Genomic DNA, 72,089 nt, shown 5'->3' on the forward strand with positions numbered 1-72,089 from the left:
TCCTACTTTCCCCTGTGGACCTCCAGCCACAGGGAGGAGGTGTGTGCGGGGGTGAATACCGGGGATGGTGCGGTGTGATGGGGGGATAGATAAGTTTGGGGGTGGGGGAGGGCGTACTTCAAGGGGGGGCACATGCTTTTTTGGCAGGGGGGAGCAAAATTTATAGTTACGCCACTGCCGTGCTGTAATATAAGTCTGCCATATAAGTGCAGTGGGGCTGCCCTGTGCTGCCGTATAAGTCTGCCGAATACTGTATGTCCAGTTGAGGTGTTCCTCTGCCCTATCAGTCCCAGGGTGCTTCTGCCTATCTGCTGTGCTGTGTAAAACAATAGCTGAATTGATGGGCATGTCCTGTTTAAAGAACATAAGGGTAGTTGGGAGGGTCCAATGACAACTCCATCTTGCACTTCTTTTCTTTGCATTATGTGCTCTTTGGAGCATTGCCAGTTTGTTTTGTGGGAGCCCAAACAAACCAAGGATCCTACAACACTGTGACTTAATCTCAATCCCACCCATATCATACTCCAGTATGTCTTCATCAGCTGAGCCTTCTATGAGCATCCATTTTTCTATTCCATTTTTTTTTACTAGCTCCTACTGCGATGCAGTGAAATGATCTCACACCTGCCCCGTCTTTGTCAGCTAGGCTATGAGCATCCATATTTCCTCCTCATTGCCTCCTCCTTGTCTTTGCCAGCTCCTACAAAAACACAGGGCGGGATGTACTAAAGGGAAAATGCGGTAAAACGGGGGTTTTACCGCATTTTCCTATTTACCATTAGCCGTCCGCCCCGTCTCCGCTGGGCAGGGTATCCCCTATAGAAGCCTATGGGCTTCTATCGCCGCCCGCCTTCAGCGCGCCCCCCCTCCCGTCCTCCATTGTCTCCTCCTCCCCTAGCAGGTTTCACAGCCGGGAGGACATCCGGCTGCAGGGGGGAGGAGGAGACGCAGGGGGACACTGACAGCCGCCGGGATGTGACGGAGACCCCCGCAAACCTCATTACAGGTATTGCGGGGGTCTCCGTCACTGCAACCCGTTGCTAGCCGCATATGTTAGTACATATGCGGCGGCTGTCAGACAAAGGCGGCGATGTATATTAATACATCCCGCTCACAGTGACATTATATTCTGCCTAGTGCAGTGGTTCCCAAACTGTGTGCTGTGGCACCCTGGAGTGCCTCATGACACTTGCAGGGGTGCCTCGGATTGGTGGTCCACTGGCGCAGCACCTCTGGAGCCAACACCCCGTCACAACCTTGCACAGTCCCCCCCATCACCTTTGCTCTGGCGATCGGTACGCTGGAGCTCCCCTGACCCGCCCGCCAGCAGTCACTCATTTTACAGTGATGTCGGCAGCAGGCTCGGGTGAGGTCAACGCGGCTCGGGGGGGGGGGGGGGGGGGGGGCGACGACTCGGGAGCGCTCAGGCACCTGAGTCCTCCCGAGCCACCACGAACATCCCCCACCCTGCCGCTGACGTCACTGCTGAATGTGACAGGCGGCCGGCTAAGGCACCGGGGACAGCAGTGGCAGGGAAGCTCCGGCGTACTAACACCAGAGCAGAGGTGAGGGAGGGGGGGCTTCCAACTTCCTGTGGTGGGTTTTGCTGGGGCAGGACAAACCTGCCCTGGTAGGTTTGTCCTGCCCCAGCAAAACCCACCACTCAAGGGGTTAAACCATATTAACACAATTTACTCAATGTAATGTTTTATTTTTTGTCCTAGTTTTTGTCCTAGGGGTGCCAAGAAAAAGTTCTGATACTCCGGGCTGCCGTGATTCCAAAAAGTTTGCAATCTCCACCACACATCTTTTCTTTCCAAAGGACAAATTTATCTTGTACCTCTTTTCTTTGCAATATGTGCTCTTTAGAGTATTGGCAGCTTGTTCTGTGGGGCACAAACAAACCAATAATTGTAGCCACAGTCATGTGGCAGAACCTGTCGCTGAAATGATTGGTTTGTTAAACTGTGCATGTCCTATTTTTTTTACAACATAAGGGTGGAAGGGAGGACAAGGCCCTAGGATAATTCCATGTTTTGCGTTTTTTATGATTTTTCCCCTCAAAAAAATACAGATCCAAAACCAAAACATGGAAGGGTGGCTTTGGAATAACCAATCCAGATCCAAAACAGGAATGGAGATCCAGATCCAAAACCTAAACACAAAACCCGAAAAGTGTCCGGTGCACAGCCCTAGGCAAAAGACGCTTTTTGAAAACGTAGCCACAGCAGTCCCACTACATTTTTACATTTTATACAAATTCTGTGTAAGTCATTTCTGATAAAACCACAAGAGGGCACTGACACCTGTTATATCTTCAACGCTGCAGAAAATAAGCTTCTATTTGCTTGGTGCTTTTTGATCTGTTATATGTTTTGAGTCTATAGTTATCAATTTTCAAAACCTAATGACATAAATATAACAAGAAATGACACAAATTCTTCCATTACATGCTTGGCTTTACTTCTGCTAAATTCTGCTGTACTGTACCTATAAAGCAGTAACAAATCAGCGATCTACATGGATGATAACTAGATGGCTCAGTCATTGTCACCTAGGGGGTTATTCAGACCTGATCGCAGCGGGGCGATGCAGCAGAGCCTTCACTCAGTTAGCCTCCACCCAAACGGAGTGAAAACCCACCACATACACGTCTGCCAATGCATTGCGAAAATCACGCTGATCGGCGCCTAGCTGCAAATCCATTTGCAACTCACTCACCACCATAATACAAACCTACTCTGCCTGTGCGACAGAAACAGGCTGATCGAGCTTGGAGCTGACGTCATAGACCCTCCCTGAAAGTGCCTGGACACGCCTGCACATTTGAGCTACAATAAATGATTTATTAGACAATCTGTATTGACCTATTAATTATGTGGGAAATGGTAATTCAATTATCAAGTAATATTAATGTGTTTTTTTCAGTAAGGAGTCAATGTAAATGTTTCCCAAGTGCATATGTGCATGGCATCTATCAGCAACGTGCAATAAGGTCAATGGCTGGGAAGGCACCGGCTAGTATCATATCCAGATTTACACACCCATATATCAAAAGTATCATTTTTAAATAAACCCAGCACCTTAAATAAGTGAAACACACTGTAGTGCCCCAGTTCAACTTCTTATTATGCGACATAGAAAACTAAGCAGAGCAGCGGCGGGCAGGGGGATGCCCAACTGTGCCCCTACCACGGTACACTGGCAGCCCTGGTGGGATTCGGGACAATCCCAAAAAAGGGACTGTCCCGCGAAAATCAGGACAGTTGGGAGGTATGTAACTGCTTAGCCAAGCTCAAGGAGTCATGCTCAAGGAGGAGACGCTGGGGACCGCCGCAGAGCGCAGGAAGTGATGGAGACTCCTCGCACACCACATCACAGGTATCGTGGGGGCCTCCGTCACCGCGATGCTAGCCGCATATGTTAGTACATATGCGCGAGCCCACACTATGGGCCTTATTCTGGTTGAGGCGGTCCGTTACGAATTCTTTTGGATGGCGATTTTTAGCTAACTGTGCATGCGTAAGCAACGCAATGCGCATGTGCAATGCTGTGTCTCCGCACTTGTTCTCTCGGGAAATATGGGCATAATATGGGCGTCATGTGGGCGTGTATAAGGGCGCGGTTTCAAAGTGGGCGAAACTGGGCGTTAATGTGGGCGTAGATGTGGGAGTGCACGGACAGTGGTAGGCGGGCATTCGGACCAGACACCGAGCGCAAGTGAACCAACACGGCAGAAATATTCGGTGAAAACAAGCAGCTTTCACTTCTCGGAAAGGCAATGGTTCATGCGCTAGGCATTCGGATCGCCTAATTAGTACGCCTGCACCTTAAATACTCACAGCTGAGCACAATACAATCCAGTCCTCTGGTCATTAGTGATTAATTAAACACTTTCCACAGGTTCAATTGGAACCACTAAGTCATTGCTGGCTAAATGGGGCAATAGTTGAATATATGGTGCAAACACATTTACACTGCACTCAATGGACATAACTGTGTTACCCAAATAGCACACACAGATTTGTGAGGTAGGCACAAAAACGCCAACTCGGTGCATATGTTCAGCTTCCCGTCCGTTCGGACGCAGTAGGACCGTGCAGAATCTTTGAGTTCTGACCGCACACGGATGTGTGGATGCAGTCCGAAGACATTCCCTTTTCTTTGAAAGTCCGTACAAACGGATGCAGACGACATGTAGGCGTGTGTTCTTTGAAGGTCCGACGTGCGTTGCGTACGGTCATTTCCGAATGAACGTGCATCCGACAGAGTAAACTAGAATAAGGGCCTATATACATTGAGCTGCAGAACTTTACCCAGATTAACCTTTTTTGAAAAAAATCTTTAGCCGCAATTTATGTTATTACAGAACCTAAATAGCAACAAATCTCCTGGCCCAGAAAAAATACACCCTAGGATACTAAAAGAATTGAGTTCTGTTATAGCACTACCATTATATCTGATATTCAAGGAATCAATAAACTCAGGGACGGTACAAGGGACTGGCGCATAGCTAACGTAGTACCAATAAGAAAGAAAGGTAGCAAAACTAACCCTGAAAATTATAGGCCTTACATTCAATGCGGGGAAAATATTAGAAGGAATAATAAGAGATAGTTTCCAAAATTTCTTAGAACAGGAGAAAATGATAAGTAAGGCTCAGCATGGGTTCGTCAAAAATAGATCATGTCAGACTAATTTAATTAGCTTCTATAAGGAAGTCAGTAGGGGGCTGGACTTAGGGAAATCTGTTGATGTAATACTGCTTGATTTCGCTAAAGCTTTTGACACAGTGCCTCATAAAAAGGTTATTAATGAAACTAGGTAATTTAAGGTTAGGAGATAAATTTGTAATTGGATTAAAATCTGGTTGCACATCGGGGACAGAGAGTGGTGGTAAATGGCATACATTCCAGTTGGGGTAAGGTCCAAAGTGGAGTCCCACAAGGTTCAATATTGGGACCCACCTTGTTTAATATATTCATTAAAGATATTGAAAGTGACATAGTGAGTAAAATTGCAATATTTGCGGACGACACAAATTTCAGTAAGGAAATTAACTCAGGAGAGGATGTGGAAACACTACAATGCGACTTAAATAAACTGGAAAGGTGGTAAGTAATTAATTATGGGAACAAAAATGAACAAGCTACTTATAGGCTAAATGGAGTGACTATAGGGAATTCTGCTGTAGGACTTGGGGGTCATCATAGATTGGGTAATAGTGCACACTGCTCAAGTGCAGCAGCAAAAGCAAACTGCAAACCGGACACTGGCATGCATTAAAAGTGGTAAGGATTCAAGGGATGCCAATGTGATAGTGCCTATTTACAAGGCATTGGTGAGACCACACTTGGAGTATTGTGTTCAGTTCTGGGCACCGCACCTTAAAGGGGACATATGTAAATTGGAACAGGTACAGAGAAGGGTGACTAAGCTAGTAAAAGGTCTTGAATCACTAGAATACAAAGATAGGTTAATCAGGCTAAATATGTTTTCACTGGAGCATGGAGGTTGAGAGGTGATATGATTAGAATGTTCAAATACAGGATTGGGAATCATATGGAACTGGGAGATGATTTGCTCACTAACAGGCCTAAACTTAGGACACGCGGGCATGTTCTGAGGAAAAATAAATTCCGTACTGAATTAAGAAGAGGATTCTTCACCAGTAGAGCAGTAATATTCTGGAACTCATTGCTGGTGGGGGTGATTACAGCAACTACTGTTAATGACTTTAAATCAAAACTGGATAAATTGTTGGCCACGAAGGGAATCCTATAGATATGACTTACTCAAGTTAGTAGTTACAAGTTAGATAGGTTGAACTCGATAGACTAACGTCTTTTTTCAGCCTTAATTACTATGTTACTATATATATATATATATATATATATATATATATATATATATATATATATATATATAATATTTAAGGCTGAGGCATAAATTACCATTTTATATATGAACAAATGTGTGGGCCTTATTCAGAATTATTGTTTTTGCTGCAAACTTATTTTGCATGCCTTTTTTTTGCAAAATATGTATTTTTTTCTATAATCTGATAATAAACCTAACATGATTCCAAGGCCAAGCCTAGGACTAGGATGGGTGTATAGAAGCGGGCAGTGGGCATGCAGCCAGGGGCACACAGGTGTGGTGTAGGTGTACAGCTGCAGAATGTGCTAAAATGCCCAGCAAAAAAGTGATAAATTCTCTAAAATTCCTTTGATTAAAGCACTGAAACCCAGCAATAGCCGGCTCTGCCAAGCTGAAAACACTGCAACACTTGGCAACTGTACGAGTGATTACACATCCTTTGACAGGTATTCCAAAACTCCACCATTACAGTCCAGCTTTTAAGACTATCCATACTTCTATTACCTCAGTCAATGTGATTTAACCATCTGGACAAAAGCATAATATCCTTAAAATTTGGTCTGTATTAGCGGAGTTTGGGAAACTCTGCTGTATACACCTAATACTTGGGGTAAACAGCCTGTTGATCTTCTCATTCTATTCCAGAATGACTAAAGACACTCTTCAGCCCCATACACATTAGAAGTTCCCCTACAATGCCCATATTGGCAGATGTGGGGACCTGGGAACGGAGAGTACATACACTTGCTAATGCTGGTGGGGAGTGGACCAACGGTGTGGGTGAGGGGGCAGCTGCAGCATGGCCCTCATTAACGAGGTCCCCCCTCGCCTGAACATACAGGGGTTAACAATATTGTGTGTAGACACTAGCAGGATACTGCTCAGAAAGGGCCCATCTGAGCGATATCTTTTACTATCTCGTCTAGTGTGTGTGGGGCCTTCTATTCCAGAGAGACTAAAGGGTCTAGCAGGATACTGCTCAGAAAGGGCCCATCTGAGCGATATCTTTTACTATCTCGTCTAGTGTGTGTGGGGCCTTCTATTCCAGAGATACTGGAAACACACTTCTATTCCAGAGAGACTGGAGGGACTCTTCTATTCCAGAGAGACTGAAGAGGCTCTTGTGTTCCAGAGAGACTGGAGGGACTCTTGTGTTCCCAGAGAGACTGGAGAGACTCCTCTATTCCATAGAGACTGACAGGACTCTTCTATTTCAGAGACACTGATGGGACTCTTCTTTTCCAGAGGGACTGGAGGGACTCTTGTCTTCCAGAGAGACTGGAGGGACTCTTGTGTTCCAGAGGGACTGGAGGGTACTCTTTTGTTCCAGATAGACTCAAGGGACTCTTCTATTTCAAAGAGCTTGACTGGGCTCCCTGTCACCTTAGCTGAAATTAATTCTATAAGACAGCCCATCCTAATACCATGCCTTTTAGATTGGATTTTGCGGCAATTATCCTTCATATTATATAACTGCTAAAATACTTTATATTTTGACCTTTCTAAAACAGTTCTTATCTTGATAAAATGCTGGATAAAGACAATTATATGGCAAACTAAGGTTACTGGACTGCTGCAGCATTATATTACCTGGTAATTATTTCTTGTATCAGCTTTTTTTACACTTTTATAACATTGAATAAATCTATTATACAGCATTTCGGAGTTTACATTTTTATTGCTATTAATACATATTATTTATTCTCATCAACCACAGAGCACAGTATTATAAATTATTGTTCCGCTGCTAAAGGAATTCATCCTTTTTTCCTTAACCTGCTGCGTAGTGGTTCTGGGATTAAATTATTTTAGGAGTCCAACATTGCAATAAATGTATTGTTATTTTGTTTCAAACATCTTCGCCAGGAGGGGTCTCAGTTGCAGCTGCTATAACCCTGGTGTAATTTGCAAACTGATGAGGATGACTATGTCTGATTTATGTAGACTAACCTCCCAGACAAAGTTTATAGTATATTTGATCACTTGCCCATGTAGTTTAAGCGACGTGTGTAAAACAGAACATACTCTGCGTGAATGGATGGTAGTTCACAGGTCTTCAATCAAAATTGCCCTAGACCTAGAGAAAGGGAATAGCGACCAGCCAGTTGCTCGTCACTTCCTGGAGGCCGGACACAATCTTACAATGCTACGCTATATTATTATTGACCACATCCCCATTAGTTTACACCATGGGGATTGTGCATTAAAATGATTGCAGTGTGAATCGAGATGGATTTACCGACTGGGTACTCTAGCTCCAGGAGGTCTGAATAAAACTATGGGTCTACATTGTTTCATTTAATCTATGGATCTGTCAAGTTTCAAGTAATGAGTATCTCTTTTTCATCTATGTATCTCTCATAGTTTTAGGTTGAAACATATATTATGTGTAATATATGTCATTTTTTATCGATTTATCTGGTCTGTGTTTTTATATTTTATATATTCACATAAGCATTGTATATGCTATTGTTTTAAATTGGTATTTTTTATATGTTTATGTTTGCAGCCGTTACATTATCAATAGGCATCTTCTGGGGTACTCAGAGGCGTAGCTCTTAGGCCCCTATAAACCAGAACAACATTGGACACAAACATCCAATATCGATGGGCCGTGTGATGGATTGTATGCACACAATCGCACGATGCACGGACCCACAGCTCATATGGTCGGCCCATCCATCGGCTTTCCATATGTGTCATGAACCCCGGTTCTCGCACTGCTCGCATGCGCCCCTTACCGGCACGCTGGGGTAGTGTCCTCCGTAGGTCGGCTGCCGGCACAGTCGGCAATCCCTGGCGTGATGTCTTTTGCTTCCAAGTCTCCCCTGCGTCACTGTGAGCTCCAGGTGTATTCCCTGATCAAGCTGCGGGTCACATGATCCAGGTAAGCACCAACTCACTTCCTGGTCTGTGTGCTGCTGCTGCGGCTAATTCCATCACCTGCGTCTGATTCCCTAATCACCTGGAGGGATAAAAACCCAGCTCACAGTCTCCTCCTTGTCTTGAACAACTCGTCAGTTTCCCTGTGAGTTCTCCAGCGTTAAGCTCCTGTCAAGACTCCCCACGTGCTCCAGAGGTCCGGTTTCCTGAGTCCGCTGTCACCTGTGTTACTCTCAGCGTCCTGGTTATTCCACTCCTGCCAGAAGTCTCCACGTGTTTCCATCTGCCGTGTGATCCTGTCTTCTCGTGCAGCCCAGGTTACTTTCTCAGTGTCCGGTTATCCGTGGGTTTCCTACCCGTCTCCCCTCGGCTCTCAGGCCGCTCCAGCGATCCCCAGTGATCTCAAGTACCGGCTCCCTAGCCGCTCCAGCGATCCCCAGTGATCTCAAGTATCGGCTCCCTAGCCGCCCCAGTGTCCCCAGTGTCTCCAGTGTCTGCAGCGCCCCCCTGTGTTACCCTCGTGTCATCCTCGGCTTCCAGGCCGCATCTCTCATCTCTCAAGTACCCTCTGTGTTGCTGTATAGCATTCAGTGCCATCGACCACCATCGATGGTTTAAGTACCCCGTTTAAAGACTCTTGTGCCTCAACTCTGCCAAAGCCACAGGGGAACCTGGGCAGAGGGCCGCGACCTGGTCGGCAGTTGCAGCGAAGTCCATATCCCCTTGCGGGGGTCCCTGGTGAATACCACTGTCGGCTTAGACCCCGCGCCTCTGCTTTAGGTCTCAGCCAATCCTCTGTGTCCCCGGCAGTTCATCTCCCTCCTGTCTCCGTGCATGAGCTCCAGCTACCTCAAGCCTCCTCGCTTCCAGTTCCCTGCGCCCTCCACTGGCGCACCCAGGTCAGTGCCGGGAACACAGACAGTCCAGGCCGTGACAGATTGTTCAAGACCGATGGACTCGGCACGCGACCATAGTGTGGGGCCAGCGGCTCTCCAAGATGTCACCTCGCGTATAGAAACGCAAGAAGCGACGCAGCAGCAGGTGATTACATACCTCCAGGATGTGTCCACTCGTCTGGATTCCCTCCAGCAGTCTCTCCGGCCACCTCCGCCACCAGTATCTAATCAGCCTGCCACTCATGCCCCAGCATATATTCCTCGTCTTCAGCTGCCTACTCCTAATAAATATGATGGCAATCCCAAAGGCTGTAGAGGCTTTCTAAACCAATGTGACATCCAATTTGAGCTTCTACCACAGAACTTTCCGACTGCCAGGACCAAGATAGCATATATTGTTTCCCTGCTGACTGGTTCTGCCCTAGATTGGATATCACCCCTCTGGGAAAGATCTGATCCAATTCTCACCGATTATGACAGATTCGTCTCTCTCTTCCGACGGATATTCGATGAGCCAGGAAGGCCTGCATCAGCCTCTACAGAAATTCTCCGCCTCAAACAGGGCTCTCGCCCCATGGGCCAATTCGTGGTTCAATTCCAGACTCTTGACTCCGAGCTCAAATGGAACAATGAGGCGTTAACAGCCGCCTTCTGGTTGGGCGTCTCAGAACGCATCAAAGATGAACTTGCCACCCGAGATCTCCCTGAGCAGCTTGAAGAATTAATTTCCTTGTGTGTCAAAATAGACCTGCGCCTAAGGGAGCGAGGTCTAGAAAAATTAAAGAAAGTAGTTCCCCGAGTTCCGCCTCCGCCTCTGCACCGTCCTACGACAACCACTACAGAAGAACCTATGCAAATAGGTAGATCTAGGTTATCTACAGAAGAACGGTCCAGGAGGCAAAAAGAAAAATTATGTATTTACTGTGCCGCCCCCGGTCACTTTTGTGGGTCCTGTCCCGAGCGTCCGGGAAACGCCAAGCCCTAACCTGCAGTGGGGGAGTCAGGTTAGGTTGTCTCAGTAAAACTCCTCCCACCACTGACTTGATTCTACCTGTTGCTCTTGTGTCCCCTGTGGGTACCCTGCAAGTCTCAGCCCTGGCAGACTCCGGGGCTGCAGGGAACTTTATCTCAGCCGAGCTGGTAAAGAAATGTAAAATTCCAATTCTGCCTCTTTCCCAGCCTCACTTCCTGACAGCGGTGGATGGAAGCAGGATCCCCGGAAGCGATATTGTGTATCGAACAGTTCCTATCTCATTCCATGTAGGTGTACTTCATCAAGAATGTATGGACTTCCTGGTCATTCCTAAATCCTCTTATGACCTTGTGTTAGGGCTACCATGGCTACAACTCCACAATCCCCGTATCGATTGGAGATCTCTCCAAATTGTGGAATGGAGCGAATATTGCCAGAAACATTGCTTGACTGAAGTAACTCCGGTCCGATCCTCCACAGTCAAAAGCCTTCCGGGTCTTCCCTCAGTGTATCATGCATTCAGTGATGTATTCAGTGAACAAGCCGCTGATGTTCTACCTCCACACCGTCGGTGGGATTGTCCCATCGATCTCCTCCCTGGGAAGTCCCCTCCTAAGGGGCGTACCTATCCTTTGTCAATCCCTGAGACCAAAGCGATGTCTGAGTATATCCAAGAAAATCTCCAGAAAGGTTTCATCTGACCCTCTACCTCCCCTGCTGGTGCAGGATTCTTTTTCGTGAAAAAAAAGATGGAGGGTTACGCCCATGCATAGATTATAGAGGTCTCAATGAGATAACCATCAAGAACAGTTATCCTCTTCCCTTGATCACTGAGTTATTTGATCGTATCAAAGGTGCAAAAATTTTTAACAAACTTGACCTCAGAGGGGCGTACAATCTGATCAGAATTCGCCAAGGCGACGAATGGAAGACTGCCTTCAACACTAGAGATGGGCATTACGATTATCTAGTGATGCCCTTCGGTCTTAGTAATGCACCTGCCGTCTTTCAAGAATTCGTCAATGAAATTTTTAGAGATGTCCTATATAAATATCTTGTTGTTTACCTCGACGATATTTTAATTTTTTCTTCAGATCTCCAGTCTCATCGTTCTCAAGTCAAAGAAGTGCTGTCCCGTTTACGTGCTAATAAATTGTACGGTAAACTCTCCAAGTGCACATTCGAAGTTCCCCAGATACCCTTCCTAGGGTATATCGTGTCTGGCTCAGAGTTGCGAATGGATCCCACAAAACTCGAAGCCATCAACAGTTGGTCCCAACCAACCACTCTCAAAGCAGTCCAGCGCTTTATTGGCTTTGCCAATTACTACAGAAAATTTGTCAAAGGATTCTCCACCCTCATCGCTCCCATCACAGCTCTCACCCAAAAAGGTGCCAATCCAGCTATCTGGTCCGAAGAAGCCTTGTCCGCATTCCACCTGCTAAAACAAGCCTTCATATCTGCCCCCATCCTCCGGCAGCCAGATACAGACAAACCCTTCCTCTTGGAAGTCGACGCCTCGAATGTGGGTGTTGGTGCTGTGCTCTCTCAAGTTACAGACGATGGCAAACAGCACCCCTGTGGGTTTTTCTCCCGGAAATTCCTCCCTGCCGAGAAAAATTACTCCATTGGCGATCAAGAGTTGTTGGCAATTAAACTTGCACTGGAAGAATGGCGTTATCTGTTAGAAGGGGCCAAGTTTCCCGTGTCCATCTTCACAGATCACAAGAACTTACTGTACGTCCAGACAGCCCAGTATCTTAATTCCCGCCAAGCTCGTTGGTCCTTATTCTTCTCACGATTCAGTTTTAAAATTTTCTATCGTCCTGGGTCCCAGAATGCAAAAGCCGATGCACTGTCCCGCTCTATGGAAGATGACTCAGTGCTGCAAGAACAGCGTCCTATCATCAGTCCTACGGCCTTTGCTGCCACCCATGTGTCACCCGTGCCACCTCGAGGAAAGATGCTGGTTCTACCAGAACTTCAGCCCAAAGTCTTATCTTGGGCCCATGCCTCGCCTTTCTCCGGTCACCCAGGCGTTCACAAAACCCTGGAAATTCTTCGCCGGTCATATTGGTGGCCTCACATGAAAAAGGATGTCCAGGATTTCGTGGCCTCATGTCCTACCTGTGCCCAGCATAAAGTCCATCGTCAGTCTCCTGCAGGTACTCTCCTTCCGTTGCCCACTCCCATGCGTCCCTGGACGCACATTTCCATGGACTTTATTTCTGAACTCCCTAAGTCTCAAGAATGTAATACCATCTGGGTGGTGGTAGACCGGTTCTCCAAAATGGCACACTTCATCCCATTGACTGGCCTGCCCTCTGCTCCCAAGCTCGCCCAGATCTTCATTCAACATATCTTTCGAATTCATGGACTCCCTGCAGATATTGTCTCCGATCGTGGAGTGCAATTTGTAGCCCGCTTCTGGAGAGCTCTCTGTTCTGCCCTGAAGGTAAAATTGAACTTTTCCACAGCGTACCACCTGCAGTCTAATGGGCAAACAGAGAGAGTTAACCAAGATCTGGAAGCATTCCTCCGCCTGTATGTCTCCTCGTCACAAGACAACTGGGTCAGTCTGCTGCCTTGGGCTGAATTTGCCCACAACTTCAGATACCACACAGCTACTGGCTACTCTCCTTTCTACGTAGTTTACGGTCAACACCCTCGACCACCGATCTTTGAGCCTTTACCAGCCTTGGAAGTGCCTGCCGCATCTTCCACACTCAAGCATTTTTCACAAGTTTGGAAAAATGTGCATGTTTCTCTCAAGAAAGCCTCAAAAAGATACAAATTCTTTGCTGACCGTAAAAGAAGAGCAGTTCCTCAGTTAAAACTTGGTGACAAGGTATGGCTCTCCACTCGAAATCTTCGCCTACGAGTCCCATCCATGAAATTCGCCCCCCGATTCATTGGGCCATTCCCTGTGATCCGAAGAATCAACCCGGTAGCTTATAAGCTGAAGTTACCACCATACCTGAAGATCCCAAATTCCTTCCACATATCCTTATTGCGACCTCTCGTTCTCAACCGGTTCCAAAGTGCTACTCCTGAGCTCCCCAGAGTTTATACCCATCGAGGGGTTGAATTCGAGGTCAATAAGGTGGTGGATTCTCGCAAAAGATATGGAAACATCCAATACCTCATCGATTGGAAGGGCTATGGCCCGGAAGAAAGAAGCTGGATCAATGCCGCAGATGTGCATGCTCCCCGTTTGATTGCAGCTTTTCATAAAGACAATCCGAGTAAGCCCAAAGGGTGTTCGGTGCCCACCCTAAAAGGGGGGGTACTGTCATGAACCCCGGTTCTCGCACTGCTCGCATGCGCCCCTTACCGGCACGCTGGGGTAGCGTCCTCCGTAGGTCGGCTGCCGGCACAGTCGGCAATCCCTGGCGTGATGTCTTTTGCTTCCAAGTCGCCCCTGCGTCACTGTGAGCTCCAGGTGTATTCCCTGATCAAGCTGCGGGTCACATGATCCAGGTAAGCACCAACTCACTTCCTGGTCTGTGTGCTGCTGCTGCGGCTAATTCCATCACTTGCGTCTGATTCCCTAATCACCTGGAGGGATAAAAACCCAGCTCACAGTCTCCTCCTTGTCTTGAACAACTCGTCAGTTTCCCTGTGAGTTCTCCAGCGTTAAGCTCCTGTCAAGACTCCCCACGTGCTCCAGAGGTCCGGTTTCCTGAGTCCGCTGTCACCTGTGTTACTCTCAGCGTCCTGGTTATTCCACTCCTGCCAGAAGTCTCCACGTGTTTCCATCTGCCGTGTGATCCTGTCTTCTCGTGCAGCCCAGGTTACTTTCTCAGTGTCCGGTTATCCGTGGGTTTCCTACCCGTCTCCCCTCGGCTCTCAGGCCGCTCCAGCGATCCCCAGTGATCTCAAGTACCGGCTCCCTAGCCGCTCCAGCGATCCCCAGTGATCTCAAGTATCGGCTCCCTAGCCGCCCCAGTGTGCCCAGTGTCTCCAGTGTCTCCAGCGCCCCCCTGTGTTAACCTCGTGTCATCCTCGGCTTCCAGGCCGCATCTCTCATCTCTCAAGTACCCTCTGTGTTGCTGTATAGCATTCAGTGCCATCGACCACCATCGATGGTTTAAGTACCCCGTTTAAAGACTCTTGTGCCTCAACTCTGCCAAAGCCACAGGGGAACCTGGGCAGAGGGCCGCGACCTGGTCGGCAGTTGCAGCGAAGTCCATATCCCCTTGCGGGGGTCCCTGGTGAATACCACTGTCGGCTTAGACCCCGCGCCTCTGCTTTAGGTCTCAGCCAATCCTCTGTGTCCCCGGCAGTTCATCTCCCTCCTGTCTCCGTGCATGAGCTCCAGCTACCTCAAGCCTCCTCGCTTCCAGTTCCCTGCGCCCTCCACTGGCGCACCCAGGTCAGTGCCGGGAACACAGACAGTCCAGGCCGTGACAATATGGTTGTAAGCAGATCATATGATCGTTTGTTCAACCACTTCATGCCCTGCATATGATCAGGTAGTATGCAGGTTGTCCTGATGTATGGCCAGGTTTACAGGCAATGTAATGGTAGAACCTGCATAATGTGTAGCAACACCTGTGTGGTTCACAGCTGGATTACTGCTCTTCCAACAGAACTGCTGTTGCAGAGTTAATTGTCCTTGGGGGTTATTCAGTCTCGATGGCTGATGTGTGACTTTGCAATCTGTTCGATTAGCAAATGACTGCGAAAGTGTACAAATCCTAGCACATATGCGGGAACCAAAATAACTAGAGCAATAGTGAAAATATCTAATCGCAAACCCTTCACATTTTGATGGGCAGGAAGTCGATGTTTAGGAGTGGACACCGGACATTTTATGGGAGTGTCAGGAAAAATGCAGCCATGCCCAGGCGTTTGTCAGCCCAGGTGATGTCAGCGCTGGCCTCAATCAGCCTGTTTTTGTCACAGCTGTGGAAGGGTCAGACTTACTCACATTTGCACAGACTAGGAAAATCATTTGATAGTGAGTGAATTGTGTATGGATGTGTGACAGGATAGCAATTTTGCAAAATGTTTGCAATTCACTCACATATTTGCACAGTGCGGGCTTTCACTCTGACTGGATGGTGGCAAACTATTTACAGATAAGCGATCAGGTCTGAATTAGGCCTTTTATTCCACAAGCCCCGCTAACAGCTGCAATAGAAAACAGGATGGCTCCCTCGTCATACCGCTCAGCTTGTGCTGCAGCAAACAACAGTGCACCTGCCTCTACTGCTGGACTGTGAGACGGACTCACCAGTGAATGGTGCATGAATGGTTCTCTAGATGGCTGAATTTTATGAGACTGACTCACTGGCCTTTGTCCCACTTTGGAGCTGGAGCCCTGCCAATTCACTGCAAGCTCCTGTCCTTGTAGGCTGGCGGAGAGCGCTAAATACCATATATACTCGAGTATAAGCCTACTTTTTCAGAACATTTTTTATGCTGAAAAAGTCCCCCTCGGCTTATACTCGAGTGAGGGTCCCACTTGAGTCAATAAGTTTTCCCAGTTTTTTTTTTTTGTAAAATTAGGTGCCTCGGCTTATATTCGGGTCGACTTATACTCGAGTATATACGGTATATTATTCTGTAAATGGGCATACACACAGAGCAATTTTAACCCCATTTCTAAACGATCTGTCTAGAGAACAGAGCTGCCCTTGTGTGTGGCGCTGGGCGACGGCAATGCACGGTCCCACGTCTCGCTATCCCCCACAGAGATCCTGCTAGATCCGCGGGGTTTTGTCTGTAAACAATAGTCCAAACCCCACTCAGCACAGATTGCACAGCACACAGAGCGCATGTGCATTGCTTGTGTATTCACCTCAAAAAATGTACTTTCTTAACTTCATCTCATGTAAAGACGTTGGGCCTGATTCACACCTGACCGCTAATGTGAAATTTCCCAGTGGACTGCGAGGAGAAAGACACCACCCAGACAGCAAGAGAAAACGCCCCTCTCTAAATTGCGACACAATTGTAAATTAATCGCTATCCACTTGCAAATCCATACGCAATTACCGTAATTGTATATTCTCCCCGTACTTGCGTGAGGTTTCCTCTGGGTACTCCAATTTCCTCCCACAATCCAAAAATATACAGGTAGGTTAATTGGCTTCCAACAAAATTAACCCTAGAATGTCTGTGTGTGTGTGTGTACATGTCATAGGGAATATAGATTGTAAGCTCCACTGGGGCTCACATGGGTGAACACTCACATCATTTGATGGTCGCCAACCATCGAATGATGTGGATCGTGCAAGCATATCTAAGTGACTCTCAGGTCACTTAGATTTGTGTGCACCCTCAGGAGGAAGTGGGTGGGCAGCTGACATCCGGCGGTGTTCAAGTGTACCAGCATTGACTTGATAAAATATCTGGCCCTCTATGCTGGGAGATTGACAATGTAAAAAACAAAGTCCAGGTATAATTTATTGGCTGAAATAGTATACCATTGACTATGCAATTGCTGGACAGAAGATCAATTCATAGCAGCACCTTTGCCGGAAGTATGATACTACAACAGCCAATAGTACAAATTTAGAGGTGGCTTTTGTACACTGACGCATATCAGCAGGTTTGACAATGAACTTTCAAATGGCAGTGATAAAAATAGGAAAACACAGCATTATTTCCTTTTTATACATTACTTTATATTTTCAGGGTCATATTTGCTGAGATGTGGAGGCTTGCAAAAGCTGCTGCCTAGTAAATTTTATATTGGGATTGATATCCTGACAAACTGTGAGATTATGAGAATTAAAGCTGGGTACACATTGGAGCGATCCCAGACGATACACTGTTTGAGGCCGAATTGCAACAACATTTTGGCTGGATTGTTCAATGTGTACAGCCAATCTATGTGCTCCTGCAGTTGATAGCAGTATCTTTCGGTTGGCCGATATTGCCACGTGTCAGGAAAACAGTGATAGTTGCCCCGCCTTTTCCTACTTTGATTACTTTCATTGACTGGCTATAAGTAGTCATTTGAGGATAGCCAATTTAATACATTAATCAAAGCTTTTTTTATTTTTAACTATGTACACAAATTTACCAAGAACACAAATTTGCCCCGTTTACACTGCAGCGATTGGCCACCGTTTACACTGCCCGCTCCGTCGCTGCACCCACAGCCCCCTGGTGCTTTATGCTGCCCGGACCCTACACTGCCCGGACCCCACGCTGCCCAGGTACCACCTGCCTCCCCCTGTATCCATCCCGGACTGCCGGGGGGGGGGGGGGGGGGGGAGAGAATTGTCTAGTTATGCCACTGGCCTTAACACTTTCAGCAAGCTAAAAATAAGCGAGATAAGTGAAAGTCAGATTTATCCTTGAAACTTTGGGCCGGATAACAATAAGTGGACTCAAAGAATTGTACATTCTTACAGTAGTGAGCAAACTATTGCTATTCATTATGTTGTCACATAACACACCCTTACCATGCTTTGAATTATAAAGCCATTTGACTTTGAGCAGTGACATTGCATGCAGTCCACAGCTTTTAGTTTCACAAGAAAATTGCACATTTAACAGAACCATGGAGGATTCACCTTAATGCCTTTGGAGAGATGAAATAGAACATCATACAGCGCAGTCAAATCGCAAACACGTCTGATTTCCTCTGATTCTTTGGCTGCTTTCTTAAATGATTCCTGAGAAGATAAGGGGAGATCACTATGGGTATGCTTACTATATATAAGGTACCACTGTGGAATGGTGCTGAGAGTCAAATATGGAGCACCAAGGGAATGGGCCTGGTGGATGATCAAAGGGAAGAAGCTGGAAGACAGTGCTGCTGCGTAACTCGATTTTGAAATATTTTCTTCTGACACAAAAACACTTTGTTGGCAGCACTTACACATGATGTGAAATAGCTTCCTAGGGTTTGTATAATCTTCTGAGAAATACCATGTGGTTTTAATGGCTAATAAACCTAGAAGTAAAGATTTTTAAACAATAACACATGGAGTGCATTTACTACCAGGATAATGACTACAGCGGTGTTCTGTGCCGGAATCATGTACAGCAAAACAGGATTTCCAAGGTCACTCTCATTGCCTACACATGAAGGGACCTGGGGAAGACTGAATTACTGTACAATAAAGGGAAATAATGAAGACAAAATAGTATTTCCAACATGTTGGGCCTGACAATAGGAGCCAGTGCTGTGTTTTCCAGAAATCTGTGTAATGGCAATGCTTTTGTTAACCCTTGGTTTGGTATTGAGCAGAAAATAACAACATGCAAAGAAACACAAGCAAACTCTAAACATTATTTGAGTCCACATTTCAGTTTAACACTTTGGACCGTATTCAATGCGGCCGGCGAGGGGGTAAAATGGCGGGGATCGGCGAAAACAAGCGACCCTCTGAGTTTAACCCCAGTGCTGGCTGCTCACCGTATTCAACTTTCCAGGGGAATCCTCGCAGTCAGAAGACAGCGAGGATTCCCCCAAACGGCGAGGCTCGCTGCTAATGCAGGGAGCCCGCTGCATTTAGCCACGAACCTCGTTTATTTGGTGGCCGCACACGCCATTTCCACTTCTCTGTAAAACACCAGTGAGGTGGAAACGGCATGAGAAGGGGGTCAGTTGAATACTAACCGTGCGAGCAGTGACAGCGAGCAGTCAGCACTGCTCGCTGTCACAGCATGCAAAAAGCATTGAATACTGCCCTTTGAGCACCAAGTGAATTTGTGAAAATTTGTGTAAAAATGGCCACGCAAACATTGTTATCCATCATAATAACCTGTAATGTTTACCTTATATAGGAAATGTATATATTGTTTTTTATTACATAACATTTTTTTATTCAAATTTATATATTAACAAATGTCAGGGACGCTGGCATTTTTAGCAGGCATTTAGTGCTTGGAGTTTGTCAGAATTTGTGGGGTTTTGTTTGGCCACTAGCCTGCATTTTTTCCAGATGCACCAAACAATGCAAAAGGATTCAACAGAAAAATTACTTTACCCCAGTCCTCCACTCTCTGTACCTTTTGCAGAACATTAGATAGTTCCTTGGAGAGAAGTGACTTCTTAGCTGCAATGCTTTGACACCAGGCCATCCTCCAAAAGTCTTAAGATGCCCATACACTGAGGCGATTTGGTCTGATTTCAGCTGATTGCGACCATCTGGCCCGCTAAAACGGACCAAATCGCCTCTCCCTGACCTGCAGTCTGGTCCGATGCGCATCGGACCTGACTAGGTGGTTGGACCGGCTGGCCGTTAGACCACCCATTCTGGGCCGGGAAGCAGGGACGCATGCAATCCATCACAATGGAAGGGACGCATGCGATCCATCACAACGCATGCGATCCATTACAACGGAAGGTCCTGGCGGCTTGCAGGGGTATCGGGTGTCCAGACACTGCTGCGAGACGTTGCAGCAGTGTATGGGCACCCTTAGCCTCATAGTGTGGGTGCAGATGCACTGACACCTGTCTGCTGCCATTCCTGACCAAGCCCAGCACTGGTGGTGCTCTAATCTCGCAGCTGAATCAATTTTACAGGAAGGTCCTGGTGCTTGCTGGGCATTCTTATGCTCCCTGAAGCATTAATCACAACTATTGAACCTCTCTCCTTCAAGTTCTTGATGATCCGATAAATGGTTTATTAATGTGCAATCTTACTAATAGCAATACCCTTGCCTGTGAAGCCCTTTTTGTGCAAAGAAATGATGACTGCATGTGTTTCCTTGCAGGAAACCATGGATAACAGACGAAGAACAATCATTTTAAATACCACTCCCCTTTTAAAGCTTCCGGTATGTTATTCTGACTCAGTCAGCTGGACAGCGTGATCTCCTCATCAACACTCTCATCTGTGTTAATGAGAGAATCAGGGAAAAATTGTCAGCTGGTCCTTTTGTGGCAGGGCTGAAATGCAGTGGAAATGTTGTTTTTAGGCAATTAAATGCCTGATTCAGAGTTGAATATGCTAATTTGCAGATTGAACAATTATTGAATGACTGCGCATGCATTCGGATCATAGCACACTTTTGCGAGAGTGAATAGCAAAATAAATTGCATATGAATCACAATGTGGCCGGAGGTTGACTGACAGGAATCCAGCCACGAACGTGCTACCAGTTGGTGCATACCTCTCCTCCCAGTCTTGATGCTGCTGCACTGATTGTGACATTAAAAGAAGCTAAAGAAGGTACCAATGCCTGACTCTGTACTTGTGTATTATCACGGCACCCACGATTTCCATCGTAGGGCATTGTACAACCAAAAATCCTGTCGCATCGCATGCGATATGATTGCATGCGATACGACGCGATTGGACCCGATTTTTAATTGTACAGGCACCCAGATTCCTATGTTAAATGCCCCCCCCAGACCCGATTTTTGATTGTACACCCAACCTGATGGGTAATGACTATGTTAAATGCCCCCCCATTGTTAACACCACCCCACTATCAACGCCAACCCGAACCATGGCGAGGGGCGGCGGTACACGTCCTCCGACCTTTTCATACCCCCACGTCGTCGTGGAGTTGATTTCATATAGTGTGACGAGCGCAGCGAGCCCGAAGCATGGCGAGGGGACGCGGATGACTTCACATATATTCCGCGGCCGCGAGCCCGAAGCGTGGCGAGGGGATGCGGATGACTTCACATATATTCCGCGGCCGCTCGCCACGCTTCGGGCTCGCCACACTATATAAAATCAACTCCACGCCGACGTGGATAGTGGGGGTATGAAAAGGTCGGACAATAGGAGCCAGTGCTGTGTTTTCCAGAAATCTGTGTAATGGCAATGCTTTTGTTAACCCTTGGTTTGGTATTGAGCAGAAAATAACAACATGCAAAGAAACACAAGCAAACTCTAAACATTATTTGAGTCCACATTTCAGTTTAACACTTTGGACCGTATTCAATGCAGCCGGCGAGAGGGTAAAATGGCGGGGATCGGCGAAAACAAGCGACCCTCTGAGTTTAACCCCAGTGCTGGCTGCTCACCGTATTCAACTTTCCAGGGGAATCCTCGCAGTCAGAAGACAGCGAGGATTCCCCCAAACGGCGAGGCTCGCTGCTAATGCAGGGAGCCCGCTGCATTTAGCCACGAACCTCGTTTATTTGGTGGCCGCACACGCCATTTCCACTTCTCTGTAAAACACCAGTGAGGTGGAAACGGCATGAGAAGGGGGTCAGTTGAATACTAACCGTGCGAGCAGTGACAGCGAGCAGTCAGCACTGCTCGCTGTCACAGCATGCAAAAAGCATTGAATACTGCCCTTTGAGCACCAAGTGAATTTGTGAAAATTTGAGTAAAAATGGCCACGCAAACATTGTTATCCATCATAATAACCTGTAATGTTTACCTTATATAGGAAATGTATATATTGTTTTTTATTACATAACATTTTTTTATTCAAATTTATATATTAACAAATGTCAGGGACGCTGGCATTTTTAGCAGGCATTTAGTGCTTGGAGTTTGTCAGAATTTGTGGGGTTTTGTTTGGCCACTAGCCTGCATTTTTTCCAGATGCACCAAACAATGCAAAAGGATTCAACAGAAAAATTACTTTACCCCAGTCCTCCACTCTCTGTACCTTTTGCAGAACATTAGATAGTTCCTTGGAGAGAAGTGACTTCTTAGCTGCAATGCTTTGACACCAGGCCATCCTCCAAAAGTCTTAAGATGCCCATACACTGAGGCGATTTGGTCTGATTTCAGCTGATTGCGACCATCTGGCCCGCTAAAACGGACCAAATCGCCTCTCCCTGACCTGCAGTCTGGTCCGATGCGCATCGGACCTGACTAGGTGGTTGGACCGGCTGGCCGTTAGACCACCCATTCTGGGCCGGGAAGCAGGGACGCATGCAATCCATCACAATGGAAGGGACGCATGCGATCCATCACAACGCATGCGATCCATTACAACGGAAGGTCCTGGCGGCTTGCAGGGGTATCGGGTGTCCAGACACTGCTGCGAGACGTTGCAGCAGTGTATGGGCACCCTTAGCCTCATAGTGTGGGTGCAGATGCACTGACACCTGTCTGCTGCCATTCCTGACCAAGCCCAGCACTGGTGGTGCTCTAATCTCGCAGCTGAATCAATTTTACAGGAAGGTCCTGGTGCTTGCTGGGCATTCTTATGCTCCCTGAAGCATTAATCACAACTATTGAACCTCTCTCCTTCAAGTTCTTGATGATCCGATAAATGGTTTATTAATGTGCAATCTTACTAATAGCAATACCCTTGCCTGTGAAGCCCTTTTTGTGCAAAGAAATGATGACTGCATGTGTTTCCTTGCAGGAAACCATGGATAACAGACGAAGAACAATCATTTTAAATACCACTCCCCTTTTAAAGCTTCCGGTATGTTATTCTGACTCAGTCAGCTGGACAGCGTGATCTCCTCATCAACACTCTCATCTGTGTTAATGAGAGAATCAGGGAAAAATTGTCAGCTGGTCCTTTTGTGGCAGGGCTGAAATGCAGTGGAAATGTTGTTTTTAGGCAATTAAATGCCTGATTCAGAGTTGAATATGCTAATTTGCAGATTGAACAATTATTGAATGACTGCGCATGCATTCGGATCATAGCACACTTGTGCGAGAGTGAATAGCAAAATAAATTGCATATGAATCACAATGTGGCCGGAGGTTGACTGACAGGAATCCAGCCACGAACGTGCTACCAGTTGGTGCATACCTCTCCTCCCAGTCTTGATGCTGCTGCACTGATTGTGACATTAAAAGAAGCTAAAGAAGGTACCAATGCCTGACTCGGTACTTGTGTATTATCACGTCACCCACGATTTCCATCGTAGGGCATTGTACAACCAAAAATCCTGTCGCATCGCATGCGATATGATTGCATGCGATACGACGCGATTGGACCCGATTTTTAATTGTACAGGCACCCAGATTCCTATGTTAAATGCCCCCCCCAGACCCGATTTTTGATTGTACACCCAACCTGATGGGTAATGACTATGTTAAATGCCCCCCCATTGTTAACACCACCCCACTATCAACGCCAACCCGAACCATGGCGAGGGGCGGCGGTACACGTCCTCCGACCTTTTCATACCCCCACGTCGTCGTGGAGTTGATTTCATATAGTGTGACGAGCGCAGCGAGCCCGAAGCATGGCGAGGGGACGCGGATGACTTCACATATATTCCGCGGCCGCGAGCCCGAAGCGTGGCGAGGGGATGCGGATGACTTCACATATATTCCGCGGCCGCTCGCCACGCTTCGGGCTCGCCACACTATATAAAATCAACTCCACGCCGACGTGGATAGTGGGGGTATGAAAAGGTCGGAGGACGCGTACGGCCACCCCTCGCGGGCTTGCTGCGCTCGCCACGCTTCGGGTTGGCGTTGATGGTGGGGACCCGTTAACAATGGGGGGGGGGGGGGGCATTTTACATACTCATTACCCATCAGGGTGGGTGTACAATTCAAAATCGGGTCTTGGGGGGCATTTAACATGGGAATAAGCCCAAATCGGGCATGATCGCATCGCATGCCATTATAATGACATGCGATGCGACGCGATATTAAAATTGTATACTCAGCCCGGGGAAAGGCTCAAATCGGGTCCCATCGCATGCCATCGCATACCTTAATTAGTGGTATGCGATGCGATGGGCGCCGTGATAATACACAAGTACCCCTAACTCCACCTAGTCTACATAAATATTTCTGCTGGCTATTGGAGCAGGATTTTATTTGCTGCATTATTTCTCTGCTGCCATTGGTTGCAGAGTGCATCCCCCGGGGAACTGACTGTTGTGAAAGTGGGTCTGCCAATGTAATTTTAGGGGGGAAGACATGGTTTAGCATATAAGTGCAATCACTGAGGTTAAATTCTGACCAGGTCCCTGTCTTTGTGGCATTGGCAGAGGCAGAACTCTGGGAGGCAATGGAGTCATCTGCCGCCGGGCTCCTGCTCTCAAGGGGGCACCTCTCCACCACTGCCAGTTTAAATCCATTAATTAAAAGCCATCAAAATCACTTCTGTGGCTGAGTTCTGAAATATATATGTGTTCTCTCTCTCTGTATATGTATATAATATATATTTTATAACAGACTATATATATTTCGAATAACGTTGTGTGTGTGTGGGGGGGTGGGGGGCACCAATATTCATCTTGCCTCCGGGCAACTGGGACAAACTTACGCCACTGGGCATTGGTATATATTCTTCTTGGGTCTGGGTTTCCTCTGGCGGATCCAGTGTCCTCCACTGACTTGTCTGTCAGTGTTAAATGGAATTCGGATCACTCGTAGTGATCCGAATTCGTCCCCTGCCCCAATGGTCGGGTTTGCACATGAGCATTCCTGCGCTTATGCAAACCCTGACTGCGAATGGCCGCAGCGAGTTACTCACTCGGCAGGACATTTGCAGCGGGGAAGAAGTGAGGGGGGCATTGGTAATGCTGGGTCGTGGGAACGCCCAGCATTTAATGGGTGTTCCCATGGGTACACGAGTGGGCAGGGGGCGGGTGGCTGACGTCAATCAGAATAACCCCCACAGATGGTAAACTCCACTGGGGTAGGATCTGCTGTAAATGGAACTCTCTGGGAGCCAGATGTACTAAGCTTAAAAAGTGATAAAATGGAGAGTGATAAACCACCAGCCAATGATCTTCTAACTGACATATCAAAGGTGTGTTTGAAAAATGACAGGTAGGAGCTGATTGGTTGTTGGTTTATCACCGGCCATTTTATCACTTTCAAGCCTTAGTACATCTCGTCCTAAGCCAGGGCTGGCCAAACCAGTAATCAAGATCTACAACAGTTCATGTTTTCCAGACCACCTAGCTGGAGCACAGGTGTAGTGATTGCTGTCACACTCAAGCTTGTGGTGCATTCATTCCTAACCGACACATTCTACAGATCCACAGTTCTGGATACGTGAACTGTTGTAGATCTCAGGGACCAGTTTGGTCACCTATACTCAGGGGCGGGCTGGGCCGGGGGGCAGGGTGCCATGTGCCCCCCGGGCCACTGGGTTACTTAGTGCTTTGGGCCACTGTCCTGAGCTACAGCCCTGGCTGCGACTGTACAGCAACAGCGGCAGTCACGCGGCCGGGAGTGAGTGGGAGAAGAGGCAGCGAGAGAGTGTCAAGCTGCGGCCGGGGAGCAGGTGATGAATACCGGCTGACTTGGGGGAGCCAGCGTGGGATTCTGCTGAGGGGTCAGACTCAGGCGGGTCGGGAGCGCCCGGCTGCTTAAGCAGTACAGTCGGTCATCAATCCACCACTGTCTGCGGCGCCCCTGCCCCCTTCCCAAGAAACTGCCCCTGTCAATCTCTCAAAGACCCAGCGGAGTGAGCGCCGCTGGAGCTGAAGCATACTTCTCTGACTTCTCACCGCTGCCTGCTTCTGCATCTGCAATGAAGAGCTGCAGCAGCGGAGACTTTTTGTGAAGAGCCGCACCGGGGAGCAGGCACCATGCTACCCAGACGCAGGTACCCACAGAACTGGATACATGCTGAGAAGAAGGGAGAAGCCCTCTCTCTTAAGTGCTCCAGGTCCCCTTTAACACTTCAAAATTACCACGTGACATGCGCTGCTCTGTGCCCCTCACTTTCTCACTAGACACACGGATGTGGGCATGGGACCAGTGCCCAGTCCACAGACCACCCCTAATCCCTAGTGGCCTCCTCAGCATCTCCTATCCTATTCAGGGCTGCATTTCCCTACATATATATATTTGTGGCTATATTTGTGGATACTATATATATATATATATATATATATATATATATATAGGCATTATGATGTGTGACATAATGTGTAATGAGTATTATGGCGTGTGGCGTATTGCATAAGGGGCATTACAGTGTATTGTGTAAAATAACAATTTGTGACATATTTTGTAAAGGGCCTGTGTACAGGGGGGGGGGGGGGCGCTGATTTTTTTGGCAGGGGGGAGCAAAATTCATAGTTGCACCACTGAGCCAGGGAGCAGATGCCAAACAGCGGCCTTGTAGCGGGAGACAAGCAGCGGCTGCCACTGGGGCCAGTAGACCCGCTGATGGTGGTGAGAAGACTTGTCTCACCTCCCCACCCACTTCTCTTTCCCCTCACCACATAACCCCCGTCATATCTCTCCCTCTTGTCCCCTATCACCTCCCACTCCTTCTCCCCAGTCAGCTTATTGGCATGCCCCTTTTTGAGTGACCACACCCATTTTTTGGGCCGGTGCTCTGTACTTGCCCCCTAGGCTAAAAGATGCCAGCCAGCCCCTGCCTATACTTCAAAAGTTGTATACAAATGGTGTGATTTTGCTTTTGACTATATAGTCAAAATCGAACATCAAGTTAGCCAAAATTGTACTGTGTTAAAGGGGCTTGTGATACTGATGCTCGGCCCTGCGCTCTCGGTATTGCAAGTAGTAATTACTATTACTATTAATTATGCAGCACCGTCTAATTCTACCACATTGTAGCGAGGCCTACGCTGCATAATGCAGAATGGTCACCCGCTCCCTGTCATCATTCGTCAGGCTGATGCCGGATTTCCACTGGGCCAATCGCACTGTTAAGGCAATGCTCTACCCTCCTGCTGATGTGTGAGGGCCATGATCCACAAATATAAACTTTAATTTTCCAGGGGCTTGTGATATCGATGCGTGGCCCTGCAGGGAGCACTGAAAATTTTTGGGACTACTGAACATTTACCTTTTGCAGGAATAAAATCTAAAAATCCTAAGGGTTTAGGGCACCATTTATAATTAATTGCATATACTCTGAAAGGAGTCTATCCCTGCACTGTGCTGAGTGTGCTGCCAGGAGTGCTGTGCATGGGATGTGTGGTTATGCTCCCTGCTTTTCAGTGGACCTACAGCCACCATGTATAGCCAATGGGATACCGCCATCTTCAGATCTGGCAGCAGATTTGCCAACGGGATTTGTGAGATATCCAATGCCTGCTACGATTCCTCCTACCCATATTTGGGGGATAGTCAATATGTGCGGCTAACCCCTAAAAAATTATGTTTTGGGGGAAATAGCTGCAATTTCTTTTTTTTTTGATAAATTGACCCCTTGAGCATGGTAAACTGTTCCCCTCTTCTTGTTTATTACTGGACTTGTTGCTGCAGTTGCTGTAGCGATGCTCACCTTTGCTGTAACACAACTCAGGCTGGCTGCTACTATTTACAGATGGCACTTACTCCATTAATTCCGTGTGCAGCATGCCTCATCACAGCAAACATGAACATGGCTACTTCTGCAAATTGCAGCAGAGTATAATGGCCCTCTACAAATATTGTTTCCTAGTATAATTTTACTGGAAACTCTGGGTCCAGTCAAGATGCCACAAGTTGGCAAAGGTGCCACAACAGAGCCCATACACGCTGCTATGAGGGCGTGCTTTCCGTGCTGTACTAGCACGGATCACATTGCATTGCATTGCATGTGCATCCGTTGTGCATGCAATGCCGCCAATGCGATGCAATTTGATGAAACCTAAGTACAAAAAGCATGTGCTTGCACATACTTTTTGTACTTAAGTTTCATCACATTGCATTGCATGCACAACGGATGCACATGCAATGCAATGCAATGTGAGACCACTACAGGGGATGAGATGAGCACAAGGTGGTCGGATGCACGACAGTAATAGCACATCATGTCAGAGGCTGATCTGCAGCATTCATTCCCCGTCGACCCCGCCAGCGCTGAGTGGCGACTCGAGCGCAGTAGGGCACAAGCTAGCCACAATACACACTTTAGCAGCCGCTGGGCTGGCTGGGGGTGTGTAAAAGGGGAGGGGAGTGGCGCACACTGGCCAATCCGTGGCTCTGAATAGACCGGGATAAATCAGGAAGTGATAAGGTCCCGGCTCACATGTGAGATCATCGTGGAGATATTATTGATCATGAGCGGCCAGGTGACATCAGCAGCGGCTCCAGCCAGCGGGTAACTGCAGTCTCCGGGTAGCAGAAGTTGCGGGAGAGGGGCGGGATGTTATGTGGATGGTGCGTTAGTGGCTGTAACTAGTGATTCGCTTCCAGATGTGCCCCCCCTCCTATCCTGTATACACCCCCTCCCTAATTCTCTCCCGTGCTCTCCCATGCTAACCTTTCTTAACCGGAGGCACTAGGTTAAACTGATAAAAGCTTGACAAAAGCAAAAGATCAACATGGCAATGGTTGACACATGAGAAGGTTGACGTTTTTTTACAATTTTTATCACTTTTGGATTTTTTCATGCTTTATGATCCATGTGGACTACAGTTGGGAATGGTAAAGCCTGAAGTATGACAAACAAAGCGTTGTCCTAATTATTGTGGGGCCATGTCAACCGGTGTCAACATTGAGACAAAAAAAGTGAAACACCTGTTGCTTGTGTTGACCTTTTGTCAATATCGACTTTTTCTGTGTTGATCTTTTGTCGACCCTTTGAACCATACCCTTGACCATCTCTATTGCATATGAGCACTTTTATTAATAATAACTAGTCTTAAGGCCTGTCTGACGGATGGGTGACAGTTTATTCTTATGCAATTCTCACAATTTTTGTAAAGTTAAAATGTTTTTCATTTAATGGACCCTTATAGGCCTTTAATCCCTTCGGTGGTATGCTCATAAAATTCTTGGGCTGATCTGTCCACCATCCCCTCCTGTCGCTGATTCCACCTCCCTCCCTCCACCAATTGCCGATCCTTCAGACACCCTCCCCATCACTACCCGGTAAGGTTCGGCTGTCCAAAAACATGAATGCCCAAATGGCTGAGCACCCACACACCCAAGCGCTCCCGAACTACCCCACCTCAACTAGGGGAGGATTGGCTGTCCAAACACAGGAATGCACGAATGGCTGAGCACACGAACACTCGAGTGATCCCAAGCCCCCCCAACAAGGCCCCAAGCTTTTGCAATCGGCCACAAACAGCCGAAGCCGGCAGCAGCAACCCCATGGGAGCAGAGGCTGCTGCAAAAGGCAGCGACTGTACCATCTGGTGAGTATTTCTGGGGCAGGGAATACCTGCCCTGATAGGTTTGTCCTTCCCCAGGAAAAACCATGACTCAAGGGAATCCGTTTATTGTGTTGTAGTCACTGTGGTCGAGAGTGTGTGTGTGTGTGTGGGGTTGGGTACTTTTTTCCCGGGCCCTGGTTTGTTGGAGGGTCTCGCGTCCCCCTCCCCTGCTGCAGAGACTGGGCAGTGGGAGTAGAAAGCAGAGGCTGCCGCAGCAGCACAGCCTCTCTCCCCCGCTTGGCACACGCTGGTCAGTGCTGTGTACTGAGACAGGCGCACAACCCTGCAATTTTTTTTACAGGGTTGTGTCCACGCCCCTTTCCATTGACCATGACCCCTTTTTATACTGCGGGCCTGGTTGTATTCAGAAAGTCATAAGTTTTCCAACTACATATCACAATGCATGAAAACAGAAATAGCATGGACCCTTATAAAGGGTCATCCGATTAAACCCACCTTTGAACTTAGAGTGTCCTTTAAGATGATAAGGTAGCCTGCAAAGTTTAAAGCCGATTAGTTAATGCATTTGACAGTTCTCATGGAACATCCATACACACACACACTCAATTATACTTATGTAGATAAAGCTACAGGTTTTTTTTTTTGTGTATGGAGCTTTACCCAATTGATCCAACTGACCCTTTTATATAGAGTGATGACTCATGATCATCAATGGTTTATGGCCAATGTACTGTAGAATGTTTTGCATCAATGGGGGAGAACCAGATGGCTTTCCTCCATCAATGGCTCGGCATAACTGAAAAAAGTCGGTTCCCCCCCCTTCATTCCAAGGTGTCAGGATATGAACCACAGCTCCGCCTTTGCACCCGAGAAACCCCATCCCTAGGTTCTGATTGGCCCACGAGCCGCTCAGTCAAAGAAAATGGATGACCATCGATAGGTGAAACAATTGATGGTCATTCATTGCATAGCATGTGGCAATTAAGCGTTTGCACTATCATGCATGATTTTTACACAGAATTCTCACATGCATATATTATAAAATATATTAATTAGTGATATTTAGAATTACTCTGGGATGTAATGAATGGAATACAGTACCCTGCTAACTACTTGACATGATTATAAGTGACCAATATGAATATTTATATAGTTTACTATTGCTATTCTTAATGGTCTTTGCAATGCTTTTTACATTGTAGGCAACCAGTTGATGCAGTGTGCAAAAAACGGGAAGATTACTTAGAATGGTGTGAGTATTTTATGGCTGTCGCCTTTCTATCAGCTCAGAGGAGTAAAGATCCAAGTTCCCAAGTAAGTGCTATGTGCTATGTCCTTTCTTTTTTTTGCGGGGGGGGGGGGTAAATTCAGAATATTTGAAGGACTGATTGCAGCAGATAATTACCACAGTAACTCTAGTTTCTTATGGGGGCTTCAAAAGCTGTTTGGCCCTGGCAGATAATGCCATATAGAGATGGCTTTTGCTACTGTAGCCTAATGTATGTGCTGCATTTGACAAAAATGACCTGGAAGAGGTTTCTCCAGAACCTTCCCCAGTAACCGCTGCCACACATGTATGCTCCACAGGCTTCATATGTGCTGAATAGTTCTGGCTCCAGAAGAAGTGCAATATTCGCTTTTGCGATCATTTCACATCTTGCTGCTTTTGGATATTGGTAAAAATGCTCCTTAATATTTGTTCGAATTGTGGTTTCCCCCTGATGTCAATGTTAATAGCACTGTAGAATTTTAGTATGGAGGAGTTTTCATAGGGAAGTACTAACTTGGAGGCAGGTTTATTAAGCTCGGTGGAAAAGGGGGATTTGAGACTGCGCTAGCTAAATGATGTGCAACAGGTGTCTCTAAAATATTTAATTAAGATATTCACATATATTATCACATAAAAGTATATTAAGAAAAAATTACAATATAAAAGAAATGGTGGATACCACAAATAGATGAAGAGCAGGGATAGTCACCCACAGTCTGGTCGTGATATGTCCTGTGTCCGTTCCTATGACACCTCCAGGTAATTGTCCCGTGTAGAATGAGGTTGAAGGAATGCTGGGAAAGATGAGGTAATCGGACCAGGGAGCTCCTGATGTTGGGGGTGCTCAACCTGGTGGGCTGGATGTTGTTGCCACTTCAATATCCTTAGTTGGAAATGCAGATGTTCAAACCAGGGAGCTCCAGATGTTGGGGGGTGCTCTACCTGGTGGGCTTGATGTTGTTGCCACTTGGATCTCTTTGCAGAGGGGTGTCAGTCTCCTGACCAGGGAGCTCCTGATGGTATGCGGTGCTCTACCTGGTGGGCTTGGTGGTTTGCCAAGGGGATGATTCCTGGAGGTTGGTCCGGTTACAGGACAGTAAATGGAGAGTCTGTAGATTTAAGGGTGAACCTGCTCCCCTACACCTATAGTGGTGTAGGGGAGCAGGTTCACCCTTAAATCTAGGAGACTGACACCCCTCTGCAAAGAGATCCAAGTGGCAACAACATCAAGCCCACCAGGTAGAGCACCCCCCAACATCTGGAGCTCCCTGGTTTGAACATCTGCATTTCCAACTAAGGATATTGAAGTGGCAACAACATCCAGCCCACCAGGTTGAGCACCCCCAACATCAGGAGCTCCCTGGTCCGATTACCTCATCTTTCCCAGCATTCCTTCACCCTCATTCTACACGGGACAATTAACTGGAGGTGTCATAGGAACGGACACAGGACATATCACGACCAGACTGTGGGTGACTATCCCTGCTCTCCATCTATTTGTGGTATCCACCATTTCTTTTATATTGTAATTTTTTCTTAATGTACTTTTATGTGATAATATATGTGAATATCTTAATTAAATATTTTAGAGACACCTGTTGCACATCATTTAGCAAGCGCAGTCTCAAATCCCCCTTTTCCACTGTCTATATTTTTTTGGGCTAGACTTCCCAAACCTAGAGACTGCTGCTTAAGCAAAGCAGCTCTGCTCAGGCGCCCCTCGGGCCACTTCTTAGTGACCCTACCCCCTTTTTTTTTTTTTCTACTTATTAAGCTCGGTGAAGTGATAGTGTCTGGTTTTTATCACCGGCCAATCAGCTCCTAACTGAAGTTACAGGCTTGGTTTGAAAAAAGACAGGTAGGAGCTGATTGGCCAGTGATAAAAAAACAGACACTACCACTCGGTCTCTTATGTGGCATTGATAATTGTTTTGTTTTTTTAAACTGCTCATTCAAATTTCAAAACAGATTTGTGTAACACCTCACAAATGTGTCATTTTAATCTTTGGATACTTTACATTAGTGATGTGTAGTCACACTTAGCACAGAAAACCCTGATCTGCCATATGTGACCTGATCCAAACCAATTCCAAAGTACTGCCTGCTAGTCAGTATTCTAAATGCTTATTCTAAAGCCTCCTCCAATATGTTCTTCTGTTCTATATATAGAAGACTTTTATTTCTGAAACAAAATATATATTCTTATACTTCATTGGTATTCTCTGGTAGCAACAGAAAGGTGTTCATTGTAGCACATGAACCGAGTAAATGTGAGCTAGAGGAGGTATGAGGCTCTGGACTGGTCCAGCTATCCCTTATTACAATGTCACTGCTTGAACGGTACAAGCCATCAAAAATAACATAGCAAGTATTGTTAAATAGTCTTTACACCCACGTAGGGTTACCACCTCATCCTTTTAATTCCAGACACATATTAATTACACAGATTCTGTGGCAGTTTAAAACCAGGTGAAATGGAGTCTTGAAGTCAGCGAGCCACAGAACCTGTGTAATTAATATGTGTCCGGAATTAAAGGGATGAGGTGGTAACCCTACACCGACGCCACCCATTTTATTTGACCGTTTGAATCTTCGCCTGCGACATTGTTCTAAAAGTAGTAACTCCTATATTTGCCAGATAGCGGTGCAGCAGTGCTGCAGCGTGTAGCTGCTGGAAGGTGTATAGGTTACCACATGGGGTTCCTTGATGTAGTAAGCTGCTGTAGTGGTGTGGAGCTGGCTACCGGTTCATGTGTCCTGGGTTACAGCTAGGGCATTTCTTCTAATGTAAATTTAACAATTTAATATCCAGCAGTTCAACTTCTGATTCTGGAGAATAGGGACACTTTGGAGCTCATTCAATTTTGGATGTAAACCCATTTTTTTGCAGGCTTTTTTTTTTTTTTAATGCACAATGGTATAAAGTGAAGTAGAGTTGAACTAACCTGAGTTAAACTCTGTACTATTTACATACAGTTCATGCTATCGCCATTAGATTTGCACTATATAGCTACCATTTACCTTTAATTGTATTAAGTATATTTTAACCCTTTGCATCAACACTGCTGCATTATTATATTTCATTGTTCAAATCTGCTCATGTCAATTTTTCTTTAGCTCGGTAAGTGATGTAAAACAGGTTCCCTTTAGTATAAATTTGACTTTAAGAAAAAGAAAGCAGTAAGGAGGGGTTTCTAGCACTGCAATCTATTTCTCGGCCAAAAACTGGTTCACAGAAAAAGCTCTGTGGGTTTCTGCTTTGTTCTGTTGGTGGATGAAACCATTTGATTTTTCTATACCCAGTCTGCCAAAATAACACCCTTGATATCAACCCAAGTGATACGGCTTTGGGTTTGCATTGATTTGTGCATTCTTCCTTCTTGGTGGTGATGGTGTTTTCCAGTACATGCACCGACACTTTGTCTTATGAATGGTAGCACAATAGTAGGTAACTGCCCAAAGGGTTTTGCCTCTAAAGGGTTGGGAATGCTGGGACCTGTAGTGAGCTCAAGTGGAATACTGAAAAGAACACTAAAATATTTTATTAAAAATTGTGTGACTCTGCAAAACTATGCAGATTGAGTATTTTTGTTTATTGTACTTTTATGCTGTTTTAATGTAACAAAACAGAGGTCCCCCTGAGGTAGTGTGTGCATGACCTATGATGAACTTAAAACTCTTAGAAATGGTACATGCTTATAGTGAATTTCCTATAACCCAATTTCTGATTTCAGGTTGGAGCATGTATAGTAAATCCTGAAAATAAGATTGTTGGTATTGGGTACAATGGGATGCCGAATGGCTGTCATGATGATGTCCTTCCATGGGCGAGGACTGCAAAAGATAGACTTGACACAAAATATCCATATGGTATGTATGATTGTCTTCACCATTTATCGATTTTTCTATTGAGTCTCGGTTACCATACAAAATAATGGTGAGAACTGCACTTTACACTGACACCTGCTTAATAAAAAGATGTACTTGGTGCATCTGTTCTGGTTGGAGGTAAGTGGTAATCCCTTGTGGTTGGTAACCTCTATAATATGGATAACTGCGAGAGGTCCCCCTGATTTAGTGCCTGCCCCGGCTTGTCATTCCGAAGCTGTATGAGGGGGCTATTCAAGAAATATAAACCTCTTCCTTCTCTACTGTGAAAGTGCTAGGAATCTTCTAACTTCTCAGTGTGGGTATATGTAATCCTTTACTGGAGTGGCAATTTTTATACCCCCAATGGTGCCAGTGTAATGGGGGTGTGGATCAAAGTGTAGACAGTATCTAGATTGACAGTCAATATGTTAACACCAAAAAGTTTTTTTGTGGTGGTGGTGGGGGGGGGGATGTTGGTGTCAATGTCTATACCTGTTAATATGGCTCCCCAGTTAGTATAGTGCTTGACACACTTAACTGCTCCCAGTCATAGTCTACGTGGATTGTAAAGCATGAAAAAGTCAAAGGAGAAAATTGTTTGAAAAATTGGTGTCGGCAAGTCAAAACATGTGAAGGTCATGTTGACTTTTTTTGGTGTGTATCTTTTAACTGTTGACCTTTCAATCCATTTACTTGTGATTGACAAGAATCAATGACACTCCATCCCGTTCTACAAAGGGGTAATTCAATTTGCTTACTGCGTGGCTGCAGCTCCTGGGTTTATCGCCAGAGGCTATTAAATTAGCAACTGATTTTGTTATGTGGTAAGCCATGCAGTAACCAATGCGGGTTAAGTAAAGGTGACCACACACTAGAAATATCTGCGATCTTAAGATGTGCGCATAAATTAGCCTTCAAATCTTTTGTCTGTCCTGGTCAAAAGATTTCAGGCAAGTGCACATCTTTACCAAATATTTCTCTTAAGATCCCGTGTGCGTTCCGATGAATCTTTTGTTAAATCTTCTGATCTTTCATGCAGCATATAAGATCAGAAGATTTAGCAAAAGATACGCGGGAGCGCGCATCCGACCGATTTTGACTTTTTTTTCCAACCGATCATCGGTAAAAAACCGGCCAATCTGCAAAAAAATCGTTCTAGTGTGTGGGCACCTTATTACAGAGCTATGGATTAATCACTTGTGAGTCCTGTTTGCAATTCAGGATGGTGGGATCAGAAATCCCCGTTAAGTGCAGTCTGTGGGTTGTAACTGAATAGTCCCAGGTATAAAACCCAGGAGCTCCAAGCCTGCTGTAAGTACAGTACCAGGTTAATTGAATTCCACTAGAGTACAAAAGTCCCACCCATACACTATGGTGACTGATGCTTAGTGGTCAGATCTGAGATTAGCCGATCATTTTGTGGTGGTCCTTTGTACTGAGTAGGTGGAAGTAGTTTTGTTTTTGAGCCTCTTTTTTACAAGTAATGGCCTGAAGTATGCTAGTCAAAAGTTAAAGCCGTGGTGTGGACCAGCGAGTGTTTGCAGACAGTTTTACATATTTCACCAATAATAGGAGTGATGGCCTGTGTGTTCTCATTCTGTGCTGTCTGTCTTTATCTATTACATCATGATGGATTGCCTCTTGCATTTTACCTCTTCATTACAGGATTGCTAGCTCTATACAATCAGGAAAACACTAACTATATTTTCTGAGAGCTGGGATTGGAGGACACCGTTACCCTTTTTAAATAAGCCATTCTCATTTATTCTCCCTCCAAATTGCTGAAATAGAATTTGTGCTGTGGTAAGAATAAGCTTAGATGTGATATTCTAATATTTCACCTAGAACCCAGCTGTGGCAGCTGTGAATGTGCTATGTAGATTAAATGGGATTTTGCAACTTTCTAGCTTCAGTGTGTATATATATTTTTATTTCTGGCATGTCTTTATATATAAAATTGCGTTTGTCAGTAGGAATTGGTCACATAGGCTTCGTGAGCATAATGAAATGTCCGAAGCACAGCCTGGAGTATTGCAGTGCTTTTACTATATAAACAGATGATACCATGAGGCATTTGCAATTCTAAAAGCGATCGTTCATTAGAACTGCCGTAATACTGTTCAGGACTTTTTGTCCTATTATTAAAAAAAAAAAAAAAACTACCACTATGCTTCATGGGGTGTAAATCGTTAGGTTAATTGGCAGAAGATCGACACATGAGAAAAAAAATCAACATGAACAAAGGTCTACATGAGTTTCAGGTTTCTTTTTATTAAAAAAAATCCAATCCTCTTGAATGTAAATTGCCTAGTGGCAAGAGCTCTCAGGACAGGATGTACTAAAGATATTGGGCCAGATTCTCTAAGCTTCAAAAGTGATAAAATGGAGAGTGATAAACAGCCAGCCAATCAGCTCCTGCCTGACCTTTTTCAAACAGTCTGTGACATGGCAGGTAGGAGCTGATTGGCTGGCTGTTTATCATTCACCATTTTATCACTTTTGAAGCTTAGAGAATCTGGCCCTATCCTGGTTTGAAGGATTTTTTTTGTTTTATATTTATTTACAGTTTCTTATATACATATGCAGCATATTCCATTGCGCTTTACAACTGGAAACAACAATGATTAAACAAACTGGGTAGAAGCAAACTGACAAAGAGGTAGGAGGGCCTTGCCCGCAAGCTTACAATCTATAGGGATAAAAGGAGGGATACATAAGGATAGAATTCCATAGCCAGGCAGTCCCACCAGATTACAGGATAGTCCTGATGGAATGCAATTAGATATGAATGCTACTGGTGGTTGTATGGGTGTTCCTGAATAGGATAAGCTAGCCTGAAGATGTGAGTTTTCAGGGAACACTTGAAAGTTTAGAGGCTAGAGGAGTCTTAATGTGTGTGGAGGGGTATTCCGTATGGTGGATGTTGCCCGCCAAAAATCCTGCAAGTGGGAGTGAGTAATGTGTGGAAGAGACTCAGGTCTTGCGCAGAGCAGAGAGGTCGGTGGGGATATATTTTGAGATAAGTGAAGAGATCGAAGTCGGTGTAGTCAGAGTAATAGCCTTGAATGTAAGTACAAGTATTTTATGTTGAATGCGGTGATATACAGATGGATTGATGGACTGACAGAGCAGATCAGCCTTGCAGCTGCATTCAAAATGGATTGTAGTGGTGAGAGTCTTGTCTTAGGAATACCGGTAAGGAGGCTATTGCAATAATCAATACGTGATATGAGTGCATGGATTAGAGTTTGTGCAGTGCCTTGTGTAGGGTACGGATGAATTTGGGATTTGCTGTTTTTAAATTTGGAGACCGATTGAATGTGAGGAATGAAGGACAGTTCAGAGTGGAGGATGACCCCTAGCAGCGAGCTTGTGGAGTAGGATTGATGCGTTTTCAACAGTTCTAGAGATATCCGGTTGGTAACTTACTCTTGGATGATGGGAATATAATTAATTCTGTTTTGGAAATGTTGAGTTTGAGGTGGCGAGATGACATCCATGATGAAATGTCAAAGACATTCAGAGATACGGAGCAATACTGATGGTGACAATTCCGGGGAATTTGAGTATACAAATGATACTGAATTCCAAAAGAGTTGATTAGTTTCCCAAGAGAGGAGGTATAGATTGAGAAAAGCAGAGTACATAAGACTGAACCTTGTGGTACTCCAATGGAGAAAGGTAGAGAGAAGGAAGAGGTAGAATCAGAGAAGCAAACAGTCATTAGGTAGGAAGAGAACCAAGAAAGGGCTGTGGTGTTAAGACCTAGGGATTGTAGTGTTTGTATGAGAAGAAAGTGGTCAACCGTGTCAAAGACAGCAGAGAGATCTAGAAGGATAAGAATTGAGAAATGGCCTTTCGATTTACCAGTGGCCAGATCATTGACTACTTTAGTCAGTGCTGTCTCTGTGGCGTGTTGAGAGCGAAATCCTGACTGAAGTAGGTCCAATAAGTTGTAGGAGTTTAGTGTGTGTGTGTGTGAGGCAAGTGTAGGTAAGTATCAAGTAGCTTGGAGAGGCATGGGAACAGAGAGTGGATGGTCGTTAGACAGTCTGGATCAGAATTGTGTTTTTTTTTTTTTTTCGAATAGGAGTAATAAGTGCATGCTTGAACAAAGAAGCAAAGATACCAGTAGAGCGAGAGAGAGGTTACAGATTTTAGTTAAGCGGGCATACACATGTAGAGATCTGTGCTAAGCAATGTTGCTAAGCTATTTTGCTTAAGCAAAAAAAGGCAGGGTAGCGGATCAGAATGAGAGATTGCTATGGGCTTCTTTCTGCATCTGTGTTGTAGAGTGGTCCAATCGGATCCCTCCCAGCACCCCAGCGGCGGCTGTTTCCATAGGACTGAAAGCCTGAAGCACGGCCATAGCAAAAGACAGCTGTTCTCGTGAGAGCTGTTCTTTAAGATTCTAAGGGGCAGATTTATTAAGCTTGGAGAGGAGATAAACTGGAGATAAAGCAACAGCCAATCAACTCCCAACTGTCTTTTTCAAACACAGGCTGTGCTTTATCTCCTTTTCTCCGCTTTATCTCCTGTTTATCTCTTCTCCAAGCTTAATAAATCTGCCCCTAAGTACTTAATGAGGTGAGTGGTGGGAGGTACTGCAGAGACTCTACATCCTGCCCTCAATTCTTAAATGGCAGTGGTTCTCAAAACAGTCCTCAAGGCTCCCTAATGGTATACATGCTTGGCCACAGGTGACTTCATTAGTACCTCAGTCAGTTGGATGTAACCTCTGTACTTAGCCATGAATATACTTAAAACCTGAATGTTTAGGGTGCCTTGAGGACTGCCTGTGTTTGGGAGCCTCTAACAGTCAGGCATATTTCCGTAGAACATTCGATAAACTATCTGTCTCCAATTATTCTGTGATTTCTCCATTGCTGGCAAGATTAGAATTATAGCTTTGGTCTGGCTTCTCATTAGCCTGTTCCACAATTTATAATATATGGACATTTGAACAGTGACTGCCATTTAACACAATGGGGGAAATTTAGTAGGATGAAAGATTCAGAAAGTGAGCGATTTTGTAAAATCTCCAGTTTTATTTTTTTTTAAAGCGGCAATCATTTACACTGCAAATACAGTTTGAGTTTGAAGTGTAAATTATTACCACTTTAAAAAAAACTAGAGATTTCTTAAATCTCTCACTTTCTGAATCTCTCATTGTATTAAATTTTACCCCATATATTTAAATGCCTTTTTACATGGACAAACCATTCCTGCTTCATCTTCATACAGTACAGGACAAATATAATATTCCTCAAATTCTTGCAGTATATACAATCCTATACTCGTTCATAGTATTCTTGAAAGTGGTTTTGACCAGTAGATTTCTTAACTGCCTCTTGATTCGATTTGTTTAAAACTAGCCTCAGCGAATGAAGTTCTGATGATGGTATGGGTTTTGGTTGCGATACTACACCAGCTAGTTCTGTCTGTGTTCAAATTTGTGACTGAATGTAAGCTGCTTTGCTGCTGGTACAGTACACGAACAAGTAAAATTGTGATGCATCTAGTACAAGCCGGGGTGCTCATTACTTCCCTTCTGGTGGCTCTGTCCTAGGTGCTTAGCCTTTTACAATTCTTGATTCTCCATCTCAAAATTCCTGTCACCTCCCGTTAGGGGTCCGATTTGCCACACGCCATTATAACAAACTAATCCAGCATTTAATTGGCTGCAACATGTCAGCTGGCATCAGACTGCAGACTTTAAAGTAATCGTTGCTCAGTGGAAGGCAGTTCGTACAGCAGATTGGATTGTTACTGGTGTTTGTTCAGTACACTCTTTAGCTAAGCAGTGCTGTGTTTGAGGGAGCCATTCATCTCCTTTTTTTTTTTTTTTTTTTTTTTTTACCGTTTCTCTTTCTCTTTTTTTCCCCATGATGCATGAGGACACATATGTAGCTGATGTACAATGGAGTATAACACTATTATTATTATTATTATTATTATTATTATATATATATTTTTTTCCCTTTCAGTTTGTCATGCAGAGTTGAATGCCATAATGAACAAAAATTCTGCCGATGTTAAAGGCTGTGTCATGTATGTTGCTCTGTTTCCATGCAATGAGTGTGCGAAGTTAATCATCCAAGCAGGTAAGGACTTGTGTTAAGCCCCCTTTATTAGCAGAAAATGCATATTACAGCCAGGAATGAATGTAGTGGCTCTTCTGTACCTGGATCCGTTTGGTCTTCAGTTCAGTTCCTCCTTTTTTTGGAAGATTTCCTTAATTCCTGTGAGAACTGTTGCTACCATACATTATTAACCATTTAAATCATCAGAATGAAAACTACTGTATAGTACGACTTACAAAAGATACTCGCTTGCTCTTCATTTGAGTAGCTTCATGTAGCGGACTGCTCTGGAAACCTTTCATTATATAAGGATATGTTGGCATTTGGAATTATCCATTTAGAAAACGTGCAAGTCTTGTTTGGCTGCACTAATGAAAGCTGGATATCTGGCTACAGCACAGTTATGCCTTCAATTATTTTTTTACATGCACTGTGTTTCAGCCAATGCTATACTCATGCTGTTTTGGACATGATGCTACTCTTTCTGCTTTTAGGCATTAAAGAAGTGATATACATGTCCGATAAGTATCACGATTCCCCAGAAATGAAAGCTTCAAGGCACATGTTTGATCTAACTGGTATCAAATACACGTAAGGATAAACCATTTTTAAATATTTCTGGTTTAAACAGACTTATTTAGGAAATATACAAATGCTCAACTATTATTGCTATTTGTGTTAAAGTTTTTGCTTTTGTGGAGCAGAGGAAAGGGCAGGGCAGTGATTGGCTGACTGCAGGACCTGGTGACTTGCTGTGTTTGAAGTTGACTGCCATTTGTGCTGACGATTCCTGCTGATACATGAAGTGGTTTTAGCTGAAACAGTGGAGGTGTTCAGCATCTGGTTTCAGAAGAAGCATTGTATGAAGTAGTGCAGTATGTGCTAATGGATGCCAACAAAAATGCTAGGCCATATATGATTTTGGGACTGGACCACATGTTGCACTCTGGATGCCACAGTTTGGGCACCAGTGACAGTCACATTGGCATAATCACAAACGCACATGAATAACAATCTACTAAACTAGTTCTTGTGTAGTCTAAAACTTCCAAGATGAAAGAACATCTTTAAACGTTGAAGAATCCTATTTGGCTGACGTAGGGTGCTTTGAAGAACAAGTACAGCAGGAGTAATCAGGAGAAGTCTTTGGGAGGGATCCAGTTCATAGCAATGTGCCTCCTGACATCACTGCAACGTCCAGCTGTGCACGTTGCCATCTAAAGGTTTGCTAGGTTCCGCTCTCCTCTATGGGGTGCCAGAGAAAATTAGCAGGCGTTCTAGTCATAAAGTGCTTTTGCCTGACCCATCCGGATGCTTTTTTCAATTCAATCCAATGTATCCTCTGTGGACTTTTTGCCTCTAGTTAAGAGGGTCATGTCGCCTTTTTTTTGTTCCATTTTTACTGCACAAAGTAAAAAATATAGATTTGAGGTTACAAAAACTTTTTTTTAACTTTTATGCTTAAGTTTTTTTTTTTTTTTTTTATGTAACTAGAATGAAAGAACTAGAAGGGACATTTTGCACAAAGGAAAAAAAAACTTCAGCTATGAAACCAACTCCTGGAGCTCAGTTGTTAGAAATGTTTTCTTTTCCTTTTATAATTTATGATCTCCGTTAGCAGGGAAAAAAAACACACACATTCTCGGCAACCCCATGTGTCTTTTTGTTTCAGTGTATTCCTTCTAAGGATTCTCTCTGCATGGGGCACTATAATTGGCTACACTGGAGAGCGTGAAGCCTAGGCAATGTGTCGTCCCCCCCTCTCATATCAATCTTGCAAAAGCAAACTAGTTTGGACATATAACTAACCTATATATATTTTTATATTTTTAGGAAATTTGTTCCCAAGAGGAGAAATATAGTCATTGACTTTGATTCGATCAATAACAGCAGACAGAGTCCAGCACCTTTGTGAAGACTTGGAAGTATTTCTAGTTACTGTCATATGATCCATCCTGACTTCGCAGCTTCTTGCTGGTGTAAGGATGTAGAGTCAGATGTTCTATATACCTACATAAATTGTCCCTGCTGCTTTTGTGTCTGTTACATTTACTGTAAATGCAGCCGCAATACACCAAATGGGGCAACATGGGTTTTGTATACATATGATGATGGCTTATAAGGACTTCCAAGCTGTTATTGAGTGGTTGTATTTATTAGGCTAAGATTTAAATCTGTCTTGTATCTAAAGGTTTCTTTTCCTGTAATATATTCCAATTTTTTTTTATTCTTTTTAAAATCTTTTTGTTTTTAGATTTAATTTTTTAGTCTTGTTCAGTATAGCTATCTCCTTGGATAAATACATGTCAAATGTTTGAGCTGGTAGATTTCACTCGTATAGATTATTTGTAATTAGTTTTTATTAAAAAATTGAATTATAAACTTGTCATGTCTGGGTTTGTTACTCTTAAACCCCTCCCGCCTCTGTAATACTCGGTCACACAGCTAGTAAAATTTGAAAGTCACTTGTCCATTGCATCCATTTAACCCGGAGCAAGGCAAAATTAAGGGGTGTATTCAATCTGGGGTCACGGCTGTCGAGCTTGCTCGACAGCCGTGACCCTGTCCCTGAATTTGCAGACGAGGTTCAATGTCCCACCTGCAGCGGGGCAAGAAGGGGGCGTGGTTGCTAAATGCTGCCGAAAGCTCAACACTTCCCTTCCCGGCTTGTAAAGTCGGGCTCGTTCTGCCGAGCACCCCTGTTTAATGCTGTTGAAGACAGCATTGAATAGGGCCCAGCGGCCACCTCCCCCGTCTGGGGGATGGTCGCCGGTGATTGAATACCCCCTTTAATCTCCTTCACAACAGTTGTCATTGTTGCATAATGCAGAGGAGATGCTGTTTCCCCCTAAAAGGTACACTTCCTGTAGCAATCTCCTAATTAATGTTTTGCATTGATTATACCTAAAGTTCAAATACATTTGAAGAAAGGCATATGATCCATTTGAAGACCTACATTTTCTGTCCCTTAACCAATGTTACAGTAAAGAAACCTTTACAATGTTTCTGGTGGGAAATGCATTCCAAATCATTGATGCATTTCTTCCCTATTGTTGGTCGGTATGGAATGCTCTTTACTTTAGAACAATCTTTTTGTATAGTACATAAATTTTTCCTCCTAATGTGAACATCCTAGTAGCTTACCATACCTGATGACATTTGCTGCCTAGATCACACTGCTTCGTACCTTGCTTGCTGCTAGCCTGCTAGTAAGTAACTTCCTCAAATGTACATTACTCGTTCTGTGCTACATTTACTCTAACAGATTTTCCGGGGTTTTATTGCAAAATCAGACACGCCTAATTACTAATCGGCTTATTTTAATATCCTCTTTACGATCTGGGGAGGAGATTACAATGCAAGTCTGTAAAAGAAAAGCACAAATGGGATGATGGCAATGCTCCTGACAGCTTACGATCTATAGGAGGGGGCAGACAGACAGGGATGATGCAAAGTGTTAGAGAATTAATTGGGAGTAGGTAATCCAGATGGGGAACAGGCTACAGAGGTTATCAGAGAAAAGTGGGTGGAGGGAGAGGCAGGTTAGATATGTATCTGGTGACAGAAGAGATGACCGTTGAATGAATTGGGGACTTTATTAACTGCAGCATGCAAGAATGATTTTTGGGTATGTTTTTTTAGTTGGAAGTGGCAAGACTGGGAGAGAGTGCAGTTTTTTTAAGGAGAGGGCAGTGACTTGTGAGATAGAAAAGATGGTGAGGTTGTCAATGGGTATTGAAATGTAGGCAGGTGGGAAGAAAAATCGTCTCCATCTTAAAAGCTGTACACATTGCGATTTTATTTTCTATTCAATCGGAATCGAATCGCATGGCACAGTGTTCAGTCTTCCCTGCACAGTCTATTTTTCTATTTGATTTCGATGTCATAGGGACGTGCATCAGGATTGAATGCAGCAGAAAACCGTTCGATTTTGACCTATGGGGCTTAAAGGCGTACACTATACACACGCATGCCCATACATTAGGACAAGTTGGATTCTGTTTCCCTTTGAGCTCCCACGGCAGCTTCCCTGGAGGACTCTCTTACGCTTTGCCACTTGTGCTATTTTTACATGCTATAAATTGCATGCAACTTCCTGGGAGCTGCAGGTGGGAGCAGGATAATTAAAAAGAAAACATACAGAAGAATGGGTGGTAGCTGATTGGCTGAGAGAGCTTTCTCAGCCAATCAGCAGCCGCTCATTCTTTTGCATTTGAGTTTTCAAATATCCTGCCCATCACCACAGGGGATACAGAGCAGGGAAAGAGTCTCCTGCCTGGTACTTCCCCGCTCTGCAGATAGGTGTGTGCCAGTGGTGCGGCACCAGTTGCACGCACCTATAGGAACCGTATCACATGCGATACATTGTGGGTGCTAAAAGCACCTGCGAGGTGCCACTGATAGCTGTACGTGATTTATCTTCTGTGCAGCCAGTCCAACCTCCAATCTGATGCGCACAGCACTGTGCATCGGATCAGATGTCATACACATGCAATTTGGGTGGACTTCGCTTGATTTCTCAGCCTGATCTGGTGAATTCGGGCTCAAATAGCATAGTGTATGGGGGCCTTTATGCTGGGTACACACTCTGCAATATTCTTTATACAGGGAAATTATTTACCATGACTATGTGCATGGGGGTATGCCAGATGTATATATTGCAGCTATATCTGTACATCTGGCTGTGTACGAGGGACCCGCTGACCAGGCCGTTAAATGGCCCCAGGAGAACTATTGGCAGTAATCTAAATGGGTTGGCAAATTTGTGCCCACCTAGTTGAGATGTCTGGACAGACATATCAGACTGGTAAGTACCAGTCTGCTGTACCAATTGGCTTCTTGGTCAGCGGATTCATCATTCGGTGTGTACCAAGCCTAAGTCTTTTTTTTTTTTCTGGCTATTTGCGGATCACTGTATTGTAGTATTTTTCTCTCCACAAATAAAACTTGTGAACAATGGGAAACTAATTTTGAAGATGTTCTATTTTTTGAGTGCTATTCAGGCACGTTAAAACTCTTTATATAAACCAAAAAGGGCAGGTCTAAGCTATGGGCTGTACCTTAAGTCTACTCAGTCAGTTTTATAATGTATACCTAGTCTTCCCAAATGTTGGCTGTGTGAACACACAACATTCTTGTGACGGGCTCTATGGCGGTGTGTGTTGTCACTGCAGTACAGGTCATACTGTTCTCCTGTAATATGGTCATTCACATGGGGTACATCTTGTGTGCCCATAGTAGAACATGGTTCTAATATGATTCTATCTTGGAAAATGGGAACTGTAAAGTATTGAGATCCTACTCAGAAGAAAATATGTCATAGTTTGAAGCTTGGCTTATTTTAGTGTATATAGAGGGTGCTATTTTACACTCTCTCCTGGGCAAACAAAGGGTGTGCAGAATTTAAATACCATTTTAAACAAAAAAAATCCCATCTCCGCTAACATTCTCATTGTTCTCTACGCTAACTACCGCAGGTTCTGTGTTAGAGGAAATGATCTCGTTCTATCAATAAACAGACTAAATGAACCGTAATCTGCCTCCTGACTTGTCTTCTAAAACACTTATCCTGTTAGATATTGTATGTGTCTTCAATAAAAAATAAAAAAAATGCCTCTGCTTTTCTATGTTACAAATTTTTCAAACGGAAAGATGTTTCCTTTGTACTTAATTCTAATCGTACAGTCTGTGTCCTGGAGGAAGAGAGGACATTAAGAACGGTGGAAAAAGTCAAACGCCTGTATAACAAATATTCTTTTAACTTGCTGCTGTTGGCATAAAATGTGGTTATTGGCTGCATAAAATTCAAGTCATTATAAAAAATAAGTACTTTTGTATATTTGCATATTCTCTTCATTGAGTAGAGAAATGAAGGGTGTAATGTTTGGAAAATAACATTCATCCCAAGTATCATGTCCATAGATGCTGTAGAAAAAAAGATTTAAGGTTTTGAACAAGTGTGCCACAATGTTCTGTAGTATTTATCATAGTGAGTAGCATTTAAAGGTAAGTGTGAGGTTATCAGACTCTCACAGTAAGACTGTAATTATTATATTTTATTAGGTGTAGTGATTAATGTACTTTTTAGTCCGTCTGTACTCTCTTGTTCTCTGTAGATGTTTCTATTCCCCATATCTGTGTGTATTTCCAGAACCATAGTATTAGACTGTAGATCAGATGCTGTTGCCCAAATAAGGTCAGACAGGAAATGTCCACAGGGGGTGATCCAATTCCCCTGCTATTTACAGGAAGGTTATGTCCACAGGGGGTAATCAGGACATAACCAAATTACCTTGTGATTGTTCCTCCTTATTTGCACTTCTTTGTGCATCTCTGGACTCTAGTAGACTCTGTGTAACCAGACCCAGCAGGGGGGCAGCAGCAGATGGACAGCTGTAGCTTGAAAGGGGGGATATACCTGACTCTTGAAGATAGAATTCCTTTATTCGTCTCACAATGGAGAAATTTCAGTGTTACAGCAAGGTTCAAGTCCACCAATCCGGACCAAGTGCAAACCCACTGATAGTTAAAGCGACGTGGGAATTTAGAAGGTTTTAAAATGACTTGTACACATGCCAGTTTTTTATGTTAGTTGCAATCCTGGCGGAGAGGTCATACTCTGCCACTGGATCTTGTGGAACACGTCGTTTGCCCTGGGTGGGCATCCTACTACGCTCTGGTGTGGAGCGTCCGGTGCTGAGTGGAGTTATACAGGTTTCTGCTATCACTGCTGTGTGGAATAAGTGATAGTTTTGTGATTTGAAACTGTGATGCTACAAGGACTTGAACTTCTACCTGGATGTTTATATGCTACATTTTGCCTCTTGTTCCTGTCTTTATCTACTTGTGTGTGCTATGAAAAAATAAACCGCATTTTGGTTTGATCTGCTCGGTGTCTGAGTAATTGAGGAACCTCGTATCTTCACATTTGGCAGCAGCGACAGTGGGATCATTCAGACACCAACCATCGAGCACAGAGAACAGAGGATCAGACCATATGTAAGGAAACGGAAAATGCTGTAAGGTGAAGTCCAGCAAGTGAGCAGGTGACAGTCCTGTGAAAGGTAAAATGTTTCCAAGGAAAGAAAATCGATGCCTCAAGACCCCTGGAGCAGAGGAGCTCAGGGATGGAGGTTCTTCAGTGTATCGGCAGGCTGGGAAGCCGGATCTGTTATTTATTGTCAGAAAATGCAGTATATCTGGGAGTACTGGGAAGAATCTCAGCAGATGATCAGCGGGTGGAGAGTATCCAGCACACCAGATAAATTGTGTTACCTAGGGGATGCATTCCTGCACTGTAAAGGTGAGGCCACCTCGTGGAATCTGCTGGGGGAGCCAGAGTTTGTAGAATTTACAGAAGAAGTGATTGCTACAGTGACACAAATGCTACAAAGAGGTCAATATTCTGAGGCTGAAGGACAAGTCGAGAATAAACTGATGCCCCAGATAGAGCTAGTGGAAAGGTCCAGAAGGGGGCTACTGCAATCTGGGCAGACAACCGAGGGGTCTGCCACAGAATTATTTGTTACCACGAGAGAAGGGTTGTTTTTAGGGGGGCCCCTAACTGCCCTTGAAGAAATGAATATGGAGGAGTTGATAGCAGAATGTCAGCTGCGAGCTATACCCGTCCAATCCTTCACGTGCAGGGAAATCATCCAGCAGATCCTTCAAGATCAGGAAGATCCTACAAAAGCATTTACCGATTATCGGGCATGGATCCTCAATTTCGGTGCACAGCTGAGTGTGGGAACAATTGGAGTGTCTGGAGGAGTGCTTTATTGTGGCAGAGGCGATTGATCACGGGCTCCTGGACACCCCAGCATGGCGAGACCAGTGTCGCAGGGTGGCTGATGAAAGGCACCGCCTGCAACAGCTTCTCCCACAGCCTAGGGAAGAAGCTGCTCAGTGTTCTATACAGGGGGAGGTTATCCCCAAAGTGAAGGAAGTGTGGCCTCTGATCCAGGCACCCCAGGAGGAGCTGCACTACAGCTTCCCTTTTGCTGAGGTGAAAGATGGAGAATTATTAACCTGCTGCCAGGGGATCTATGAGGACTGCGTCCAAGAGGAGATCACCGTGGTTAGAGGAGTATTCGCCAACATCCAGGCCACAAGCATACCAGTCACAGATGACGTCTTGTTTAAGGCTGCCCAGCATATTCAGCTGGGGAAGGAGGTTATCCAGGAGGCGGAGGTGTGCGCAGAAGTAGCTGCAGGTGAGAGACTGGCTTTTGAGGGGACAGTGCTGACATGGCCTGGTCTGCAGCCACCCACTGAATTGTTCCTGATGGAGGGTCCCTCCTCAGCCCTGGGCATTGAGACCAAATGCTGTACTAAAATTTGCCATGCCCCTAGTTTGGTTTTGAGGGAGGAAGGATGTGACAGAGTGGCAGAAGTGCCACGATATTGGCCTGCTGTTTGGCAGCTGTTCTTTGTGCAAGAGGGGGAGGTGGAAAGTGCTCCCTGCCCCATTGTGCCAGAGGCAAAAGTATTAGTACACCCTATAGGTGTGCCCAGTGTAAAAGTTTACAATGTTGCAGAGGGGGGGTACCCAGCATCCGAAGAAGAGGAATTGCTAAATCCCTTGTTAGTTCAAATGTATAACTTAGATTGTAATATTGCCCTTGCTGGTTCTGCAAACCAGCCGCCTTTTACAAGATGGGTTTGGTATGATGTCACACTGTGGGACTCAGGTGGTACATCCAAACCCCAGATTCTCTGCTCTGCATCCCAATGCTCCAGATTCCTGAACAACTTGGTATAGGGACTAAATAGTAGGGGAAGGAATGTGAGGTTATCAGACTCACAGTAAGACTGTAATTATTATATTTTTATTAGGTGTAGTGATGTACTTTTTAGTCCGTCTGTACCCTCTTGTTCTCCGTAGATGTTTGTATTCCCCATATCTGTGTGTATTTCCAGAACCATAGTATTAGACTGTAGATCAGATGCTGTTGCCCAAATATGGTCAGACAGGAAATGTCCACAGGGGGTGATCCAATTCCCCTGCTATTTACAGGAAGGTTATGTCCACATTGGGTAATCAGGACATAACCAAATTACCTTGTGATTGTTCCTCCTTATTTGCACTTCTTTGTGCATCTCTGGACTCTAGTAGACTCTGTGGAACCAGACCCAGCAGGGGGGCAGCAGCAGATGGACAGCTGTAGCTTGAAAGGGGGGATATACCTGACTCTTGAATCCACCAATCCGGACCAAGTGCAAACCCACTGATAGTTAAAGCGCCGTGGGAATTTAGAAGGTTTTAAAATTACTTGTACACATGCCAGTTTTTTATGTTAGTCGCAATCCTGGCTGAGAGGTCATACTCTGCCACTGGATCTTGTGGAACACGTCGTTTGCCCGGGGTGGGCATCCTACTACGCTCTGGTGTGGAGCGTCCAGTGCTGAGTGGACTTATACAGGTTTCTGCTATCACTGCTGTGTGGAATAAGTGATAGTTTTGTGATTTGAAACTGTGATGCTACAAGGACTTGAACTTCTACCTGGATGTTTATATGCTACATTTTGCCTCTTGTTCCTGTCTTTATCTACTTGTGTGTGTGCTATGAAAATATAAACCGTATTTTGGTTTGATCTGCTCAGTGTCTGAGTGATTAAGGAACCTCATATCTTCACAGTAAGTTCTACCCCATAGAACAATTTTAGGTAGAATTTCATACGCAATGCAATGTGGCAGAATATTATTGCAGTCTGTATAGACCGTTTTGCAGGTCCCCAGATACCTTTCCATGAAATTCTCATTGTACCTGCCAAGATTAGCTTTTTTTTCACCATAAACGCAGTATATTGTTAATCGTCAACATATTGCTGCCAAGGTATCATCACAGCACAGCAGCCATCTGCAAATCTGACAGATCAGGTGGAATGCTTGTCCCCAGAGAAGTAATATACAGTGGGTTTGTATATCCATTCTGCTAAGCGGCATCTTGGATGTCAGTAGGTAAAAGATCAAATCTAGGGGAGAATGGGACAGCAATATTCATGATCGCGTTAATTAAGTTCACAATTTCTGACAAAAAAATGGACAGAGGCTGAAACAGTGCTACCATTCATGAAAAAAATGTACCTTCTGAGTTACAGTTGTGCCAACAGCTGGTGGGTATATTAGGATCCATCTTATGTAGGTGGGTGGAAACAAAATACTAGATGTAAAGTGATTTGAAAGTATTCTCTGTAATACGCACACAGAGAGCCAGATCCCACACAACTGGATTTCCTTCCGCCGGGTCAGCTACCAAGCAAACTCATTTGGGTCCTTATGATCAGAAGAGGTCTGCAGTTTGGAGTCGAGTAGGCATGTCCAAACTGCCCTCCAGCTGCTGTGAAACTACACATCCCAGCATGCCTTGCCACAGTTTTAGCATTCCCTAATAGTAGTTTCACAACAGCTGGAGGGCCATAGTTTGGAAATGCCTGGAGTAAAGTATGGAAACCAGGTCCTTGGTGGAAGCTTGTCTGAGGCACAGAGATTCACATGTTGGGCCAAATGTAATTAGGTGTGATTTTTTTTTTTTTGTTTGTTTGTAATGTGTGATTTTTTTTCTGGTAAAAAAAAATGGCCAAAATTGCATGTTTACTGTAGTGTGCGAATTGTGGTAAAGTTCGTACATTTTGCCACAACCTACAAATCGCATCCAGATGTTTCCCCATTAAAAAGTATACAACTCACAAAATGTAATTAGGTGCGATTTTCTTTTTATTTTTTCCAATCGCACCCTAAACATTCCCAAAAATTGCCAGAAAATTAGACCTGGTTCTGAATGGCGAGTTTGACACATCCATGCCCAGGTCATTGAGATATGCATGATTCTGTCCAAAAAAGTGTCTACATGTAAATTAAATAAAAAAATGGCATGGGGTCCTCCCTGAGCATAACCAGCCCCGGGCTCTTTGAGTCGGTCCTGGTTTCCCAAATACGGGGGAAAAAGTGATGGGGTCGTGTGGGTGGCGTGCGGTGTCTGGTGGACTTGCAAGGCTGTGACATTTGCAGTCTTGCAAGTCAACCAGAATAAGGTCCTTAGTAACCACATGCTGTGTGTATTAACTGAAATCTGCCTTTGTTCTTTCACTCACCCTTTTTGCCAACAGTGTTGCTTTCATGACTGTTATACGGATGTTGTCATGATTCTTTTATTGAAGATCTATGGATGTGATACAATTTCCTTCACACATGACTATCAAAGGATGGTTTCTGTATGCCCATGCTATTCCACCGCTGATTGTGTTTGAAATTGGTGTACTGTAGGTTGTATAATTCACATCAATTTTCTCACAAAGAACCTTACAGTAAGCGATACCTTTACTGAGGCATTAAGCATTGACATGTAGTACTCCATTTCGGAGTGGCCCTTCATATACAGTGATCACAAATACACGCTTAGGCGCATATTTTACCCTATATTGCTCCCCGGGGGACTCAGTTTTAGAAACTGAGTGGGTCCCAGGGGATGCACTTTGCTGTGGCAATCCTGGTTTGCCAGGGAGCTGTATATGCACTGCCAGGCAGAAGGAGAGAGGAGGAGCAGCGTCACCCAGCCAGGGAGAGGAGGAGCAGCGGTGAGGGAGACTTGCAGGAGAGGCTGGTGCCGATGCTGGTAAAAGGAGACCTGCCTCTTCTCTACCATCACCTTGCCCCATCACTTCATCTCACAACCCATCACCTCACCCCCGTCACCTCACACCCTTCGTCACTTCTCCCCTTCTTGCCAGACATCACCTAACTCCGTTTCACCTCGTCCCTGAAACCACACTCCTCGTTATCTCATCACCTCACCACATCACCTCGCCCCCATCACCACACTCCTTCATCACCTTACACAACAGGGATACGGTCATTGGGTCACCACCAAGTAGGTTAACAAGCATTAGGTCGACATGGAGATAGGTCGCCATGAGTTTAGGTCGACAGGGTCATTCGGTCTTCATGGGTTAGGTCAACATGGGTCATTAGGTCGACATGTTTTTTTAAAAACTTTGTTAATAAAATAGTGTGCCCGAAGCATGGCGAGTGCAGCGAGCTATGCGAGTGGACGCGGTGGTACGTTTTGGTGTCCATGTCAACACGACATATGCCAATAGGCGATATTTCATGCCCTACCATCCACTAGGGCATGGTCGGAGAATAAAATAATGTGCCAAGTGTAGCGTGGCACCGTGCCCAAATTGAGGGGACGCGTGTTAATGTTGACTGTGTCGACATAAGGTTAAAAAAAATATATATATATAGCTCATTTACCTGAAACCTGTGACAGCTGCCCCTTTAATACTAATTTAGGTGCTGTGTTTGGGATGGTCTCACCTTTAAAAGCCATCAGTTACTTGACAGTTGAGCTTTAACCCAGAAAAAAAACACATGTTCATTTTAGCTATGATGTGCAATCAGTTGCCAGGTTCCCATGAAAACCAGTTGTTAGTGTAGGACTTGCAGTGAAATGGGGTCCCTTGGCGATGGGCTGCAAGCTTAAATGCATTGATCAATTCGTGAACTAAAACCCCATTATTTATTTAATTGATGATTTGTATGTTAAGGTGAGTTAGTTTGTTGTAGTGAGTGCTGGACCCCATGTTTGTATTTGCTAGAGTGTGTGGTCACAGGACACTGCACCCCATCGTGGGAAGCGGGTGCTGTTTGCACCCCATTCTTAGGAATGGCGAGTGTCTTGGTACTTCTGTATCTAACTATCTATCTATCTATCTATCTACATAGCACAAGGTCCGGCGGCACTCAGAATTCAATAATACAGGAAAACAGCCAGAGGCAATGTTCTTGGCAGAACATTGCCTCTGGCTTTTTTCCTGTATTATTGAATTCTGAGTGCCGCCAGACCTTGTGCTGTGTGGGACCTGCTGGTTCCTAATTTGCGGATGGGAACAGGAGGAGTACAGCGTTATAGTGAGTGCCAGAGCCCATTGACTATATATATATATATATATATATATATATATATATATATATATATACGTTGACTTTTTCACTGTTGACCTTACACATGTTGACCTAATGACCCTGTCGACCTTTAGTCATGTCGACATTTGTGCATGTCTACCTTAACTCATGTCACCCTTAAGCCATATTGACCTAGTGGTGTTGACCTAATGCTTGTCTAACAACTTGTTGTAGACCAAATGATCCATACACACACACACACAACATCACCTCACTCCCTCATCACCTTACACAACATCACCTCGCCCTCCCGTCACCTCACTCCCTCATCACCTTACAATGTCACCTCACCCCCTTTATTTGCTCTCTCTCTCTCCCCGACACCCTTTCTGTTTCTCACTTTACTCATTCTTTTGCTCTTTCTAAGAGGCATTGCATTAACAGTAGTGGGGGAGGGGTTGCTCAAAAGCATTGTTACGGAACCCATAAACAGTGCAGTAGGACCCCAACTTTAAAGAGAGGGGTCCACGGAACCCACATTTTTTTTCACTGAGTGCGATCATTGATATATCCTGAACATACAACCACTCAGTGAAGGAGCCAGTAACCGATGGGGCCCAGGTGCAACAATATGCTTTGAGCCCCCTCAATTCTAGTGGATAAGAGTCACCATCTAGTGGATGACCACCATATAATACAGGCAGGGCCTTAACTAAGGTGGTGTGCAGTGTGCCACAGCACACATCACTGCAGGGTAAGGGGCACTGTTGGCAGCACTTGTCAATTATCTGTTTTAATTACTTTCTCTTGTAACTTACATCACTAATATCATACATATCATACATTTCACAGCTCAGCTAAACTGTCCTTTGTAACATTTCCAGATGCTGAGATACAGGATTTGAACCCATCGCCTGTGGCATTGCTGTGGATTTTATATAAACAGATGGAGCAGCTCTCATTAGAGCCACTTGCCCCCACTGGCCTACGCCATACACCCAGAATGGGGTGCATGAGACGCTCGTGCACCCCGTTCTCGGCAATGTATCTATACATATACAGGGGGCTCAACACTCACCATAAACTAAAGCTGGCCATACATCTACAGATCTATTGTCAGATTGGACTGATGGGAATAAAATCCTGGTAATGGATGAGAGTAAATGACAGTTGACCATTTGCTTTGAAATGCTGGAAAACTAGGTTTTTGTTCCAACCAGCCCAATCTGACAAACGATCTGTAGATGTATGGCCACCTTAACTCACCTTAATATACCAATAATCAAATAAATAATGGGGTTTTAGTTTATTAATTAATCAATACATTTAAGCTTGCAGCCCATCGCCAAGGAACCCAATTTTACTGCGAGTCCTACACGGTTTCGTTCTTTGCAACCAATGGATACGAAAAAATGGACTGGATTCAATTATGAACAATGAACAGTGTAATCTATAGATTAAAAAATGGAGAGAGAAAGTACAAACAAACTGATCCTACGGTAACTCGTATAGGCTGTTTGAAATATTACTATTAGGAGTTGATATCCACAGCAGTGCATAAAGTGGCACCCCTGATGTGACCATCCACCGGGGTGAAATAGCCTTGAGATATCTGTAGTTGAATATTGCATGCAGGGGCAGCTGAACCTCAGAAGCACATATTAAGGAGGAGACTGTTGCCTTCTATATCGGAGTGGTAACTATAACCTGCCTCAGTTTTCAAAACCGGAGAAAACCCACGCAAGTACGGGGAGAATATACAAACTCTGCACAGTTAGGGCCATGGTGGGAATCGAACCCATGACCTCAGTGCTGTGAGGCAGTAATGCCAACCATTACACCGTCAGTAATGCCCAGTACTGTTTGACTAACCATTACGGCATGATTTCACTTGCATAATCAACTAACTGCAGTAATTAACTGCCTTCCTCCTATTTCTCTGCAGACTGACAATATTAATAAAATTCCATTGTGCTTTGCAATAGGTAATAAATAAGAAATCCCCTTATGTAACGCTGACTATCTTTTTACTTTGAATCCCAGGATCAGCTATACATGCCACATTAACATGATATAATAGTAAGATTTTTACTAAAATGTTTATATATGAAAAAGTAACATACAGACATAAAATATTGTCATTATTACGTGTTGCAATAAACCATTATCAATGAATAACAAATTCTGGGGTTGGTGGATGTTCAAAAATGAGGACCAAAGGTAAAAGTTAAAGCCAAATACCCAGTCACCTTTATTATGAGTATTTTTTAAACCAATTTTCAGGTACTGAAATCCCAGGATTTACTATCCCTTTGTAATGGATATGACCCTGCTTCCTAGCAGTAGCACAGGCTTAAGATAGATTTTTGACAACTAACAAATGGTAATGTGTCTCAAAATGGCAAGACCGAGCCAGTGAGTACATTATTCTATGCTTTGTAGGTCATGGCACACTTTGTATTGCTTATTTTAAGGTGAAAAATAATTGGCACTTACATTTTTAAGCTTAAATGAAATTTAACCCCTTTTAGTTTTCATTTTCAGTTGACTAATAACCAAAATCAATGTTTGTATCAGTTGATTTTCATATAAAGATTCCTAAAGCTAAAGAAGCCATAACTGAACCTAAATCTGCAAACATTTCCATAAATGTGCAACATTTCTCTCACACCCTTCTCAGTGTTATATCATATTTTTCAGAAAACATTCCTCTATTTTCATGTAATCACCGCACCAGCAGTTGTCATTGGTGCTCATAAATATCAAAGACTTCTTCATTCTCTTGCCCAAAGCAAAATTCTTGGCTGTGTTTGGAAGAGAAGTAAAAAAAAAAAAGAGGTATCCCGCACTCTTGTGCATCTCTTGAGAAATGAGCTTTTATTTATAGTTCAATTAATTGAACAAGGCTCTGATGTTATAGTGTTATAAACAGAAAAGGAAAGAAATAGTCAATGATAGTGGGGTACTAATACTTTAAAGTGTGGTCATAATCAATATTATCTAAGTAGCGCATAAAAATGCATCTCGGTAGCTAAACAATACACTAACACAGCATGTTAAGACCAAAATAAAAGCAGCATAAATAACATTTCAGCCTGCATGAGAGAAATATTATATTATTGATAACCGATTCCACATCAGTAGAACATCGCAGTACAGAGTTTAGCAACCATTCTAAGCACTAATCCTTCATTTCTCTATTACATTACAGGGAGATGATGTTAGTCAGTGTAAGGTCATAGGCACATGTTTATATTAGTATATCCGCTTCATTATGTCTTTTTAAAGGAATTAAGGAAAACTGGATACTATAGACCACTTCTCTTTATTGAGGAATAGTGAATGTATGGACAGGTACTTGGACATATGTATGACTGTACAGTAAATAATGTTGCAATAATGTCCCTGCTCTTATATCTGGCCCTACACATGGAGAGATTTGTGTCAGAGATTCATAATGGGAGATTAAGCATGAGAGATTCAAAATCTCTCACATAAAGTGTTTAGGTGACTTTAGGGAACGTTTTCTTGGACCCCAAAATATGTGGAGAAAAGGAGTAGGGTTCCCCTGTATTTTGGAAACCAGGACCGGGCTCTTGGACCTGCCCTGGTTTCCAAAATATGGGGGACAAAAGGAGTAGGGGTTCCCTGTATTTTGGAAATCATCACCAGGCTCAAACAGTCATCAGGGTAATGCCACAGCTGGTGTCCCTGGTGCCCCTGGTGGTGGGCGCCAGGCTGATGGTGACTATTAAAAACATTGGTGGCCAGTGGCTTTAAACACACATTGGTGGCCAGTGCACCTTCCCCCCCAAACATTTAACGTAGGTGCTATAGTGTCCCCCCCCCAAACATAAACATTGGCGATATAGTGGGGTTCCCCTCCTGTATCCCTTCCCAGCTGAGCCATGCGTTACACCTCTGCTGGGACTTGTAGTAATGTAGTATAATTGTGATTATGTAAAATTGCTCAGAAAGTGGCTGAATATTACTCAGTGTGTAGGGCCCATTACTCCTTAAATCCATGCTTAATGGTCTATTATACTGTAATGACTCCTCCCTTTATCTCCCATGCATTTTATTCAGCTACCGTTAGATAAGAAATCCAGCTAATTCCTTCAAGCTCTCTAACTGCCAAAATCTCCAAGTAATACTAATTATGGTCAGGGATCTGACTTTCAAAACTCATTTCATGTACTAAGTGATTAGTCACATACTTATCCTCAGGGCAGATATTCTTGTTGCACTTGTGTTGTGGAGCTGATGCATAGATATTACCATGTATGATCTTGCCAGCTGACCACATCTCCTCCTGTCATAATGATTTCTTACTTTAGCTGTTTCTGGCAACCAATCTGTTACCTGCAGCACCTATGTAAACCCTTCCTCTTTATCAACTCACTGTCAAATCAACAAGTCACATTTATGATTCCCTGGTTCCTGATCTGCAGATAATCAGCAATGTACGCCTGAAAGCCCTGTGTGCTTGCTGAAGCTCTTTACTGATTATCAGACTATTCTGAGTTTCAAACGATCTGCCCTGCTGGATTATTTAGCTCAATTCTACAGCCTTGTTTATTTGCCGGATGCTGAGGATATTACCACTGACTGGGTATGTTATTCTTCGGCCTGGGAGCCGGGAGCGATGTTTGAGCGAGAGATGCTGGTACTTCGGCGTGGTAGCCGGGGATACTGGTACTTCAGCCTGGGAGCCGGGGATGCTGGTACTATGGCCTGGGAGCCCAGAATGCTGGTACTTCGGCCTGGGTACCAATGGTAGCAATCAGTATGAGAATCGATGGTGACAATTGGATTGTGAACCGATGGTGAGTTGTTGGCCTAGGAACCAGTAGTGACCTTTGCTGGTGATAGCTGGATGTGGCACAAGCTACTTCAATAGGAAGCTTCAGGTGGAATAAACTGGAATGCATACCCTCCAACATGACCCATTGCATTCGGTACACAATGCTCTGTTCCTGGACTTCCCTCTTAATGTATGAGTGCCGTCACCTGAGTTGAAACAGGTGATGGCAATCATACATTAAGAGGGAAGTCCAGGAGCGTTGTGTACCGAATGCAATGGGTCATGTTGGAGGGTATGGGAATGTAGTCTGGCAGCTGGGGAGCTAAACAAAATGCTAATCAGTAGCAGCAACAGGTCACAGGTGCAGGCTAACGCTGGAGCAAGGGTTTGCCTGAAGCCTAGAATTCAGTGTTCTAGCGTGGTTAAGAAATCTGGTTCTAGTCCAGCTCAATATTCTGGTTCCAGTCCGGTCAAATCATCTGGAATCAGTCCATAATATGGTTCTTGTCTGTAATCCTTGTTCTAATCCATAATACAGTTCCTTTCGAGTCATCTAGTACCAGAACAGCTCAGTATTCCCATTCTTTTCTGACTCAGTATTCTGGTTCCAGTCTAGTCAAGTCATCTGGTTCCAGTCCAGCACTCAATGCAGATCAGCATTCAATTTCCAATCTGGTTCAGAATTCCAGTAAAAGTTCGGTCTGGTTATCTGGTTCTTGGCCCAGTGTGATCCACACTAAAGATACACATGGAGAACACAGGAAATAATATTTGGATGGAAAATAATATACTGAATTCATTTTTAACAATTACTACTACACTGATGTATTATCTGCTCAGTGACATGTGGGGAGGAGCCACATCCAGGTAGCAGACATAGCACCATGGTAAGACTGCTGCAGCTGGTTCGCCTCCATCCCAGCCCGCCCATTCTGTACAAAGTAGCCAATAGTCAGCTCTGTGTACAGTTCAATTGAATCAGTGGGGAATTTTCTGTGTCATGGCCGCCCACGCCGCCGCTGCAGCTGACTCATTGTGCCGGGCGGCACCCACACAGACTCCACTGCCGCTCGCTCCCCCAAGCGGCACCGGGGTCTGCCTTACAGTAGTTATGCCACTAACTGACAAGAATTCACACAATGACAGCAGGCCTGATGCAGGAACTTGTAGTGATATCACTGCCAACATACTTCCCAAGCAGGCTTATACTACACAACATGATACCCAATGCAAAGCACTACATATAGCAGGGATCACAAGTTAAAGTAAGACACACAGTATGGCTGTCACACTACAGGATCCCCAATTCATAGTAACACACAGTTGGAATAAATCCCGGGTTCATAGTATGCTTCACATTAGAGCCCTTCTATCTACAGTATGCCACACAGTAGTAGAATATTGCTCCTTATAACACATTATTCCACACAGTATTGCATCTTGGTGGAAGATGTTGGGTGTATGGGTGCATGCTACTATATATATATATATATATATATATATATATATATATATATATATATATATATATATATATATATATATATATATACCGTATATACTCGAGTATAAGTCGACCCGAATATAAGCCGAGGCACCTAATTTTACAACAAAAAAAATGGGAAATTGTATTGACCCAAGTGGGACCATCACTCGAGTATAAGCCGAGGGGGGGCTTTTTCAGCATAAAAAATGTTCTGAAAAAGTAGGCTTATACTCGAGTATATATGGTATATATATATATATATATATATATATACGAACCAAAGGAGACCGGCACTCCTAGATAGGGCACAACTGACTCCGGTGCGCATCCAATAGATAAATACACAGTCCAGAACGGATGTCACTCGGAGATTTAGCAATCAACAAAGAATACGCGACAACTGTATGTGGTCAACGTTTCAGGGGATTAGCCCTTTTATCAAGACCTGAATAAACAGAGTGAAACAGCCAATATAAATAGAATACAAAACTTACATAATCCAGTGCGCCCATCACCGTGATCGCAGCCCGTACGGGTCCGGTGACGTCATCACTGCGCACCCGCAGTGACAAAACGGCACCTCCCCCGGGGGCGCGGTTACCGACGTGTCTCCCAAGTTGTTATGGCAACCGTAGTAGTGTACAGGAACACTGTGCGTATTCCCCCATTGAGAGAAATCCTGCCGGCGTCAGACTGCAACAGCAGTGACTGCCGTAACTCATCAGGGTACTGCATCTTCGGTAATAGCGCCAACACTGTGGAGAGACACAGAGGGTATATCAATTAAAACACCCAAGTGAAGCATATGTTAAAAATAGGTAAACACATATGCGAAAAAACATAAAAAAGTTGACTAGGCGACACAATGTCAGTCGATGTGTCGACCAAAAGCAGAACAACACTAATAAATGTCCAAAACTGTGGAAAAAATTAAATGTTAGCAGGGGAACATGACAGATAGAACAATATCAGACTGAGCTATTAAAGGAAGGATGAAAACGACAGCAATTCATTAAGTCCTTTGGGGTGTACTGTCTGTAAAGCATGTATCCAGTAGGTTTCTCTTTGTAGAAGGACACGTCCTCTGTCTCCGCCTCTGTTATTGGGTGGAATGTGGTCGATCATTTTGAATTTAATACTGGATAGACTGTGCTTAGCGTCCCTCCAGTGTCTGGCCACTGGTTGATCAGCTGTCTTACCCTCCAGAGCAGCACGGATGTGTGATTTATGAAGGGCAAATCTCTCTTTCATCTGACGAGTTGTCTTTCCGATATATCTCATGTCGCAGGGGCATTTGATTTGATATACAACGTACTTGCTTGAACATGTGAGAGGAAATTTGATGGCGAATGCTTTGCCAGAATGGGGGTGAAAGAACTTATCGCCAGTTTCCATCGAACTACAGGTGGAACATCCCATGCACCTGTAATTACCAGGTTTGCGAGTTAAGAAGTGCTGAGGTTTGGGCAAAGACCAATTCGAAATGTCATTGTGTACCACAATGTCTTTTATGTTCTTACTTCTGCGGTAAGACGGGAGAAGTTGGGTCTCCTTTAGGGCTGGTAGCGAAGGGTCCTGCGTCACGATCGGCCAGATAGATTTGGCTTTTGACATGAGTTGAGTACTGGATGTTGTATATTCCTGAGTCCAAACAATATTGTTCTTTTGGGCTTGTTGTGCTTTAATAACCAGAGCTTCTGTTCTGGAAATTGCTAGGGCTTTGGTTTTAGCTGCCGTGAGAGTTTTCCTGTGGAAACTCGCAAACCTGGTAATTACAGGTGCACGGGATGTTTTTTTTTATGTTTTTTCGCATATGTGTTTACCTATTTTTAACATATGCTTCACTTGGGTGTTTTAATTGATATACCCTCTGTGTCTCTCCACAGTGTTGGCGCTATTACCGAAGATGCAGTACCCTGACGAGTTACGGCAGTCACCGCTGTTGCAGTCTGACGCCGGCAGGATTTCTCTCAATGGGGGAATACGCACAGTGTTCCTGTACACTACTACGGTTGCCATAACAACTTGGGAGACACGTCGGTAACCACGCCCCCGGGGGAGGTGCCGTTTTGTCACTGCGGGTGCGCAGTGATGACGTCACCGGACCCGTACGGGCTGCGATCACGGTGATGGGCGCACTGGATTATGTAAGTTTTGTATTCTATTTATATTGGCTGTTTCACTCTGTTTATTCAGGTCTTGATAAAAGGGCTAATCCCCTGAAACGTTGACCACATACAGTTGTCGCGTATTCTTTGTTTATTGCTAAATCTCCGAGTGACATCCGTTCTGGACTGTGTATATATATATATATATATATATATATATATATATATATATATATATATATATATATATATATATATATATATATATATATATACGTATGACAATTGTATCTGGCACTCCCTGTTGCTGATAGGTGAAGCTGCCCTGGTGTCCTCCTATGAGCAGGATGTCTCCTGCCCTAGTATTTGGGAAGCAGAGACGGGCGGCACTCAGGTGATGGTGAACTAAACCAAGAGGGTTTATTTGTGCATACAGGCAACGTTTCGGGGCTGCGCCCCTTTCTCAAGCCAAACGACAACACTGCACTGTCTTGTTGTCGTTTGGCTTGAGAAAGGGGCGCAGCCCCGAAACGTTGCCTGTATGCACAAATAAACCCTCTTGGTTTCGTTCACCATCACCTGAGTGCCGCCCGTCTCTGCTTTATATATATATATATATATATATATATATATATATATATATATATATATATATACTCGACCTGTATATATAAAATGAAGATACAAGTGTGGCACTCCAGACAATAGCTCAGAGAGTAATCAGACGGACACAACAGTGTTATCAACATTTCACCGTGACGTCAACGTTGTCGTGGCTTCCCGGGCGTGTCTGACACGCTTAGCACTGATTCTGGGGGGATATAAGGTAAGACTTTCACTGTTGTTCTTTATCCTGACGAAATTTCTGATAATAGAAAAGAAACCTTGATAACACCGTTGTGTCCGTCTGATTATTTTCTGAGCTATTGTCTGGAGTGCCACACTTGTATCTTCATTATATTTTCCTGTTTGGATGTGGGGGCACCGGACCAAGTATCCAGACTTTTCACACAGTGCTGTGTCATCACTCTGATATACTGATATAGCGAGTGCCAGAACCTATTGGTGTGTATATATATATATATATATATATACACCAATAGGTTCTGGCACTCGCTATATCAGCGTTACTTGTCCTGTTGCCATCCGCAACTAGGAGGCACTTGAGTATGCCCTGATGAAATTAAGTTAAAGTTATTGAAAGGTTGGCTGTGTCTTTCTTGTGTTAATCCCGAGTGCCGCCGGATGTTGTTGTATTGGATGTCAGAGGGTCATCTTCCGTGCAATCGATGGAAATTCGTGACAATTATCACTACAACAGAAATTATAAAACTATACCCATTTAATGTTATTAAGAACACTAACATATAGGCTTATCCAATATGTTCAGCAAATTACTTCCGTTATTACAATAGCAATAAGATAATTTGTAAAATTTATCGCTTGCTCAATATATCATAAATATGCACTGTGTAATATAGTAATCATTAAAAACAGGATAATTCAAGATTCTCATGGGAGCCATGGTATGGAATATGAAGGTGCAATCAGCCTCTCTTTATAGAAGCAACTTATTCTGTTCTCCCCGAGACAGGAGTGTGTATATGGTCTATCAATTTATTTTTTTTAATGTAGCCAAAGAATTACAAGAATTATTTAATTGCTTTTGTGCACAATGAGAATCTTGGATAATCCTATTGTTTTATGATTACTATATTAACTTGTCCATTGTTACTATATATTGAGCTAGTGATATATATTGCAAATTATCCTATTCTTATTGTAATAGCAAAAGTAATTTGCTGAACATATAGGAAAAGCGTTTACAGTGCTACTATTCTTCATGGCATTTATAATGTATATATTATCGCACTGCGTTTTTGTTTTTATCCTGGTTACGGTTGTTACTAATTTCCATAGCTACCAGAGGATGATCCTAACATCTAGTGAACGCAATGCATTATGATATGTGTGTGCCTGCTACCTTGTGTGGCCTGAACTGGGTGACATGTATTAAGGAGGTAAGCATGTTCTTTATCTATATCTCTGACAAAAAAATGTAATTAAACATTTGAACTATAAGTTGATGTGTCATAATTGATGGGTATCTGTGATAAAGATTTGGGGTGCCTCTCACCCAGCATCTGTATTTGGAGGCAGCTGTGACTTCTCAGGAGGGCACACACATTATTACTTTAATTATATTCAGTGGAGTGCCTGTGTCACACTTGATGGCAACTGTACAAAAGGCATATGATCATGTTACGCATAAGGTTATGGATCAGTCCAAGTAAAGAGATTCAGAGTGCTGGCAGAATGAGAGGACCACAATTTAGGCTGCTATTGTTCCTCCTGTTCCTCCCAACCAGGCGCTTGATGAGATGAGCTTGACACCTGGAGTGCTCTGCAGGGTCTTCACTGTCTAGGTGCCGGATGGTGAGCAGAACAGGCCCCTTTCCCTCTCTGGCTGCCAGCCATCACTGTCCATACTGCTTGTACCCCAAACTGGCCAGCTGATGTGGTTCGTAGACATTGGTTGAGCTCTCTCAGCCAATCAGCAGTCGCCCGGAATGGATGCCGCTGATTGGCTATAAGTGCTCTCAGCCAATCAGATGCCAGCCAGTCATTTGACACATTTAAAAAAAAAAATCTAATACCTGCCGCTGCCCGGCATGCCCATTCCGCTGATCACCGCCCACCTCACTGCTCCTCACCAACCGCTGCAGATCAGCGCCCACCACTGCCCCCCCCCCCCCCACCAACTCACAACCCACAGCAGCTCCCTGAATATATGTGATAAATCCCATGCGATTTTTCACATGTAAAAAATGCTACATCAAGTATGTGAGCCTCCCAGGGAGCTGCCGGGTGGCTCACAGGAGAATTGGGTCCAACTTGTCCTTAGGATGAATCGGACTTATGTCGCATAAATGACCTTCAAATCAGATAAAGATCTTCTCACTTTAGATGCAAACTCCAAAAGGGTAATGCATTCTGTAATGATCTTTATTTCCTTAACTGTCTTTTAATATATAGTTATGACAGGTCAGTGAAAGATTTGACAAGTCCGTATTAACTTGACGATTTATGCATGAGAAGGATTTATGCCCTTTATATTTATACTGACATATTTATTAATATATAATATAAACAGAAGTTATTCGTGTTGTGAAAAAGGGGACTTTTATTCTGCGGTTGTTCCATCTGGTTAGACTTAGGCCTCTGGAACTAAATGTTTCATTCTTTGTGTGGATATCTCACCTCATTAGCAGTTTTTGCCCAGCTAGCCATAACACTAGGAATATTCTGTGTTGTTTTACTATGTTTCACCCCACTGCCTGCAAAAGCTACAACCTTGAGTTTTAACATTTTTTCATCTAATGTACTTTAAAACTCTGCAGTCTTCACCTTTGAAAAATTCCTTGTATTTTGGTCTCAGTCCGCTGCACTGTAACAGATACAAACATAATTCTAAGTCTCCTTTTTCCCTGCTCTCAGTGGTGATTTCTATTGATTCTAGGAAGTCTGATCAACATAGAATCCCCACTGATAGACTGACTGAAGCTTCTGCATATATATTCCGCTTGTCAGTCCTGTGCTAGTGATGTTGACAGAACTCTTTTTATACTGGGCACCAAGGTGTTTCAAATACAAAAACAAAGTTAGTTTAGATGCTGCAGATGTTCAACTTCTACTTAGAGAACTGTCATAACAAAGATCTATAAAGCTATTTTAATTAAAGCATATGACCACTGTTGGACATTCATGAAATTGGTCCAGGAGCATCAGAGCTCCCACAGTGGTTTCTATTGACTGGCGCCTCCTGGGCCGCATCAACTTCTGTTCCAATACTCATATACTTTAGTTAAAAGACACTCAAATCATGAAGGGGTTGGGGCAAGCATCTCGCCTCAGAGTTCTGGGTGACCACTTTCTGCAGAATAAAAAAAAAAAAAGGAGAGCCACTCAGGAAAAGGTCCAAAAGTGACAATAGTCTATACACTGCCGTAGACTGCTCAGTTAGTGTGAACAGATAAGGGGAGGAGAGACAGCTCAATAATTGGAGCCTGGGAGGACCAAGAGAAAAAGGTGTCCATATTTGGTACATATGCACGGCCCCTCCTTTTTTTGCTTGCACATACCCTGTGGCGGATTGGGATGTATAACCAGCCCAAGAAATTTATGGAAGTAGCCATGGGGGTGGAGTCTGTCAAGAGGGGGAGGATCCCTATTAATAGAATCTGATTCAGAGTTGCAAGCAGTGGCGGCTTTCCTTCTTTTTTTGATGCAGGCCCTTTGACTACTGTCAAAACGGCCCTGGTTTGGGCAAAACGATGCAGCCGCTAACCACTAAGATTGCGGTCGTGTGGTCCATGGCCCAGCCAGGGGGAGAGCGGCCTCTTCTGGTCTCATGAGCCGGCAGACCGGAAAGTGTCCCGGGTTCCTGCCAGGGCATATCCGCACCTGCACATACCCAGAGAAGACCCTGTAACAAGACCCTGTGACACTCTTTTCCTGGTGATTACTAATCTGAGCACGTGCAGGTTACCAGAAAAAATGCACCCCCTCCATTATCTAAGTGATTTCTGCAGCACCATATAGCAGAAACTGCTACTGCATTCGATTATGTTTCTTTGTGACTAAGAACACAGATTTGGTGAGTTTTGTCTATAAAAATAATTAGAATAATAGAAAAATATATTCATAAGTTGTAAATATCTTCTTTGTATTATTTTACAGATTTTTTTTGTCAAAACTCTAGAGTATACTGGAGTATGACATGTGAGGCTCTGCCTCCCCTGACTGCATGTCACTGATCCAAACTGACAACTAAACCAAAATGCAACCACAATTTTGTATTCCATACCAAACATATCCTACTTGGCAAAATAGTAGATTAATTATATTCCTCGTGCTAGACCTTTGCCTTCCATCTTAGCTTTGCTCAATGCTATAAACAACTTCTTTAATTCTTCTTGTTCCCACTAGTAGTTGAAAAATGTCAAGTCCTCAAGGTTTGTTTTTTTGTTTTTAAATATACTTTTTTTTACACCTTTTACTCCTTTTAATAAAGTTATTTGATGTCAGTTTGTGCAGGTATGGCAATTTAAAGGAAACTCATTGTTTACAGTACCAAGGTACTCGAGAATACCCTGACCCTTGATAACATGTTATCTTTAACACATAAAGGGGGATGCAATCCCAGATCATGGCTATCAATCCCTCCTGACAACCGTGATCCTGGCCCGTTTGCGGTTTGTCCGACAGCAAATCGGCAGACGGGATTCAATCTGCCGATCGGCGAAAATGGGGCCTGTCCGCAAAAATGGCTGTGGATTGTCAATCTACGTCCAGGATTGCGGCAATCCAAGGCCGTTATCGGCAGAACGAGCCCGACAGCTTTTAAAGTCAGGCTCGTTCTGCCGTGATCCCTCTTCAATGCTGTCGGTAAATACAACATTGAACAGGGCTCCGCCGCTATTTCCCCCAATGGGGGAAATATGTTACTTATTTTTTGGCTTTAACTTCAAATTAACAAAAATAGGTTGTTCATTTTATAATAAATATAACCATTATGTATGTAATGAATTCACCTATGGGTATTTTGTTTGTGTTGTATGGAATAATACATAGTTCATTGCCTTTGATTTATTTTCAGAAATGAAAGTTTTAGAGGGCAGATATGTTATTGCACATAGCAACAAAAAGAAACCCGTATACATAAATTTTACACAAGCAGGTGAAGAGATATTGACATTTCAGGTCAAAGAAGCCCATGTAAGACATTGAAGCTTGAGAGAGCATCTACAAGAGAATGATTGATATCTCAACTCATCCATATCTAGAGAGTAGATGTTTCCCATCCCATTAGCATAGGAGCAAGATCTTGATGTTTCATCCTATTTAATGCAATGCACACAGAAATAAATATCCGGCTTTTGGGACGGCAAGCAGTGGGTTGATAAAATAAGTGTTGGCTGTTCTAAAAACAAATCCATTATGCCGCAGCGAAAGAAAATAAAATGAAATTATAGAAAAAGAAGTTAATATGCAGATCAAAAGGCAACTACAGTTACAGACCACTGAGAGGCAACTTCGGATTCTAAAACAAAAGTAAAAGAACAGAACAGTTTTTGTGCTATAAAATTCCATAATGCAGTAAACAGAAATATAACATTATTTAATTCCCTCTAGTTTTAACCAGTTGAGAAGGTAATTGTGTTAAACACAAGGGTTTCGTTTTGTAATAATTTCTGCAATCTGTGCAGCCTGGATAACCTTTTATATTGGTTTTAACACTATTTTTATTTATTCATGTGTTTGGCGAATTGTTTCTCCCCTAGGCTGATTGTGAGAAATCCAGTGTAATATTATGTTGTACATCCTCAGTTTGTATCACATCCAGGTCATGTAAAGAGAATCTAAGAATTATAAAAAGAGAAGAGGTAAAATTTATCTTCTACAACCTGCTAATTGCATTTATTTGTACTGGGATTTCTTCACTAAACCTTTTGCTCCCGAGGTCTTTTATACGTAGCACAATGAATTGATTCCGCTAGCTTCTAAGGTACATAGAAACTGTGTTGTCTTCTTCCAAGAAAAAAACCTCTTATGTTCAGTTGGCTAAAGTAACCATTTCTTGCATATACTGTAGAGTTCATTTATTTTACTGAGTCATTTGATACTGTTGTATCACTATTTTCTCATTTCCTTTATTCCATGAGCTAGCAGAGGATCTCCTTGACCTTCTCAAGGCCTAGAGGGCACAATTACAAAATGGAAGAAGGAACCAAGTTTTTCTTTCTGCATCAAAGGGCTCAAGGTCTGATTCAGATATATGAGTAAATCTAATATTTATGCAAGTCTGTGATGTTTAATGATCTGTGTATTTATCAGGAGCCACAATGCACATGTGCTGATCAGGTCCCTCAAAGTCGCTCACAGTGGCCCAAAGCCACAGCATGATTGACATTGTTTGGTGGTGGTAACAGGGAGCATGGCAGGTTGGTTTTACAGTAAGTTTCACTGCCTCAGCAACGTGATTTGCCAAACAACCTGAGTAACTTGAAAGTTACTCAAATGTCCAACCTTCATGCAGTTGATCCAATTCAGCAGATCATTGAAGCCGGCAGTGGACAACTTTTTTTCCTTAATCCACCCATGGCTTTACCATAGTATCGTACAAACATTCAGCATCTGAGATATTAGAGTCCACATCTGAATCAGTCACTCAGGGCCAGATGTATCAAGCTTCAAAAGGTGATAAAATGGGGGGTGATAAGTAACCAGCCAATCAGCTCATAACTGTCATGTTACAGGCTGGGTTTAAAACATAGCAGTTAAAAACCGATTGGCTTGTTGTTTATCGCTCTCTGTTTTATAATTTTTTTCAAGCTTGATACATTTGGCCCACAGTCTCTTAGGCCTCTGTAATTCTTGTTTCTCCTGTCTCCTAGAATAACAGCATGATCTTATTGTGGTAGAACAGGAGGACGTCATCAATAACTTGCTTGATGTCTACTTAATAAAGAATGCATTTTAACAATCCACTGCTACTTTTTATTAACTGTAGAATATGGCAGTTATGAATTTGACCTACAGGCTACAGAATTCCAGAAGTAAAAATCTGCCACTGTACTGCCGCCCCCAGTGAGCTCCTGTCCAGCACTTGGCACCTCCCTGGCATTTGGCACTGCCTGAGCTAATATGATCAAGCAGGGAGCAGGAGAGAGAGATAGGTCTGGGTGGCTTCTGCTTATTTTGGATGGCAGAAATCGATTCTGCAAGCATTTCAGTTATTATAGCACAACTTTCTTTGTTTTTCAAAATGCTAAATCATGACAGTGAAAGGTTTCGGTGGCTGAGACAGAACCTTAAGATTAGGGACCCTGGTCTAAAATTCCCCAAGATTGAAGATCGGTCTCATAATAGCAACCCAGATATTCACATCTGCCCCAAAAACTGGTCCCCACTCATTAAACTTTTATTTCCAACTACATGTACTAGCCATTACTGAAACCTGGATCACCCCCTGCTGTTCTCTCTACTGGGGGTTTCACATGCTCACATACACCCTAACCAGAGGACCACCATGGTAGTGTGGTTGGCGTCCTTTTACCCTTTAATTACTCCTACAAACTCATACCCCCAGAACCATCTTTTACATTCTGTGCATTGAAGTCCACGCTAAACACCACTTCCAACTTGTTAATGGTCGACTTGATGACATTTACTCCACCCCTCCCCAAATCAATAGATCACTATCAATAGATAGTGAGATTGTGGGAGGGAAGATGATCAGCTCAGTTTTACACATGTTCAGTTTAAGAAAGCGCAGGGACATCCATGAAGAGATAGTGGAGAGACAGTTGCAAATATGAATGAGGAGAGTTCAGGAGAGGAGAGGTAGATTTGAGTATCATCAGCCATCAGCATAGAGGTGATATTGGAAGTCAAATGAGCAAAGCTCACGTAGAGAACAGAGCCTTGGGGGTCACCTACTGTCAGTGGAAGTGCAGGGGAGATGGATCTCCTCTAGCCAGCAAGTACGCTGCCTTGGCATTATTCTTGATTCCTCTGTCTCCTTTAAACCATGCATTCAGCATCTCTCACAATTCTGTTATTTCTACCTCAAAAATATTTCCGGGATCAGGCCCTATATCCCCCATGATGCTACAAAGACCCTCATCCACTCACTAATCATCTTCAGATTGGACCACTGTAATCTCCTACTTTCTGGCATTCCTGTCAACACTTCTCTCTACTTCAAGCTCACATCAACTCTGCTGCTCAGCTCATCTTCCTTTCCAAACATAACATGTCCACCTCCCCCCTCTTACAAGCCTTTTACTGGATCCCCTTCAGAATACAATTCAAGCTCCTCACACTCACTTACAAAGACATCACCCATTCTACTCCCACCTACATATGTGACCTTATTTCTCTTTACATTCCCACCCGCCCTCTTCACTAAACAACTGCAGGCCACCTCTCCTGCCAACGGGTTACTACCTCCCATTCCTGCCTCCAAGATTTTGGCCATTGTGCACCAATATCTCTGAAATTCTCTACCCCTCCCTATTTGACTCTCCACCTCCCTACAAAACTTTAAACAGGCTCTCAAGACCTGCTTCTTCGTTAAATCTAACCATTTCCCATCCTAACCTATTTATGCTCACTGCTACCCATTCTGTGTAACCCCAGTGTTTCTTCCCCTTCCCTTTAGAATGTAAGCTCTAACAAGCAGGGCCCTCTCTCCTTGTGTGCTTTTCTCGATTATCCTGATAATTGTGTAGTGTCCTGTACCCTGATGCAACTGTCTTTATTTACAATGTACCTGTCCTAAATTGCATTGTACTGTATTTATTATTATTTTAATTTTTCACTCTTCTATGTATTGTCAGGTGCTGTGGATCCCTTGTGGCACCATATAAATAATAAATAATATTAATAAATGTGTCCCTCTGCTGGGACTTGGGAGTGCAGGATAGAAGAAGCCATGTCTCCCCCAATGCCACAATTACGTTTATATATACAATGCCCCCTCCATTGGTCACAAACCCCCTTCCTCCAAGTACTGAGGCAAGATCAAAGCTTTGGTGTCTCTGACATACAAGTTCTGCTCTTTTGAGCATGTGCTAAGCCGATGCATATGTAGTGAAGAACATTTGTATTGGTTTAGACCACACAATGGCTGTAACCACTGGATGCAGATTGGATATACAGTATACTTTCAAAGTAAAGAGTTGTCAATTAAAAGTCCCTAGATTGCTGAGAAGAAAGATTGTTGAGAGCTAAGGGTTGTTGTGTCCGGATAAAAGTGCTTACGTCTACTTATCCTGATGATGCACACAAATATGTATTAGATAGGTCTATATATATTCTCCATTATGGAAACAAGGTCACATAATGCATCAAATAGTCATATTTGTTATTCAGCACAAACAAATAGCTCTGTGTCCTTGCAGCCAATACAATTTGAACACATTCCATTTACTCTTATATAAATATATTTCTAAACAGAGTAAACA

The 72,089-nt window shown here is 44.0% G+C and overlaps 1 protein-coding gene across 2 annotated transcripts; it reads left to right on the top strand.

The window, feature by feature from the left end:
* The first annotated feature begins 28,320 nt into the window (after positions 1 to 28,320).
* Positions 28,321 to 43,150, top strand: DCTD (dCMP deaminase). Of its 2 annotated transcripts, none has more exons than XM_083156794.1 (6): positions 28,321 to 28,509; positions 30,733 to 30,844; positions 34,535 to 34,670; positions 40,658 to 40,774; positions 41,248 to 41,344; positions 42,587 to 43,137. In XM_083156794.1, exons 1-6 carry the CDS (start codon positions 28,469 to 28,471, stop codon positions 42,666 to 42,668), a joined length of 585 nt encoding a protein of 194 aa, XP_083012920.1. In that variant the 5' UTR covers positions 28,321 to 28,468; the 3' UTR covers positions 42,669 to 43,137. The 2 variants fall into 2 exon arrangements, with proteins under 2 accessions (XP_083012920.1, XP_083012912.1); XM_083156786.1 differs by lacking the exon at positions 28,321 to 28,509 and adding an exon at positions 29,223 to 29,551 and having other exon boundaries at positions 42,587 to 43,150.
* Positions 43,151 to 72,089: the final 28,939 nt, after the last annotated feature.

The sequence above is a fragment of the Crinia signifera genome, chromosome 1, assembly GCF_055691185.1.
Source record: "Crinia signifera chromosome 1, ASM5569118v1, whole genome shotgun sequence".
NCBI classification, from domain to species: Eukaryota; Metazoa; Chordata; class Amphibia; order Anura; family Myobatrachidae; genus Crinia; species Crinia signifera.

Bases quoted from the DNA above. Each gene is read 5' to 3' on its own strand.
- DCTD (XM_083156786.1), top strand. From the start codon at position 29,310: ATGCCCAAATGGCTGAGCACCCACACACCCAAGCGCTCCCGAACTACC. The intron at 29,552-30,732 runs GTGAGTATTTCT...TTTACATTGTAG, and splicing joins GGCAGCGACTGTACCATCTG to GCAACCAGTTGATGCAGTGT. The intron at 40,775-41,247 runs GTAAGGACTTGT...TTCTGCTTTTAG, and splicing joins GAAGTTAATCATCCAAGCAG to GCATTAAAGAAGTGATATAC.